We start from the raw sequence: 66,627 nt of genomic DNA on the forward strand, positions 1-66,627 counted from the left end.
CAGGTCAAGATCCTGAGGTCCTGGGATGGAGCCGCACATCTGGCTCCCTGCTCAGGGGAGAGTCTGTTTCTCCCTCTCCTCTTGCTCCTCCCCCCTGCTCATGCTTTCTCTCTCTGTGTCGAATAAATAAATAAAATCTTTTAAAAAGTTCTTTTAGTCCAGAACTTGAAAGTTCAATAGTTTATCAACCATGGTAAAAAAAAAAAAAAAAAAAAATCCCCACAATACTGAGTTAATTAAAATGGCAAAGTTACCCACTAACCACCAGTTTCTAAATCCCATTCACACAGATAATTGTTAATTACTTGGAGTTAATCTTTCCAGACCTTTCTTTCACATATACATGCTTAATTATCTGCCTCAAATGCTCATGGAGGGCAGAAGGGCAGATACCAAGGCACAAATGCAATAAAACCAGAAAAATGCAAGATACCCACACCAACATTTAATTTTCCTAAATCAAGTTTGTTTCTGAGGGGAGTACAAACACATACACAGCAGGTGTATCCACACTCTGATGAAAATAAGCACTTTCCTCCTCGCGGCTCTTGAGAATCCGTTTGCTTAAACATTAAAGTCCATCAAACTTTTCTCTAGATATAAACACAAAAATCAGCTTCAAAAAATCTTGACCTCAGCTAAATAAGTTACTGATTTAACTGGAGGCTGGACCACTCTTTACCCTCAAACTTAGACAAACAAATCTCTGTGACATCTGCCCTGTTAGGGATTATAGTTCAAAATATTTCTTTTCCCTCATAACAGCTTCCCACTCATTTTACAAAGAATTTGTACTACCTTTGATATAGAATAGACGGAAGAATTATTTAATTTGTAACATATCCCAAGATGAAATCTATAGAATTTCAGAGAGATATAATAACTTAGTGAACCTGAATTATAATTGATTGTCTATTTCATTCCCTAATTTCTGATTATTTTTTAAAAGATTTTATTTATTTATTTGATGGGGGGTGGGGTGCACAAGCAGGGGGAAGGGCAAAGAGAAAGCGAGAATCAGACTCAGGGAGTCCAACTCAGGGCTTGGCTGGATCCCAGGACTCCAGGATCATGACCTGAGCTGAGGGCAGATCCTTAACTAACTGAGCCACCTCGGCACCCCCTGATTATTTTTTATTATTTTATTTTTATCTTTGTCTTAGAAGTGAAAGGAGTGGGAATTAAAGCTATCGACTGTTCCTAAGTTTTCACTCTTAAGACTACTTATTTAGAAAAAAATATTTATAAGCCTGGATGATTTCAACAGTTCAGTTCTAACGAACATAGATGCAGCCTGGGTGGGATAAAAAAAAAACACAACTAGTTTTCTATTTTTACATGAACGAAATAAAACATTTTGGAATTTATACACCCTGCATCTTTAGAAAGAAAGCATATTTTCTTCAGGACTTTTTCAAAGAAAAAAGGATTATTTTGAGAAAAATCCATGTTTACGTAGAGAAAAATCCATGTTGTGTCTGCCAACTTCAAAAAATGAACAGATACTCTGGTGTTGCTTCATTAGAGACCAGATTTGAATTTAGGCTTGTCTCCATTTTCCTATGTTACAATGAATTTCATTATTGTATGTACTAAATGAAAAGTTTTTTCTTTCTCTGAAATACTTGTATCTAGTGTTTACCTCAGACTGATTAATTTTCACTGATTTCTGTATTATGATGTAATTTATCCAGCTGACATGCACCTACATTCAAAGAAAACACCATAATTCAAAAATCAAAGACCTTCCTACTGATGAGGGAGCAGGAGGCTGGCTGAGAACGGAGCAGGGGCTGGCACCTTGCACCCCCTCTCCACCCACTCCCCTTGGTAATATGTGTGACATTTCACAGGCACCCCTGACTGCCCTAAAAGAAGAGCAAATGGTTATCTTGCAGAGATCACAGTCCTGCAAGGCAGGAGTCTCTCTTGGTTTACAAATGTCCTTGAGATTTACAACAAGAAGTTGCCTTATCAATGGCCCAATTTCCAAAGATACATAACTCAGTTCCTCAAGCCCTAATGTCACCCTCCCCTCCATAAAAAACCGAAGGAGACAGAGGTAGAAGGAAAAGTAAATAAAGTTAAATTTCTTTTAAGACCTAAGTCTCATTAACAAGGAAGCTTGATAGCAGGAATGTAACATTCCACCAGGAGACTCCCAATTGTTAGTGCCTCATTAGAGGGAAAGTGGCCTTGGTTTGATAGTAACCAGGCCTTCAATATCCTGACAGTCTTCTTTACCCCAATAGCCCTTCTGGACACCCCTTTGTCCTCACCTACCCAACTCCTGTGTATATAACCAGCCACTCCTCACATGCCCGGCGCAGCAGCATCTCCATCTGCCCACGGGTCCTGTCCCCATGCTTTAATAAACCACCATTTTGCACCAAAGATGTCTTAAGAATTCTTTCTTTAGTTGTCAGCTCCGAACCTCACCCCACCTAGGTTCAAGAACTTCATCACTACTAGAAGAAAATGTAGGCTGATATCTCTGTAGAAAAAGTCAGATAATAGCTCTGTGGTCTGACAGCAATACTGTTTAAACAAGATCAAATAGCTTTGACACTAAGGAGAAAAATCGATAGATTTTATATTTCAGTTAAAGATTTCCAACCAACAAAGGTCAAAATGGAGAAAGTCAGAAGATAAATTACATACTGGGAGAAAAGATTTGCAACATCTGAAAGAGACAGGGGATTTATACCTTGAAATGTCAGGAACTCCTGCAAATTCACACAAAAAAGCAAAAACGTCTTAACGTCCTTTGCCCAACTGAAAAATGGGCAAAGGACATAAGCATTAAGTCATTGAATGGAAAATCCCAAATGTCTAATAGGTATATATGAAGAATTGCTCAAATTCATCAGTAATGTGGGAAATGCGAATTAAAACAATGAGAAATCACTCCTCACTTACTAGATTGACAAATATTAGAAGCATAGTGTTATCCTTAAAGTAAAAAAAAGTGCCCATCTCATCAGCAAAAGCTGGTTTATTTGGGAACAGCAGAGGAGAAGTGTAATCACGTACAACCGTACTACCACGAAACGGTAGGCAACTTTGCCGAACACAGGAGAGGACCACTCTTTTATAGAGGAAATGGGGGAGGTGGGGGCCTATGATGTAAACAAAAAGTCCATTGGTGGAAGCTAGGAGTTTGAAGTATGGTGGATTTTGATTGGCTGAATTGTGATTGTCTCTCATTGGTGGGGCTCTTGATGGGGGGATGGGGATGAAGAGGCCTTCCTTCCTCCTGCTGGGATAGTAAAGTAGTAATTAAAGTAGCCTAGGGTAAGGTCCTTGTCTTCCTATGAAGTCTGCAATTGACTAGTGGTAGGGTGTGAGAGCTCCCCCTGCTGGCCTCTGTTCTTTATTCGAAATGAAGTTTGCAGTGGGAATACCAAGGAGTTTATATAAGATGTGGGGTTAGAGATACCTTTGTGCACTGTAGCCGGGAGTGTAGACTGGCAGAGATTAGGAGTAATCCAGCACTTCAATCAAACTAGTTATGCACACACAGTAGAAATCTTACTCTTGGATATATAACCCTGAAAAATTCCCCCACACGGATCCATAGAGCCATGGATGAGGAGGTTGTGTGCAGTGCTGTTTGCATTAATGGGGAGCTGACGTCCACCCAGGTGTCACTCATGGGGTGGCACAAAAATGCGGTACAATGAAATACAGTAAAATGCGGAGTTGGCATACTATTGAGTATGATGAAGCAGTTAGAAGCTAACAACGAGATCAGGGATTCCCAAATGTTCTCACTTCACAGCACCCTTAGAATCCCAACAAATTTTTCATGCAACTCCTAGGCCAAAAGCAATGGCTATGAATTCTGTGTATTAAGTAGTTACATCCAAACAGGTGAATATATATTTATGTTCTAACAACTTAGTAGTATTTGAAGAAAACAATGCACATAAATTGGAGGAGAAAATAATATTTCACTGCATTCTATGCAAATCCGACCATTGACTTCCTAGGGGTTGGCTTTGCCCGGACGCTGGAGTATCAGTTAGAGTCCCAGATGAGGGAAGGAGCCTCACTGGGGATTGTGGGTATCTTGGTCACTGAGAAGAGACTTCACGAGGGCAGTTTCTGCTTTGTTCCCAAGTCAGTGCAGGGGCTCTCTAATGGGTTCTGCGCAGGGAGACAGGTTCAAGCTTGGAGTAAAATAAGCAAAAGACTGTCTTCACTCAGGCCACAGCAGCTCTTCCGCAGGGTCCCCCAGAAACACCTCTACTGCTCGGTGTGCTTTCTCAGGGCATCAGAAGAGAGGACAACCTGAGAGACAGCAACGACTTGGAATTACACTTTCTGTCCTCATTCCTTGCTAATGGGCTAAATCGCAGATGGGTGCTTTCTTATGTAGGCAAACGGGCCCTCAGACTTCCAGCCTTCTCTGGCCACAGTGAAAGGGCTGTTACACCAAAAGAAAGGATGAGTCACCAGAATGGGGTGGGTGCCACAGCCCACAGAGAAAAGCACCCCTGAACAAGAGAAGGCCTCCCTGTGAGACAACTTGAGACCGAGCCAGCAGCCTTGTCCTTCAAAGAGATTTGTATTTTGCCATGGGCCTTCTCACAAGACTGCCCAGAAAAGTGTCTTGTTTTGTGGTTAAACACTCAGATTCTGGAGTCAAACTTACTGGTGTTTGAGCCCAGTTCTGCCACTGATCTAAGAACCTCTGGCAAAAGGGAGAATCTAGGCTCTAAGCAGTTCAAGTTCAGCAAGAGGGACAGCAAGGTAATCAGACCTTTGCAAAAGTATGAGAGAGGCTCTGATGGGCTGGGAAGGCCCTGGGAGAAGCATCTCACCTGGCAGATCTTCCCAGAAGTCAGTCCTAGGAACAAGAATGACATAGCCAGGTAGAATGTGGGAAAGAGATGGTGTTCTCGGTTCCAGGGGAGAAGGGAGTGCGTCTGATTTTGTTTCTCATGCGCCCGCCACATGTCTGGCACATATTAGACTACCAATACTTGCTGACCCCAGGAAGGAATGAGCCTCCCTGTCCAGAACATGGGAAGCTCTGATTTTAAATACAGAGGCGGGATGTGGCCCATGTCAGACCTGGGTAACCATTCAGATTTGCTAGGACCTGACAGGGCCCACTAAAGCCCAGCGCTCCAGGGTACATTTGCCTGTGACCTCCGTGTCACCAGCATGAGGGGACAGCTGCCTTAGCACAGGTGTGAAGCGCGCCAGGGCCCGGCGGGACGCGTGTCCCCGTCCTGTCCCCCGGCAGGCGGCGCCAGAGCGCAAGCCCGAGAGTGACACGGGTCCGGGAGTCCAGCCGGGCGGAGCGAAGGGCGGGCCCCGGCGTCTCTGGGCGCTGGAGCGCGGCGACACTGCGGCCCCGGGAAGGACGGACGGACGCGCCGCCGGACCGTCCGCGGCCATGGCCGAGCACGCCGCTCGCCCATGCTGCCTGGGCTGGGACTTCAGCACGCAGCAGGTACCGTCGCGGGCCCGGGGTCCGGGCTGGGCGGGGCGGGGCGTGCTGCCTCCTCCGGGACGGCGGGCTGGCTGGCGGGACCCGGGCGCGGGGAACCCTGGGCCGAGCCGCGGGCGAGCCTCCCTCCTGGGCTTCCTGGGGGTGCCGGCGACCCCTCCCCCTGATGTCTAACCCGTGCCGCCTGCCGGCTAGATGCGGCCGCGACCCTGCCTGGACTCCTGCCCTCCCGGAAACGGTGGGCGCCCCCACCCCCAGCCCCTGCGGATCCCGGGGGCACGTAGCGGGAAGTGCCTGGAGCGGCCGGGGTCCCGAAGCGCTCGCCCCTCGAAGGAAAGAAAGGAAGGACAGGAAGGACGTTAGTCGGCCGCCTGAGACTCGGCAACAGACAGACGGTAGACGTGCACGCGGGCATAACCAGTGACCTGGAACCAGATCACTGCTTGAAACTTTTTAGGTGGAATGGGCACGATGTACGCATGAACTTTGTTCCACCCGTGGTTGGCACCAGCATGCCCAAGTCAACGTACCCGGCACTGCTGGCCCCAGGACGGGCTGTGCTGCTCCCGGGGCTCTGCGGACGGAGAGCAGAGCCAAAATGCCTTCAAACTGGGTGTGGAGTGCCAAGGGGCTACTTTTCCTTAACTTGGGAAATCAGCACGGGTGCAGTCAAACCCCCCGGTCTCCGAGATGGGTCTGGGAGGGCAGGGTTAGACCAGTTTTGACCAGAAATTCCTGTGGGACTGGGCAGTGAGGTTGCCTTGCTGGGTCTCAGTGCCCATCTGTCCGAGAGAGGAGCTGTATACACCCCAGAGTTTGGAGGTCTGCTCCATCCGGACCTGTATGTCTCTGGACCATGATCATGGCCTGTGGGAACAGCCCAGGGACTTTGTCTGGTCTCTCAGGTCCCTGCAGACGGGGTCCCCAGAGACATCTCCAGATCCTGCCTCTCATTCTTTCCCCTGAAAGACTTACTCAGGCATCCTTGCCAGGCTCTGGAATCTGCTCATTTATGAACATCTGGTTCTAAGACGATCTTGGATTTGGTTGTTTAGGGGGCAAAGATGCCTTGAGCTGTATGGGTGTTTCTACTTTGCCTCAGCCTCTTCATTTTACCTACTCTTTGGGTATGTTCCCAGAGGAGGCCTCTGTTACTGTGGTTACAATGATGTACCCCCAGCCTTCTGGGAGGTCTCCAGGCTGAGCCACTCACTGGGGTGTGGGGCTTCACCTGGTGATGTTCCTACCCCTGGACCAGTGTAGAAGCTGAGGAAAATTCTATACACCATTTTTTAAATTATTTTTTTAAAGATTTTATTTATTTATTTGACAGAGAGAGATCACAAGTAGGCAGAGAGGCAGGCAGAGAGAGAGAGGAGGAAGCAGACTCCCTGCCGAGCAGAGAGCCCGATGTGGGACTCGATCCCAGGACCTGAGATCATGACCTGAGCCGAAGGCAGCAGCTTAACCCACTGAGCCACCCAGGCGCCCTCTATACACCATTTTTAAAAATGCCTTGCAGGTGAAAGTTGTTGCTGTTGATGCAGAGCTGAATGTGTTCTATGAGGACAGTGTGAATTTTGACAAAGACCTTCTAGAATTTGGGTATGTACATAGTATATATATATGTGTTGGGGGGGTTGGTTTTGGAGTTGTCCCTTAACCTTTTACATTCATTAACCACACTATTCTGGTGTGATATTGTGATTTAGAAGAAATACATATTTGGTCATTCAGATGGCCAAAATATATTTCTCACATGCATTTGGTCTTCATCCATAGTTCCTGCCTCACAGTTCCCCAAACCCTTGGAACTTCCTAAGAGTTGAGAGTTAGAAAGGTGTCTTTTGTTATGTTAATGGAGGTGACTTTTGGACCCCACCTGGGGTAGGGGCTGGTTGCCCAGAAGACCAACCATGTGATTAGAGGGTTGGAATTTTCAGCTGGAGATTGAAAGGTCAATGGCCAATGACTAAGTCCTGACTGTGTAATGAAGCCTTCACAAGACCTCAAAAGGACTGGGTTTGGAGAGCTTCTGGGTTGGTTTGGGCAGAGTGGCGTGCCTGGAAAGGATATGGAAGCTCCCTGCACTTTCCCCATACCTCACTCTATGTACCTCTTCATCTGGCTGTGGATTCCTGTCCTTTATCATGTCCTTTAATAAATTGGTAAACCTAAGTATGAGTTTCCCTGAGTTCTGTGAGCTGCTCAAGCAAATTAAAAGAACCTAAGGCCACTGGAACCAACAATCTGTGAATGGTTGGTCAGAAGCACAGGGAAAAGCTTAGGGCTGGTGCCAGGTATCTAAAGTGGGTTGGGTGGGCAGTGTTGTAGGACTGACCCCTACACTGGGATTTGATGCTGTCTCTGGGTAGATAATGTCAGATCATCTTCTGGTATCCAATAATTGCTTGGTGGTGTGTGTAGAGGACCACCATCCCTACCTGTCCCCCACCATATTAGAGTTGCGTCCAAGAATCTGAGAGCTGATATATCTATAGATCCATTTTTATCAAACTGCAGGCGTGTTGGTCTGGGTAGACCTCTCAGCATCCTTTTTTTCCTGTGCCCTGAATGTGTTTTCCATTCCTTCCCAGTTCCATGCACTCGTTCATCCATACTTGCAGTAGGTATCAGTTGAGACTTGCTTTGTGTCAGGCACCATGCAGGGTATCAGGATTTGATGGTGAACCAGGGATGTGGTCCTTACTTTCCCAGAGCTTCCTGTTAAGTAGAGGAGACTGATACCAATCAAGGACTCTGACAAAATATTTGATTATAGACTCAGAGAAGGCCATTAGAGGAAAGGAACTCACTTCTCCAAATGTTTATTAGAAAGGAATGTGACCCAAACTTGGGGAGTGGTCAGGAAGCATCCCGAAGTAGTGTTTTAGCCAAGGTCTGAGTAAGTGGAGTTTGCCTGGTGATGGAAAGGAGAGAGCGTTTTAGGCAGAAGCAGCAGTGTGTGCAAAGGCCCTGTGGCAAGAAAGAGCACTGCTTATTCAGTGAATTGAAGAAGGCCAGTGTGGCTGGAGAGCAGAGAGGGAGGTGGAGGCTGGGCTGGATCACATAGGCCTGAGTGCAAGTTTCTCTATTAGGATACTAATACCTATGAACAGCCCCCGAAGGACCATACAGATGGGAGTAAGTTGTGACACAGTTGTATTTGTATTTTGAACAGATCTCTCTGGGTGCAGTGGGAAATCAGTTGGGGGTTGGTCAGTATGCATGTTGGGAGACCATGGAGGTGTGTCAAGATCATCTGGATGGGAAATGATAGCATCTTGGAAGAGAGAGCTGGGTGGCAAAATTGACAAGTCCTGGGGAAGAACTGAATTTGAGATATGAAGGAGAGGTTTCTGGGTGGCCTTCTGGATGACGGTAGACTGAAAAGATTTTGTCTTAGGGAGAAAGATCATGAGTTTAGCTGTTGTATTAGTTTGCCAGAAAAAAATACCATAGACTGAATGTCTCAAACAACAGAAACTTATTTTCCTATAGTTCTGGAGCCTGGAAGTCCTAGATCAAGGTGCTCGTAGGGTCAGTTTCCTCTGAGAGGCCTCTCTCCTTCATTTGCAGATGGCTACCTTCTTGCTGCCTGTCACACTGTCATCCTCTGCCCCTGCATCCCTGGTGCCTCCACTGTGTTGTGTCCCCGTCTACTTTTATAAGTGCACCAGTCATACAGGATTAGGGTGTACCCTGATAACATCATTGTAAGTTAATTGCCTTTCTCAAGGCTCTTTCTCCAAACACAGTCACATTCACAGGTACTAGGGATTAGGACTTCAACCTATGAATTTTGGAGGATATAATTCAGTCCATAATAGCTGTGGACTTGTTGATTCTGAGGTGTCTCTGAGAGGGGGTTGTGGTGGAAGTGTCCCTCCACAACTGTTTTAGATGCCCCAGAAGTGGGGCACCTGGCAGGATCAGTCAGTAGAGCGTGCCCCTCTTGATCTCAGTGTTGTGAGTTTGAGCCCCTTGTTGGGTGTGGATATTACTTAAAAATAAAATCTTAAAAAAAAAAAAAAAAGATATCACTTCCCTGTTGGCTCTTTGGCATGAATCACTGCTGCTCATGTCGTAGACTTGCTTTGAGCCGACGTTGGAAGCCATCTTGCATTTGTAGTTTGTATTACTGTAGACTATGTATTTCAGTTTTGGTAGTTTTGTCTTTCAGGGATTAGTCCTTTTTTTTTTTTTTAAGATTTTATTTATTTGACAGAGACAGACACAGCAAGAAAGGGAGCACAAGCAAGAGGAGTGGAAGAGGGAAACAGGCTTCCTGTGGAGCAGGTAGCCCAATGCAGGGCTCCATCCTAGGACTCCAAGATCATGACCTGAGCCAAAGGCAGACACTTAATGACTGAGCCATGCAGATGCCCAGGGTTGGTCCATTTTATTTAAGCTTTCAAATTTGTGGCTACAGAATTGTTCATAATATTCCTTTATTTTCCTTTGGTGTCTGGGGGATCAGTAGTGATGGCCCTTCTGTCATTTCTGATATTGATCATTTGTGTCTTCTTGCTTATTGCCTTGGTTAACCTGGCTAGAGGTTTATCAGTTTAATGATCTTTTTGAAATGTCAGCTTTCAGTTTTGTTGATTTTTCTCTACTGCTTTCCTCTTTTCATCTCTCATTGATCTCATTGATCTGTGTTCTCATTTTTAAAGACTTTTTTTTAAAGATTTTATTTATTTATTTATTTGTGAGAGAGAGAGAGCGCGCGCGCACAGGAGAGCACAAGCAGGCAGAGGCAGAGAGAGGCAGGCTCCCCACTGAGCAAGGAGCCAGATGTGGGACTCGATCCCAGGACCCTGGGATCATGACCTGAACTGAAGGCAGCAGCTTAACCCACTGAGCCACCCAGGCATCCCTGTGTTCTCATTTTTAGTATTTCTTTTCTTCTAACATGGGGTTAGAGGTGAAGGTGTTTCCTGTGCTACTGCACTTTTCAGCCTTTTCCTATTGCTTTCAGATTTTGAGTCACAGTTTGAAAGGCCTTCCCCATTCTGAGATTGTGAAGCAATTTGCCTGCATTTTTTTCTAGTTCTTGCAAGGTTTCCGTTTTCTTACATAAAAATATTTGAAGTTTATCTAGGTGTATGGCATGACATTTGTATCCAGCTCCAATTTTTTACTGATGACTCTCCAATTGTCTTGCTACCATATTTTAAAAGCTCATCTTTACCTCACTGATTTGAGATGCCAGCTTTATTTGCTAATTTCTGTGTATGGTTAGGTCGATTTCTGGGTCTTTTCTTTTGTTCCATTAGTTGGGTCTATTCATGAGCCAGTAACGTGTTTTAATATTCCAGCTTTATAATATGATTTAATATATAGAATTGTTGGCCCCCTCTGACTGTTGTACAGTGTCCATGGGCATTCTTGTTCTTTTTTTTTTTATTATTTAAAGATTTTATTTATTTATTTGTCAGAGAAAGAGAGCACAGGCAAGGAAAGTGGCAGGCACAGGGAGAATCAGGCCCCCCGCTGAGGAGGGGGGGTTTTTTTTTTTTCCCCCAGGACTCTCGGATCATGACCTGAGTCTAAGGCAGATGCTTAACGACTGAGCCACCCAGGCGCCCTCTTGTTCTTTTTTGATATATACTTTTGAATCAGCTTTTAAAGTTCCAGAAAGCAAAATTACTAATATTTTTATTGAAATCATACTACTTTTATAAATTAACAGTTGCGGAGAGTTAGCAACTTTATGAGATTGAGTTTTCCTGTCAAAGCTTGTGTTTGTTCTGTTTGTTCAAGCTTCTTTTGAATACTTCACATGGTCTGGATATGTTGTTTTTTTTTAATTACTGGAAATTTTATTTATTTCTTTAAATATTTTGTTTATTTGAGAGAGAGAGAATGAGAGAGAAAGAGCATCAAGAGTGGTGAGGGGCAGAGAAAGACGTAGACTCCCCAACAGGCAGGGAGCCCGATACGGGACTAGATCCTGGGACTCCAGGATCCTGATCGGAGCCGAAGGCAGTTGCTTAACCAACTGAGGCACCCAGGTGCCTGGGTTTGACATATGGATATGTTGCAGAAAAGGCCATTCTACCCACCCCTCCCTATACCCAGCCCCTTTGCAAAGTGACTTTGTAGCTCCTTCCATCGAGAGATGGGAGTCATTTCCTGACCTTCAGATTTTTAACCAGTAGAATGAGAGGAAAGGAACATTGTGCAGTTCTAGACCTAAGCCTCAAGAAGGCCTTGCTGACTTCTGCTCTCATCCTTGGAACCCTGCCCAGCCACCACGTGACCAAGCTCGGGCCAGCCTGCTGGAGAATGTGAGGCACATGACTAAGTTACCCCGGTATCCCCAGCCAAGAGAAGCAGCAGCTGGCCCCCAGAGGCAGAGCCCTCTGGCCCTCTCGCTACTGCTAGCCGACACACAGAAGGAGCCCAGCCAAGCTCAGCCCAGTGACCCACAGAATTGTGAGCTAAACAAGCTTAGTAGGTTCAGGCTACTTAGCCATGAGGTGGTTTGTAACAAGGCAAAACCACGTGGTACCTCTAATTCATTTTAAACTTTCTGACTGTTGTATCTTTTTACTAATGTAGATGGGGACTTTTCTGTAGCGATTGAGCAGCGATCTACCAGGCTTCTTTCCTTCTCCTGGGCATACCTCCACCTTGCAGTTTTGGTCGGTTGTGTGACTTAAGTCCTAACCAGCAGATCGTGGGAGAAAGTGAACAGGGCTCTCTATCAGAACATACAACCCTGGCTGTGATCCTCTGCCCTGTGTCTTTCTGGGTCCTGTGGCTGGATGCGAGTGTCCAGGGCACCTTGGAAACCGCTTAGAAGATGAGAAGAGCCCCTGTCCTCCTGGGTCTCTGATTAACCTCAGAGAACAGAGAACTGCCCCCGCCCCCACCCCCGCACTCCACATTCCTGGTCCCCAGCACTCCACTGATGATGCTTTGCATGAGTGGGAACTAACTTCAACTGTGTCAAACCAGGGAAATTAGCTAATACAGGGTCATCCCTTCCCATCACTTGTTTTTTTTAAATGCTCTATTGAGATAGAATTCATGTACCAAAAAATTCACTCTTTTAAAATGTACAGTTGCATGGTTTTTAATATACTCATAGAACTGGGTCATAGTCTCCACTATTTAGTTTTAGAACATTTTCATCTCCTCAAAAAAAGAAACCCTGTATCCACTAGCAGTCACTGCTTACGCTCCCTCCTCCAGCCCTGGCAAGCAGTCTTGGCGGATTTGACTATTCTGAACATTTCCTATCAATGAATTTGTGCAATGGCTGGTAATTTTTGGCAAGTTTCTTTCACTTACCATAATGCTTTCAGAGTTTCTGTTGTATGCTATGAGTACTTCATTCCTTTCTATAATATACTCAGTAACGCTCCATTTAGTATAGTTATTACATTTCGTTTATCCATACATCAGTTGCCAGATATCCAGCAAAGATAATCCAGATAATCTTTGAGCTCTTATCAACAATCCTGCTGTGAACATTCATGGATGTTATAAACTATGTTGTGCCCCCTTCCTGTCCTCTGAGAAATCCTGTTGAAGCCCTAACCTCCAGTGTGGCTGTAGTTGGTATTTGGTGATAGGGCCTGTAGGGAGGTAAGTCAGGGAAATGAGGTGGTAAGGATGGGGCTCTAATCCAACAGGACTGGTGTTCTGGTAAGAGGAAGGTCTCTTTCTCCTCCCCGAGTCTGTACAGAGGAAAGGTCATGTGAGGACACGGTAAGAACATGGCCCTCTGCACATAGGAAGAACACTTTCACCAGAAACCAAAGTTGCCAGCACCTTGATCCTGGGCTTCTTGCCTCCAGAACTGTGACAAGATAAATGCTTGTTTAGACCACTCCATCTGTGGTAATTGTTACGGCAGCCGGAGCTGACTAATCGAGTGTATGAGTTTTTGTGTGGACATGTGTTCTCATTTCCACTGGGTATATACCTAGGAGTGGAATGAACAGACTTTTCCGAAGCAACAGTACCATTTTATATTCCCATGAGTGGTATAGGAGGATTGCAATTTCTCCCAAGTTTTTGCCCACATTGGTTTTTTACTATTCTTCCAATTACAGATTATAGCTGTATTAGTGGGCATGAAATGGTGGTTCATGGTGATGGTGATTTGCATCTTTCTAAGGATCAATGATGTTGAATATGTTTGGCCATTTGTGTATCCTTTTTGGAGAAATGTCCACTTGGATCCTTTGCCCATTTTTCAGCTTCCTTAGTTGTCTTTTTATTATTGAGTTCTGAAAGTTCTTTGGCTAGTCTGAAGACAAGTCTCTTAACAGACAACATGATTTCAAAACTTTTTTCACATTTCTGTGTGTTGTCTTTTCACTTTCTTGATGATCCTTTGAAACAAAAGTTTTAAATTTTAATTGTCTATTTAATCTTTGTTTTTCTTTGTTGCTTGTACTTTGGTACAGTATTTGTTAGGTTTTGGTGTTGATTTTGTATTTCACACACAAAAAATTGGAAATTTCCAAGGTGCCCTGGAACAATATAAATACTATTAGAAATACTTGTTTTTTAAAGGTTTTAGAGCATTTTCTGTGAAACATTTGGGCCTGGTGCTTTGGCAGGTGTGGGAAGCTCCAGTCTTCCCTCCTACCAGAAATTGCCAATTTTAAGTTGTTAAATACATGCAGACTGTTTAGTTGCAATTATCATGTGTTTTGTAAAGGCAACATTTTTTTCTGATGGTTTTTATTGTCTCTTTTTATTGGGAAGTTTGCTGCTCTTTTTCACCTTTTCCCTATAGTATCTTTTCAAAAATGTCAGTATTATTTAGTATAATTTGTGTATAAAAAAAAGGACATCCATTAAAATGTACACTCGAGTGCATTTTCATAGAGGCAGACCTATAGCTGGGAAAGTGCCACCAAAATTATGATATACAGACTATCTACGTCGCTCCGAAAAGATTATTTGTGCCCCTTTGCATTCCATCCTTTCTTCCCCGCTGGACTTGGAAAACCACTGACCTCCTTTTCCACAACAGGTGGATTTGTGCTTTCTGGCATTTGATATACATGGCGTCATATAATATGGACTCTTGTGGGCCTGGCCTCCTTCACTCAGCATGATCATTGGAGATTCATCTCTGTCAGTGTGTGTATCAGTAGTTCACTTTTTTTTTTTTAGATTTTTATTTATTTATTTGTCAGAGAGAGCATAAGCATAGAGAGCTACAGGCAGAACTGGCAGAGTTGGCAGAGCAGGCAGAGGGAGAAGCAGGCTCCCCACCGAGCAAGGAGCCCAATGTGGGACTCGATCTCAGGACCCCGGGATCGTGACCTGAGTGGAAGGCAGATGCTTAACCCACTGAGCCACGCAGGTGCCCCAGTAGTTCACTTTATTATTATTACTATTATCATCATCATGTAGTACTCCACCACACACACACATACATACCATAATTTATCCATTCACCTGCTTGGGGACACCTGAGTTGACTCCAGATTTTTTTTTTTAATATTTTATTTATTTGACAGAGAGAGACTCAGTGAGAGAAGGAACACAAGCAGGGGGAGTGGGAAAGGGAAAAGCAGACTTCCCGCTGAGCAGGGAGCCTGATGCGGAGCTCAGTCCCAGGACCCTGGGATCACGACCTGAGCCAAAGGCAGAGACGTAACGACTGAGGCCCCCAGGCGCCCCTGACTCCAGTTTTCTGTTGCCACAGATAAGGCTGCTGTGGAAACTTGTGTACAAACCTGCCTTGGAACTTTTACTTTCATTTCTCTTGGCTGGAAAATTAGGAATAGAATCTCTGGGTCCCATGGTTATCTCATAGCATCTAGCTATGGATTCTGAGCTGTTTGTTTAAGATTTTATTTATTTATTTGATTGAGAGAGATTTAGAGAATGAGTGGCAGGAGAGGCAAGAGGGGAAGCCGACTCCCAGTAAAGCAGGGACTCGTGGGACTTGATCCCAGATAACCCCAGGATCATGACCTGAGCTGAAAGGCAGATGCTTAACCGACTGAGTCAGTCAGGCTCCCTGTTGTTGTTGTTGTTGTTGTTGTTATTGTTTTAAACTCATCCTTGAGGGGTGCCTGGGTGGCACAGTCGGTTAAGTGTATGCCTTTGGCTCAGGTCATGATCTCAGGGTCCTGGGATCGAGCCCTGCATCAGGCTCCTTGCTCAGTGGGCTTCTGCTTCTCCCTATACCTCTGTGCTTTCTCTCTCTAAAGTAAATAAACAAAATTTTAAAAATAAAGATAAACACATCATTGAAAGAGTTGGATTTTGTCAAATCAGTTATTTGCACGAGGGCCTTATGGGGGGACGAGGGTAGGGAGAGGGGTCCAGGCAACTTTCCAGGCTTGCAATTCAAGGACTCCCTGGTCTGATGGCCAAGAACGTTTCCTGCAGACGCAGCACCTCTGTGTGGCACATCCTTTCTACCTCTCCAAACCCAGTGGGCTTGGGAGGGTTTTAATCCAGCTCTGCACCCCCTAGTTCCCTCATGACCACAGTGCCAAGTGGTGCCATGCCTGCCTTCCAGGGCGAGCCCCTCATATTTAGAAGGCTTAGTTTTGCTGGTGTAGTCTGAGAATCACCACCCCTGAGCGATTCTCTAGGTCTCCTCTTTCCCTCCTGCCAGCATTGTTCAGCCTCGTTCAGTTTAGAGTGTTCCCACTGACGTTGGGGAAGGGGCATTTCTATCCCCACCGGGTCCCTGCCCAAGGCCCTGCCCAGCACTCTGTCTTGTTCTTGTAGGACTCAGGGTGGAGTTCACATTCACGAGGACGGACTGACAGTGACCTCTCCAGTCCTGATGTGGGTCCAGGTAAGCACAGGGAGCCCAGACTCTTTGTTGAGACCAGGTCCTCATTGGGTGAGGGAGTCAGCCTGGCTCCTCGGGCTAGACTCCCCTCAGCACGTGTCAGTACTTCCGAGCCAAGAGGGCACAGAAAGATCTAGCAGATCTGGTGCTAGAGCACTGGCAGGCCCTGCTGGGAAGTAGCCATCCTGAGAATACCGCCTTTCCCAAACCTTTGCCAGACACTGCGGGAGGCCCTCTGGCCAACCTTCAAACCCTGAGATGCAGACACAGCACTGGCGTTTTAGGGTTTGGGCTCAGATGGACCCCAGGTCAGGCCTGCTTGCTCAGGACCGACAGGAAAGGAAGTTGCCTGTTGCCGAACATGGGTGACCCATGGTGCCGTGAGACCAGGGGTATGGCCAGTACAGAACAGCATGATAGGGCTAGGTCTGCCTCGGGGGTCCCGAGACCCTGAAACTGGAAGCCAGCCAAAGGCAATGCTCAGTGTGTCTGCCAAAGCTGGTCCAGTCCTCTGGTACCTGGTTAAGCCAGTTCCCTCTCCTGAATTCTTTCTGTTAAGATAACTAGTGTAATTTAAAATTTTTTTTAAATCAACTTAACCCTGACTCATACTGGAGGATTAGGGTAAAAGACAGCTTTCTACCAGCCAGGCCAGCTAGAATGGACTTCCCAAGGCTAAGCCAGACCAAGGGGTGCTGGGGTGACAGGCAAGAGTCTGTGTCTAGAGGTCCCAGTGATAATGTCAGGGACTTTGATAGATTGGGGCCTTAACTTGAGGTAGAGAGCCAGACTTGGGGGTGGGGCCCCATGATTTCTCATTGTGAGCAGTGCCCCAGGATTGGACCTGTTCTAGCTTTGCCAGTCCCCTGTCCAGCTATGTCCCATCCCCTGCTCAGGGTTTGGCCAGGAGGGCCCAGTTGGCACAACCTGGGCTGCGAGAGGAGCCCTCCCAGCAGAGGGTAGGGATGGTGGAGTCAGGTCAAAGTTCCAGTGGCTGTTCTACCCTCGAGGGAAACACAGCCTGGAGTGACTCTCTGATTCCTGCCCTGAAGTCTTAGGGAGCATTAGGCTGTGCTGGGCAGCATCATCAATCCCACAGTTGGGGTCTTGCAAGAAAGAAGATTGCACCCAGATGGTGGGGGGTGGAATGGGTATTGGGACAGATGGCCATCTCTGCCTACCCTTTCCAGCATGGTGCTCCTGGACACAGAGTCTAGGCCTGGTCCCCTCTCCCTCCGATGAGGGCTGTCTACTTTGCTCTTCCCCTCTCTGTTGCAGTGAAATCACACCAGTAGTTCAGAGGTTGAAAATGCAAATAAAAGAAACCACAATTTTTTAAAAAATATTTTATTTATTTATTTGTCAGAGAGAGTGAGCACAGGCAGACAGAGTGGCAGGCAGAGGCAGAGGGAGAAGCAGGCTCCCTGCTGAGCAAGGAGCCCAACTCAATCCTAGGATGTTGGGATCATGACCTAAAACGAAGGCAGCCACTTAACCAACTGAGCCACTCAGCCATCCCAAGAAACCATAATATGACGCACTTTGTTTTTGCTCTTCCTGAGTGCTTAGGCATCCCAGATTGGAGAAGCAGAATTTGAGGGGCCCATGGTTTCTGACTCCTTCTATTTAAGCTATTTTTACTGTGGTTCATCTTTTTATTTGATTGGTGCTGACTTTAATGAATTATTCCAGGCCTTATCCATCCTAAGCAATCAGCTCTCTTGCATCTCCAGGATAACGGCAAGCACTAGGGTTTCAGGGCTCAGCCCATGGGTTTGCGTGACTCGGTGGTTCTGGACAGTTATGGTGGGCTCTGTTTGTCTTTCAGGCTCTGGATATCATTTTGGAGAGGATGAAGGCTTCAGGCTTCGATTTCTCTCAAGTCCTCGCCCTGTCTGGGGCGGGCCAGGTTTGTCTGTAGCAGCCCCCTGTGGCGTGTGGGCGGCCATTGGGAAGGGGTGCAGGGCTCCCCTAGAGGGAATGCTGCCCTCGAGAGTCACTGCACACTTTCTATTGTTGGTAGAGCCCTGCTGCTCTGCTACCTCGGAGAATGTAGAGTGTGTGCCTTCTTGCAAAGGATCGGAGGTGGCTGGAAATGTGCAGCATTATCCAGAACAGGACCCCGGGTGAGGAAGAACTGGATAGAGGTCGTCGATTGAGGTAGAGGAAGCATTTGGCGTGCATTGATGATGCCTGCCTGGAAGCACTGGCATTGCTTTTCTGTTTCCTGGAAGTAGAGGCAAAGTCAAACATTCGACTTCTAATGAGAGCAGTTTTAATAGTAGCAATATTTGTAAAAATAATAACAAAACACACCGACTGAGTACTTAGTGCAGGCCAGGTGCCGCGCTGAGCGTTTTACATAGACTGTCTTTTTGTCTTTTTAAGAAAGAGAGAGCATGAATAGGGGGAGCAGTAGAGAGAGAGAGGGAGAGAGAATTTCAAGCAGACTCAGTGCTCAGTGTGGAGCCCAATGTGGGGCTCACAACCCTGAGGTCATGACTTGAGCCGAAACCAAGAGTCCACTGCTTAACTGAGGAGCCACCCAGGCGCCTCTTACTTAGACGATTTAACCTAATCGCTACAGTGTTTTAGGAGGCGGTGTCAGGGTGTGGTTAGCATAGGAGCACTGGGTCTGCTGCCGGGCTCTATCCCCAGGCTCGCCATTTAAAAGTAGTGACCGGGGCATGTCATCGAACTTTCTGGGGCCTCCTGTCCTCCTCTGCCTGAGGTTCAATGTGAATGTGAAATACTTAGTGCATAAAAACTTCATGTAAGTTTTAGCTACTACCTTTAGTATCATGGCCATTTACCTGAGGACACTGAGGCACAGAGGGGCGATGCCACTTACCCAAGGTCACACAGCTGCCTGGTGGAGGAATCAGGACCCAAGCTGAGTCTTACCCTCTGAATCACTTTGCTCCGTGGTGGATTAGCCTGCTTTTACATCCTTGTGAGAGAGTGCTTACAGATTTTTCTGAGCCACCTCTTCTCCTCTGTCCTCCAGCCTAATAGGAATTTAACGCTCCTGTCCTGTTCGACAGATTCCCTGGGAGATCTTGCCCACCTCTCTCATCTGAACCACAGGCTGGGATACCCTGTCCCTCCTGGGCATCCTCTGATCCCATGCCAGGTGTCCCCAAGAACACCTCCAGCTTACCCCAGGGCCACAACCCACCTGTCATCTTTGACTGTCTAAGGGGTCTCCGTGCCCTGTTGATTTGTTATATGACTCTTGAATCTCCCACCTCCTCTCCAATCCTGCCTCTCTTGCCCCAAGCTGAATATCTACGATTTTTCTTTGGGACTCTGCTTGGGCCTCCCTGGCTCCCAGGTACCTTCTCGTGACTCCTAAACCCTTTCATACACTCAGCCCTGGCCATGGCACTCCCTTGCTAACCCAGAGTTCCCACACCTCCGAGATAAGTCCCCACCTCCAGGCCCTGGCGCTCAGGCTGCCACCTCCCCCCTCCAGCCCCCACCACCTCCCTCTTGCCCAAGACTCAGCCCACTGTGTCAGGTGCCACCGCTCCCTGCACTTGCCAGCCTCTCTCACCCATGCGCTTAGCTCCAGCCCCTTTCCTACTAAACAGGGCCCCTTCTGCCAGTGCGTTCAATGGCCCTCCTCGGTGTCCCCACTGCCCTGCCACTGCACATCCACAGGGTTTTGTAATTGTGTGTTTGTGTCTTCCTCCCTGACTCACCGACCACATCGTAGAGAATAAGGACAGTACTATTCTCTTCATCCACCCCGTTGCCCGGCATGACCTAGGTGCTCCGTAAATCTTCGTTGAGTGAACGAATGGGTAACTGAATAAAGGAATGAATTTCAGGTACTATTGTGAGCGATATGTTTTTACAGTACAGTTTTATGAGGATACCAAGATCCAAACCACTAATTCTTTCTTGGACCCTTCCTTTAAGTTTTGAGGGGGACAGGGCAGAGTTCTCATTTTCTAGAGCTGATAACCAAGTCTCAGAAAGGGTGAGTTCTGTAAGAAGTGGCAGGGCCAGGCTTGGAGCCAGTTCTTTGGGGTGTGGTCTGGACTCTGGGAGGTGATCCCAGTGTGTGGCCATGTGAGCATGTGCTTGGTTTTCCCTTGACAGCAACATGGAAGTGTATACTGGAAGGCTGGGGCCAGCCGCGTGCTGACAAGCCTGTCACCAGACCTCCTGTTACATAAGCAGCTTCAGGTAACCGTGGGAAGAAGGGCCCAAGCCCCTCTGGGCCCTGAAGTCTGGGGCTTTTGTGTATTGTCAAGGGTTTGGGAACTTTGGCTCAGGCAGTAGTGCAGTAAACAGGGTCTGCCCTGCCTCCTGCTGGGTACAGCTGGTGTCTGGATGGAGGGTCAGGTGCTGACAGCCCTCGTCTTGGGTCCCTTCCTGGTAGGCATGGCTCTGGCTAGCTTCCCCCTCAGAGAGCTTGCCTTGGCGTGTGATGCCTCTGGGTGGTGCTGGGAAGGCAGGCTCCGTCTTCTCCATGGTTCCCCGCCACAAATGCCCCTGGGAAATGGCACTTTGTGGCAGCTCTAGCCCTCCCCTGCTTATCTCCAGTATCGCCAGTGGTGCTCAGGTGTCCTCCTCAGAACCTTCTACCTTGAGCTTTCTGGGGAGAGACACCAGTGGACCAAGCCGAGGTTTGGGTGGGAAGGGCTTAACCACGGGTCTCCCAAGGTCACGTCCAGTGGGGAGGTGACCATACCTGCTGTCATAGGTGGTGGAACCACCAGTGTTGGGGCGGCTTCCAGAGTCAGCAGGCAGAGTTCAAGCCTGTGCCTTTGTTCCTCCTTTCCAGGCGTGTTTCTCCATCAGGGACAGCCCAGTATGGATGGACTCCAGCACCACAGTCCAGTGCCGCCGACTAGAGGCCGCCGTGGGTGGGGCGCAGGCTCTCAGCTGCCTCACCGGCTCGCGAGCCTATGAGGTAAGCAGTGCCTGCCTGGGGCTGGGGGCCAGGGTTGGTCCTGGGAGGGGGGTCCTGTTGCTGGTTTTGGCCCCCTGTCCCTGGGTGTCTGGGACACAGCTGGTGACCTGCCCCAGTGGGGATCCCATGAGGCCCTGTGTGTATTGCCCCTGCAAAGCCAAGATTGGGCACTTTGGCCCCTGGTTCTGCCCAAGGCTGTCCTGCCTTCCTCTGCTGCCCACAAGCAAGGATGGGTCTCTTGTTGCCCAGCAGGGGACCGAGGTGGGATCATAGCCATGCTCTCTGCAGGGTGATGATGGCACTTCCTCTGACCTGGGGATAAAAACAGCACTCATGCTTGGGACAGTTTTGAAGCCGAAGGGAGTCAATGTATGCAAGGCATTTAGTACAGCTCCTGGAAAAGTAAAAGAGGAATGAATAAATAAAAGGAATGCCTCTTTCCTGCTGGCTTCAGCCCCTGTTCCTGGAGCTGGCTCTGACTAGCCTAGTTTGGCTCATGATTGGGGGTAGGGAACATAGCCTCTTCTCCTGCACAGGTGCCCTTGGTCAGCACAGTCCCTGCAGTGGGGGGTGGCGTGGGGTGGAGCAAGGCGTTTCCAGTAAGGGTGTGCAGCAAACATTTCTAGGTTTGAGGCCTTTGTAAAGCGTTCACGATACTAACTCACATCCAGAGCATGCTACGGCGACCTCACTTTGTGGAGATGATCACTGCACATAGGATTTGGGTTTTTAAGAATTTGTGCTCTTTTTCCAGCGTTTTACAGGAAACCAGATTGCAAAGATTTACCAGCAGAATCCTGAGGCCTATGCACACACAGAGGTTAGTTAAATGATCTTAATTTGATTTAAGTCCTAGTTGAATTTCTTTTATAATATGACCTTTAGCATAAATAGATCTCATGTTCATTGGCCAAAAATATTGATTAGCAGACATTAGAAATGGTGTATGTTTGGCTTACTTATTTCTCACTGGTAAGCCATCTCCAAAGAGGAGGGGAAAAGGAAATCATGGGAAAGAAAAATCAGGGCCTTTCCCCACCAGTGGGGTGGAGGTCAGGGGCAGAGGTCAAGGAGAGGGTGGGAGCCCTGAGGACTGGTGTCTTCCTGGGGCCTCCTGAGTAGGAGATCCAGGTGCTCCTCAGTTTCCTGCCTGCTTAGTGCAGGATGGCTACCAGGCACTCGATTGGCGCCGGCTCACTGTTTTCTTTGGAAATGGGGAAAGCTGGACCCATGTGGCTGCAGCTGTGGCCCTTCTGCCAGAGCCTGTGTCCCAGGAGCTCAGATTCATTCTTTGATCCACAGGCGGTGGAAGGCAGCACTTAATGTTGCCTGGGAAGTAGTTCCATACCTTGGCTAGTGATTTTCATCTCCGCATCATTAGAAAATGATCAGTGTATATTAAACCAAAGTGCCTTTTTAATATTGGAAGTTAACAACATCCCATTTATTACGTGACGACTCAAGTTTCCAGATTTCTCTGCAGCATTAGTTGTGTAGATTCCCAGGGAGGAGAGGGCAGAGACAGAAAAACCCTCTCCACATTCTCTGTGTAGAACAAAGGTGGCCTGAGAGGGGACAGGAGGTGTTGGCATTCTCTGCTGTGATTCCTGCCTGGAAGCACAGACCCTCGGGGACATTGGAAGTCTGTTATCCATTCCTCCAGCTCATGCCTGGGGTTTGTGGCTTCTGAGGAACCGACTTCCACTCACACTTATTCTGAACCCCCAAGAGTGTCTTTGTTGGTTCTGAATCCTGTGGCCACGCATCCCACTTCCCTTGTGACTAGATATAAAGACCACAGAAACAGAGAAAGGAAATCAGGCTCCTTGGATGCCCGGCAGAAGGGCCACTTCCCTGAGCACGGCTTTTCTACAGGCCTTGTTGCTCTTCCTCTTTGCTGGACTTGATGGTTCTCTGGCTGGTCAGAAACTGCAGAGTGAGGCACTCCCCCAAGGACTCGGTTCTTGGTATTCCAGATACATATGCCAACAGTCCTGTCTCCAGGATACTCTCTCACCGCCATTACTGGGCCATCTCGCTCCACGTTTCCGCTTCCCACCCTGATTTAAAACTCTTCTCAGGTGGTGGGTATCAGAGTATTAAGTTGCTTATGGTATGGCCTATCTCACTGCCTCTCTCTCTTTCACAGAGAATTTCTTTGGTTAGTAGTTTCGCTGCTTCCCTGTTCCTTGGGTCTTACGCTCCTATCGACTACAGTGACGGTAAGCCTTCAGAGTCCTGGCGGGGGGTGCCTGTTCAGTATGTGGGTGGACGGGTGCACCTGTGGGCAGCGTGGGCAGGGCAGACTTTTAGCCCTATCATCTTTTGCTATGAAGGGAGTGTGTTAGTTATCTTTTGCTGTGTAATGAATGCTCCAATGCTTAGCAGAGTAGGAACTTTTTTTTTTTTTTTTAAAGATTTTATTTATTTATTTGACAGAGAGAGATCACAGTAGGTAGAGAGGCAGGCAGAGAGAGGGAGAGAGAGGGGAAGGGAAGGAAGCAGGCCCCTGCTGAGCAGAGAGCCCGATGCGGGACTCGATCCCAGGACCCTGAGATCATGACCTGAGCCGAAGGCAGCGGCTTAACCCACTGAGCCACCCAGGCGCCCCGAGTAGGAACTTTTTTTTAAAAGATTTTATTTATTTATTTGACAGAGAGATCACAATTAGGCAGAGAGGCAGGCAGAGAGAGAGGGGAAGCAGGCTCCCTGCTGAGCAGAGAGCCCGATGCGGGGCTCCATCCCAGGACCCTGGGATCATGACCTGAGCCGAAGGCAGAGGCTTTAACCCACTGAGCCACCCAGGCGCCCCAAGTAGGAACTTTATTTTTTAATATTTTATTTATTTGAGAGAGAGAGAGGAAGAGGGAGGGAGGGAGAGCACAAGCAGAGGGAGCAGCAGGCTCCACTGAGCAGGGAACCTGTTGCCAGATTTGATCCTGGGAGCCTGAGATCATGACCTGAGCTGAAGGCAGACGCTTCACCGACCAAGCCACCCAGGCCCCCTGACTGCAAGTGTTTATTATCTCACAGGATTTCTGCAGGTCCGTAGTCTGGGAGCCCGTAAGCTGGGTGGGCCTGGTCAGGAACTCTCATGAGGTGGTGGTCAAGCTGGCAGCCAGGACCAGCCATTGAAAGGCTTGACTAGGGCTGTAGGATCCATTTCCAGAGCCCCAAACTTCTTAGCCAGAGGCCTCACTTCCTCACCACATGGGCCTCCCATAGGACACAGTGACAGTGGGTGGATCCCTGCCCCCCCACCTCCCCACCCCGCCTGAGCGAGGGATGAGACAAAAGTGTGGCCAAGCAGAAGCTGCAGAATCTCTACACCTTAACCTTGGAAGTGATGTGCCATCCCTTCTGGCTCACCCTGCTGGTCGCACAGACCTTCCTAGGTGCGGGAAGGCAGGGACCTCACTAGGTGGGAACAGCAGGGCTCGGGGTGGGCCTAGGCCGCTTGGAGCCTGGTTCTTACAGGGTGTTGTTTCTTGAAGTTGTGTTCACATCTGGGGAACTCAAGGGAGTGGTGAGTTTCTGAGTCAGTGCCTTGCCAAAAATTAATGTAAGCAATGCCAGTGAGGAAGGAGAGCCGGGATGAGGCTGCCGAAGGTAGTTTTGCGTGAGGCCATGCTAAAGGCCAAACAGCAGAAGGAAGCAGAGTGCAGAGCGAGAGCCCAGACCGATGCTTGTGACCTCAGAGGAGTCTCGGAAGGCTCAGAACCCCCTGGAATCCAGCTAGAGTTGTCCGAGTGCTGTCGTTGGCCACATACTATTCTAGCGTTCAGGGAGAGAAAGTAAGGTGTCAAAGAGGTGGTCCCCGAGCTTCACTCACAATCTGGGGAAGACAGGGTTCCCATAGGTAGCTGCACACAAGTCAGGCCAGCAGGACCCTGAACCTAGAATAGCCCATGTCCACCCGTCTTCGCCATACCCACCCTGGGGCTGTTATGTGCTGCTGGGAAAAGTCACAGCCTTGCTCCTGTCGGTGTTCCAAAGTTCGGGTTCTATAGCCTTGCTGGGCCCTTGGCTCCACTCTCCTCACTCCCCCGAGAAGTCACTCCCTGATTTACCAGGCATCTCACTTCATTCCTTGGGTCCCTGCCGATGGCTGTCTGCCTCCACCTGGGCCCAGTGGAGGAGGAAGAGAAGAGCCCTTCTCTGCTCTGGCTTCTTTCCCCTTTGCCGTCCTCAGGAAAGCATTGGGAGACGTAGATTGTTTTCAGACAGACTTTGGGAGCTAATCCTCGTGATGTTCTTGAAAAGTTAGAGGTGACTAGGGAAGCCTGAGGGCTGACCCACATCGGCATGGAGCCATCTCTGCACAGACCCCTCGAGCCCCAGGGGACACGGAGAACAGTTCCTCATCAGCGTAGTGCCAGGTCTTAGGACCACAGATTCCTAGGCTGACATGAGGAATATTTGGAGGAGGTGGTGGGGCTGTGTGTTTCCAAGGCCCCTGCTGACCTCTGGTTCTCCGGCTCTCTAGTTGCCTAATGACCCAGGCACACTGCATGCGTTCCATTGGGAAAGAGCTCCAGGTATGATTTTGTGGCAAGAACTGGATCAGCTTTCCACCAGATGGGCGCATGTTCACCACAGGTCCTTTACAAAGATGTTTCTGTTTCTCGTTTCCTTCATTCCTTAGGTTCTGGAATGAATTTGTTGCAGATCCAGGACAAAGTCTGGTCGCAGGTCTGCCTTCGCGCCTGTGCACCTCATTTAGAGGAGAAGCTTGGCTCACCTGTACCGTCATGCTCTGTGTTGGTAGGTCCCCATGCAGGTGACATGGCTCATTTCTAAGCGGGCAGCTACTGGGGCAAGCAATGCAGGATACACACACACACACACACGCACGCACACAGAGTCACCCTCGTTCATTTCTTTACACACAGGCATACAAACGCAGATTTTCAGGCTAGTGTAAGGGAAGTATTTGATGTACAGCAAAGCCAAATGTCTGGATCAGTGCCTTGCATTTAGCAGGGACTCAAGTGCACATACAGATAACTGCCTCGTGGCAGCAAGGTGTGGGGAAGGGGACCTGGGAAAATTCCACTAGAAATTTATTAGAACAGGAAGAAAAGTAGAAGGTATAAGTGGTGGGTGATTATGCACTTTAGGAAAAAGTACACAGAATACTGACATTCTAGGCCTTAAAACAGGCAGTCTGGAGAAAATAGAAATATGAACAAGCTGAGGGAGAACGCAGGCTGTGTGGCAGACTTCCCAGGCTGGATTCCTGCCTCGGCTGCTCACCAGTTCTGTGACTTTCTTCTGTACCTCAGTTTCCCCATCATTTCCATAATTCCTGAAATAGTGGGAATAATGATATTCTCTGTGTCATGCAGACTTGTGCAGAATAAATGAGGTAGTGCATTTAAAGCGCTTAAGATGGGGTGTCTACCTAGCTCAGTTAGAGCATGCATCTCTTGATCTCGGGGTTGTGAGTTTGAGCCCCACTCTGGGTGTAGAGATCACTTACAAATAAAAGCTTTATTTATATGTGTGCCTGGGTGGCTCAGTGAATTAAGCCTCTGCTATGGTCCTGGGATCGAGCTCCACATTGGGCTCTCTGCTCAGCAGAGAGTCTGCTTCCCCTCCTTTTTCCTGCCTCTCTGCCTACTTGTGATCTCTCTCTCTCTCTCTCTGTCAAATAAGTAAAAATCTTTTTAAAAATTTAAAAAAGAATAAAAACAAAGTGTTTAAGATAGTGTCTGGTCCCAAGGGTAATATTAAAAACATTTACGGCAGCCACATGCAAAAGAATGAAATTGGACCCCTGCCTTACACCGTACACAAAAATTAACTGAAAATGGATTAAAGACTTGAATGTAAGACCTGAAACCATAAAAACTCCTAGAAGAAAACAGGTGTTAGTGACAATTTTTTGGATTTGACACCAAAAGCAAAGGCGAGAAAAGCAAAAATTAAGTGGGACCTCATCAAACTTAAAAGCTTCTGCACAGCAAGGAAAACCATCAATAAAACAAAAAGGCAACCTATGGAATGGGAGAAAATATTTAAAAATCATATATGTAACAAGGAGTTAGTATCCAAAGTATATAAAGAACTCTGCTCCACAGCAAAAAGGCAAGATAGTGTGGATTAGAACATTTAACCATTAGCACAGAATCCCCATTCAGCATAGACATCTAGTTAACTACATTCGTGGCTGTTCTGTGGGGAGAATGGAGTAGAGGGAGACTGGGCCCTGCCTTCAGAGGACCTTTGGTGGGAGCACACACCACACATTCAGAAGAGCGAGAATTCTCAGTGTTTCTGAGTGTCAGTGGGAAGGAAGCAGAAGGTCCCTGAAGCCCACTCGTGCTGCCTGTTCCAAGTCCCAGCCACTCTTTGAGATTGACTCCGATGTACGGAGCTGAGGGAGGAGAGGCCCCTGCCTTGGAAGGGACAGTTCAGGACCCAGGCCTGCTGAAGCCCAGTGGAGAGAATAAGAAAGGGCCAGCAGGAACTGGCCAAGCCTCTGAGATTGGTATTCCATGCATGGCTTTTGGTTTTGTGTGAGACGGAGAGCAGTGTTTGGTCCATGGCAGCGGGTTTTGTTTGCCTTATGCCAGGAACACATGCCTCCAGAAGGGGGCCTGTACACAGACCGGCAGCTTGAGGAATGGAAAAGAACTGACTCTGAAAGGGTCTTTTCATTTGTACATACGTACCCACGTGATGGGGGGAAACAAGCCGAATTCATGTTTCCCAGCATCCCTTCTTCTGCAGGCAGTGCCCATACAGCTTTGTCATTTCTGGCAGGAACGGGTTTGGGATATATGGTATCGGACTTCTCCAGCCCCAGTTTGCGGCCTCCTCACCCAGTTATTTTGCCAGCAGCCGTGGCTTTGTGCAGGTGTTACCCAGCAGCACCCTGCCCCAGCTGCGTTCATTTGTCTTACCTTGCCTGGGGCTTCTGTGACTCCATGTTTGCGCCCTGCAACCCTGGAGATCCAGGGAGTTAACACCCCAGGGGGACAGCCCCTGCATCCTTCACGCACAGCTCCTTAGACATTGCCCACAGTGAGGACCAGCTTGACAGTGTACCTTTAGGTGGGCTCTCCTGCCTCCCCACTTCCCCTCTCGTTTCTTGGGATTGCTTCTCCCAAATAAGCCACCTGCACACGAACCCTGTGTTGGGCTCTGTTTCCTCAGGCAACCCGGGCCAACACTTCTCTCCTGGGAGATGGCTTATTCTGATGTAAATCTGATTTTTTTCCTGGAAGGAGCAAGATTTTCTCTTCCTTTTTTTTTTTAAATTAATTATTTTTATTAACATATAATGTATTATTTTGTCTGTGAATCGTCAGGCTTACACGTTTCACAGCACTCACCTTATCACATACCTCCCCTACAATCGAGCAAAATATTCTTTCCAGACACCAGGATGGCCCATCATTCATTTAAACTTTTGGAGTTTCGGTAAAGTCAGGGAAAGGGGAAAAACCTTTTTCTTTTATAGCTATGCTCTCTGAAGACCCCTCCAGAGGGGTCACTGCTGTCTGGTCCCACAGCTCCCCTGGGAGGAGACCTGGAGGCCATGTCTCCCCAGGGGTGTTCCCTCCCCACACTGCTGTTTTTGGTTTATTTTCCTTAGAAGCTTGACCTGTGCACTTGTGTGTTTGGTTAATCAGATTGCTGGGCTGATAGAGCAAGGGTATGGGGCCTTCTCTTCTTCCATGAATTTCTTCCTGTGTGTCCTCTTGTTATTTATTTTAAAATTTTTTAAATTAATTTTATTTATTTATTTGAGAGATCATGAGCAGGGGGGAGGGGTGGAGGGAGAAGCAGACTTCCTACTGGGAGGGGGTGTGGGGGGAGTGGGTAGCCCAATGCGGGATTCCATTCCAGGACCACCTGAGCCGGAGGCAGACGCTTAACCTACTGAGCCACCCAAGCACCCTCCCCTTACTTATTTACCACTAATGCTGTCTCAGAATTTGGAACTTACAAAATAAGTACACATTGGGGATTGGTTTGTTCAAGCTGCCTCTCAAAATCCGATGGTGTTCAAGGCGGGGTGACCTAATATTTGTGGTTCCAGTCCTGGGCTGGGCTCCTCTGGCTTCTCATGAACGGGAGGGACATTCCTGGTTTAGGACAGGGACTGATGTACCTGCAGGCATGGTGACCTGAGGCTTGGAGGGCTATGCAGAGTAGGTCAGATTTACCTCAGGAGGGCATGCTTGCTTTTCTTCCTCAGGGAGCCATTTCCTCCTACTTTGTCCAGCGCTATGGATTTCCTCCAGGATGCAAAGTGGTGGCTTTCACTGGGGACAACCCTGGTGAGTATCTTGAAGGATTTCACTCTCCAAGTGGCCTGACTTGGTCCATGCTGGACATTTGAGAATGCCAACCTCTGGAAACCCTTCTGTGGCAGGCCCCTTCCTCCCTGGCCACCTGCCACACTGCTGGCCTGAAATCTGACTCCCTGTACTGCCCTATCTTGGCTCCGACTCTGTCCTCTGCCTTTCCCTTCCAGTGTGAATGATCAGCAGTTAAGGCAGGCGGTCATGCCCACCCCTCCCTAACTGCCTTTTCTGTTCCAAGCTAATCTTCTCAGTTCTCCAGCCTTTCCTCTAGGACTTGGTTTTGTATCTCCTTCTCGTCATTTGATCTATAGGTGTGAATTACTCTCCATCCAAACACCTTATCCTTCCCCTAGCTGCTCCAGGAAGAGTCATCAGGTCTCTGAAGAAAGGGCAGGTGGCCGCACTGTGCCGTATGTGGTGGCACCTCAGCCCCACCCCTGCAGCCCTTTTCCTAGAGAGCCACCAAATTCAGGTTGCCAGGCAAATGCAAATACAGATACAAGGACACCCAGTGTGCCTTGACTTTGAGAGGAATTATGATAATTAGTGTAATAAGTGCATTCCATGCAATATTTGAATTTCACATAAGAAATGATCTCTTAGTTTAAGTATGGCCCAAAGTATGTCTCTCTGAAATTCAAATTTGCTCTTAGAAGGTCAATGTAAAGTACGTAGTAGAGGACCTGGGCTGCTGCTGTCCTAGGGAGGCTCACTTCCTTCTTAGAGCCTCTCCTGCTTCTCTCTGTAGTCAGGGAGTGTGGCTCCCTATTTCTTATGCTTTGCTCTCCTTTTAAACACATTTAAGTTTTTTTTTCTGCCTTCAGCCCTCCTTCCGGTTTCAGCACCCACCAGCCTCCCTGTACTCTCCTCCTGTTGGCTGTGTAGACAAGCAGGACAGGGACATCCAAAATAAATAGAGAGAGATGCATATGTCTGCGAGTTGTATGCCTCAAAATAGAGCGGATGGTCCTTGTTAAAATTCATTCTTAACAGCGAGAGTTACTTTATCAGTATTATTATTAGAGTCCCTATTTTCTTCAGTGTTTCTGTATATTTTTGTGATCAGGAAAAAGCACTGAAGTCGCTACTGTTGTTATATGCGTCACTAAGAATAATGCTCATGGCATTCCTCGGTCTCCTTCCAGCCTGGAGCTGAGGGCACGGCGAGCTCCTCCCTGCCACACTTGAGGCCACCTCAGTGTCCTGGGTGTGACCCCTCCCTCCTGGGACAGCCTTGGCTCTGGCATCTGGAGGGAACCCCAGGAGCCAGACAAGGGCCTTTCCCATCCCTGAGCCGTTTCTGGAGACGGTCATGCGGGACCTGTTGGCCAAGCACAGAAACTAACAGAGTGGGTTTGGGAGAAGTGATCCCAGTGTTCCTGGTAGGAAGGTGGAGGGGAGGCGGAGGCTGGTGTTTGGAAGCCAGATTTCCACAGTGACAAGGCATGAAGGCCCAGGCTGTCCCTGGGGTTGAGAGGAGGCTCCAGGCTGCAGTGTGTGGGTTCTGGTGCTCCTGGCCCCCATTTCCATATCCCTAAGAGCTGGGAGGTCCAGCCTCCCTCAAAGAAGAACAGTTGGTGTAGGAACACCAACTTAGGAAAGTTTTCCACTTCTGTGGGCCACATCTGTTTTCCTTTCAGAATGAAAATAACTTTGTTGAGTCTCATTAGGCCATGTATAGTCTCGTACCCCCTCTGTCAACTAGAAGAATGTCAGGGGGAAGAATGGGCCTTTATAACCACTGAAGTGAGCGCCTGGGTTTGTCTGAGCAGGAATGACAGAGAAGCAGCTTTCCTATCCTACCTCCTGGACCTCGGTTTCAGGCTGAAGGTTGGCGACGCCAGACAGGTAGCCCTCAGTCAGTCCCTCCCGAAGTGTGACCTTGAGGGTGCGGCTGTTTTAAATGATGCATTAGTTGCTTCTTCATTAAAACAACAGCAGTGATGAGCAAGCAGACTAACCAAGCTCATGCTCTTTGTCTTACTCACAAGGGATACCTCTTCACTGCAGGGAAAGAAAAAAAAAAATTAAACACTGACAAACCAAAAGAAGGATGTAAAAATCATCCATAATCTCTTAACCCAGAGATAATCACAGTTAAAATTTTGATGGCTATCCTTCCACATTTCTTTCTGTGCTCATAAATAAACATATTTTGTTTTAGTGGGCAGCATCATTTCAACGGTTGCCTAGGGCCCAGTGGTCCCACATTTATCTCCCTAGTCCCCTGTGGTGGAGGTCGGTGGGGCTTCTGTGCGCTGGCAGTGCAAACAGTGATGATGTGCACACCCTGTCCTGTCCCTCATCCCTACAGGCTAAGTTCTACAAGATGGGGCTCTTGGATTCAAGGCTCTGACACATACGGCAGCAGTGGTGGAGGACACCTGTCCCGCCCACATTTCTCCTTCACTCGCTCAGTCAGTCACATTTAGTGAGCAGCCCCATCCACGCCCCGCCCCCGGCCTGGTCCATGCTAGACCTTCTTTTAGTTCCAGAGTGCATCAGTGAGCCCAGCAGATGCGGACTGCTATTCTGGGCCCCCTGTCTCGGGGACAGACCGCTCTTTACATTCTGCCCCTTCACACTCCTGCCTCACCTTTGTCTTTCCCTGCCATGTGTCTGATGTCTTGACTCGGTTCCCTTGGTTCTCTGCACTCTTGGGAGCACCTGATGGTGGGGAGTTGGACCCTTTTAGAAGAGGCATCCCAGCTCAGATCAGAGGCCCTACTGATCTGAGACTACAGGGACTCTATCCTTTCACACCGGGGTCCTCCCCTTGGGCTCTCCCAAACCCTCAGCTCATCCTTTCCTACCTCTACCCTGGTATGTGGCTTGGGGCGGGAGGTTCGGAGCTGGCTCCCACCTGGGGGTGACTGGTTTGCTTTGTGGCTCTGTGTGACCTCCCGCTAACCAGAGGTTCCCCTCCCATTCTCAGCATCGCTGGCAGGCATGAAGCTGGAGGAAGGTGACATTGCGGTAAGGCGACTTCTCACATCTCTCACCCATAAGCAAAGCCCACTCTCTCTGCCCAGGGGGACAAGGGCCCCAGCAGCATCTTTGTTGCCTATTAGAGGGTCTGGCGGTCCCAAAAGGCAGCTGAGGGAGGGGATAGGAAGACCCAGGCCCCAGGACCTGCTCATATCTCCTCTCTTAGAAGGTCATGGCCTTTGCCCGGTAGGCAGGTCCCCTTGTTGGCCAGTTTTGGTGGATACAGTGGCAGAGAGGTCAGGCATTGGAGCGGAAGACTGTGAGCTCTCCAGATGAATAAAGAAAACAGAACCTGTGCCCTTCTGGGTCTAATGGGAAAATCATCTGGGAACCAGTTGTCACCCAAACAGTTAGTTAGATACAACTGTGGTTAAGTTCTAGAAAATGGGCCCACAATTTCCATGAGAGCCTAAATCTGGTTGCTAATTGGTTTGTCTGGTGTGGGAGGGTCAGCAGAGGTTTCTCTGAGGAAGTGGCGTGTACTCTGAGGTCTGCGGCATGAGGAGTGAAATGATGGAGGTTCGGGGATGGTGGAGGGGGGCAGAGGTGCCTCATCTCTGGCCATTTCTTCCCAGGTCAGCCTGGGCACCAGCGACACCCTATTTCTCTGGCTCCAGGAGCCCATGCCCGCCCTGGAAGGGCACATCTTCTGCAACCCGGTTGATGCCCAGCACTATATGGCGCTCCTGTGGTAAGCTTGGTGGGCAGTGGGCACGTCAGGCACTATCTGGAGCCCTCGAGCTCTTCTTAGCAGGCTTTCGTGGCAGCTGAGACGCTGGGACTCACTGGGTTTTTCTGACAGCAGAGCTGGGTGGGGAGGAACCCAGGACATGGAGTGCTCCCCAAATCCAGATTCGAATCCCATCCTCAACACCCATATCCTGTGTGGCTGGGGGCAGACCCCAGAGTGTGTCTCAGCCACAGTCTCGACTCATGAAATGTGTTGTTAGGACACGCGTAGCACATGGTAGACGTTCAGTAAATAGTAGGAAGCACGCCCTGCCCCTGATGGTTGTCATGGAGGATGTGTACTCTGCACCCTGATCACAGGACTTTGGAAACCCACCAGAGGCACCTAGGGAGGTTCCTGAGCCTCTAAACTCTAGGAACCATTGGAGAATATGTAGGTCTAGTGAATATAGCTGGCTCTGTTCCATTGTCCAGGTGGTATAACGTGTAGAAGCCACAACTCCCCATATTTCCCTGGGGTGTCTTCGTGGCAGCCTCTGTAAACAGACCCCAAGACAGGCCTTCCCCAGTTACTCCCAGGGACCTTCGCTGGGCGTAATACCTGAGGGAGAGCCTCAGATCTCTGCTGTCCACTGCCTGGGGTTGTGGTCCAGCCCGACCTGCGGCCCTTCAACCTGGGACTCTTCCCCAAAACACATGGGTCCAGCCAGCAAGCACTGGGTGCCCCCCACCCCGGGTTCTGTGCACTTCTGCAGCTTTAAAAATGGCTCCCTCATGAGAGAGAAGATCCGCGATGAGTCCGCTTCCTGTTCCTGGAGTGATTTCTCTGAGGCGCTGCGGTCCACGGAGATGGGCAACAGCGGGAACCTGGGTAGGCTGTTTGGTGATGCACTGGCCTGTGAAGGGCAGCAGCTGCTGGCAGGAGGGCCCCAGGGGAATGGGGAGAGAGGACCATGGAGCAAGCCAGGGGAGCCCCAGCTGTCCGTCCTTCTGCTCCGTGGGCCTTCCAAGCTAGCATGAGACCCAATGATGTGAGTTAGTAGGGCCATTCTCTGTGCTTTGAGTGGAGGGCCCTGTCCGCTTCAGAGCCCCTGGTGACTACCTCAGGGATGGCAGCCACGGCTCCTGCTCCACTCTGGTGTGCGCCCATCCATAGCTTTCTGCCCCAGCTGCAGGGTTCTGTTCAGAAGAGGGCCCAACCTTGGGCCAGGCCTCCTGAGCAGGGAGGGGACGCGCCACCCTTGGCCAAACCTGAGCTGGTGTTTTCGGGGCATTGGGGCAGCTGCCTCTGGTCTGGGCTGTTGGGTGAGTGTTGGCGGAACTGTCTCTAAGAAGATATAGCCCCAGCACTTCCAGTTCCTGTCTTTCCTGCTAGAGAGCAAGATGGGGAGTATTCCCATCTCTTCTGGGGGCCAGAGATGTGGGGTCATGTCACCCTATTCCGTCCTAAGTCTTTGAGAAGCTTATATTTTGCTTTTGATTACTGACAGTGAATCTCTTCCTGGTCTGGTTTTAGGTTTTTATTTTGATGTAATGGAGATCACCCCTGAAATTACTGGGCGCCACCGGTTTAGCGCAGAAAACCGCCAGGTATGTGTGGTATGGGAGGGACATCGGCTCCAGTTCTGAGTGTTGAATTCAACAATTGCCTCCCAGGTTCTGCTACTTGAGGGACTTCCTGTAAGCCGCTATTGCTTGAGCAAACATTTGGATGGGCCAAAGTGCATTTCCGTCCTGGGGAACCCACAGGATCTAAGACACTGTTGTCTCTCACAAAGAGGAGTACAAACAAACAAACAAACAAAAAAGCCTGCGGGCTTTCCCCTGAGCTAACACATGTCCACGCTGACCGCCACTGAGAGCCATAGAGCCTGTTCCCTCTGCAGGCTCAACCCTGCACCCCCAAAGATTCACACTTTCTCCAGATCAGGAATTCCTTCCTGATCGAAAGCCTCGGGGACAGGATGCATGAACATTTACTGAGCGCTGTTTCCCTCCAAGCACACCGTGCCGGTGGCTTCCCGCATCCTCCATTGACTGCTCAGAGCATCTTGAGGTCCAGAGATGCCGAATCATGTGCCCAAGTCAGCAGGACCTAGGAGGTGGAGGGAGGGGGCCTCCAGACCCGATCCTTCCTGGCCCTGAAGCGCTGTTTCCTTTCCCCTCCACTGTGCTGCCTTTCCTGCTTGGGCCTGAGTAATTCCCTCTGTCTAGTAACTGTTACAGTTAGAGTTGGCATCAGCTTTGTGGCTGATGAAGTCACTGTATGTTGGGTTGTAAGTGGAAAGCCTTATACAAACTCTAGCGGGGAGGGGCTCACCTCAGTCTTCTGAGGAAGGGTCTCTTTGGTTTCTGTTGTTCCAACAGAGAAGACGTGCCTGTTCCCTTTTGCATAAACCCATCAAGGTCTGTCAGGGAGAAGGTAGGGTTTGTCATTGGTCTCAGGGGCTAAGGCCTGGGTGAAGCCGGGGTTGCCACCTAGCAGCAGTAGCCTGCACAACACTCCACAGTGTTCTGTGGGTTCTCAGCATAAGCTCCGGGTTCTCACTTGGGACCAAACACCAAGATGCGGCCCTGTTGTGTCATTTGATCTTTAGAACCACCGTGAAACTCAGGTACCGTTATGGCCTTGGTTTTGTTAAGAAAGAAAATGAGAATCCCAACGAGATTTACATAACTTATTCGAGGTGGCAGAGCTGAACCCTCCGTGGCCTGAGACCAAGCTCCCCAATGCTCCAGCTCCCTGAAGTGAGCACACCTGAGGCTGGGGTCATGTATGGGTGGGGAACATGCTTGTGTGCACACATATGGCAGGTGCTTAGTGGGTCAAGAGCTCCAGCTGTGTGTGAGCTGCCCAGGAGACCCGAGTCCTAAGTTCCGAATCTGGGCCACATATTCACACGCACGCACAGACGCGTGCACACGCAGTGAAGGGACAGCAAAGGTTTTCACGGTGCCTACTTTCTCTTGGGGACAGGTCTCAGCATTCCCGGGGGCTGTGGAGATCCGGGCACTGATCGAAGGGCAGTTCATGGCCAAGAGGATCCATGCTGAGGGCTTGGGTTACCGAGTCAGTAAGTGAGTGGCTGGCGGGCTGTGTTCTGGGGCGGGGACCCTCACACACTGAGGTGCTTGTGATCCTTCCTGGCCTTCAGGTCAGGCCTCGCTCGGCACTGTCTGTCGAGGCTTCACTCCAGGGGCGGGAGGAGAGGGAGCCCAGCCCCAGGTGGCTAGGGAGAAGGTGAGTCAGTGGGCAGGGATATGCAGGCAGGCAGGGGACGAGGGGGCACTTGTTCCTGCTTCTCTGCTCTGTCCCCAGTAGCCTGACCTCTTAGCAAGTAGCTGTAGCACTTAGAGACCTTTCTGTAGCCCAGACCTGAGACAACATGATATCCCAAGCCCTGGACCCTGAGGACATGGGCAATGCCAGTGGGAGAGGTCTATGCTGGGGCCACCTGCCTCTGGGGCACAGCCTAAGCACTTCAATTTGGACAGAGAAGAGTGGGGATACAGAACCACTGTCCCCACCGAGAGATCTGGAATGGAAAGGCAGGGCAGGATGGATTGGGGCAGGCACCCACGGAAAGAAAGGGATTTCTAAGAACTTGAGCTATGGAACGGGCAGCCTCAGAGGGGCAGCGAGTTCTCCTTACTGCTGGCCCTGGAATGGTCTGGGGCACAGGCTTCTGCCCTAAGGGTGGAGTCCTCATGATACTTTTGTGGACAACCTGAGCTCTGTGTAGTATGTTTTCTGCCTTTGAGCCAACCAAGTGCAAGCGTACTCTGGAAGTCAGCACTAGGTAAGCCTTTCCGGGAAGCCGCACATGCACACACACCCCGGCAGTCACGCCTCTCTGTGAAGGCCTAACGGAGATGTGTACCCGTGGGCTCTAGAGACGTACAGGAGAGCAATCATCGTGGCTGGTGCCCACCAGCCCCATGCTGCAGCCCGGCGCCCGTGGTTGGTAGGCAGGACAAGTGCATTGTGGGCTATTCATGCAATGTGACGTGACAGAGAAATGAAAATAAACCAGCCTCCACTCTGGGCAACGAAATGGATGAAGCTCGCACATGTCACTCAGTGCGAAAGAAGCCAGGCACAACAGTACGCGGGGTGGGATTCCATGTCTGTCAAGTTCAAAACCGGACGAAACGATTTGCTGGAAGCCAGGGTGGCGAGCCTGCTACCTTTCAGAGGTAGAGGGCCTCTGTGGTGCTGTTGGTGTTCTCTAAGTTACACGCGAGCCTGGAGTTTGTGAGAATTTGTCAAGCGGTCAGCTTATGAGGCGTTCTGCATGTTTTTTGGGGTATATAAGTTCACCACAAATTTGAAAGTAAATAAAATGAGCATGATAAACATTTCCATTTCTCTCCATTCCGTCACTCAAAGTCTGAAAAGAAATTCCCTGGGGCACCTGGGTGGCTCAGTCGGTTAAGCATCTGCCCCTGGCTCAGGTCATGATCCCCAGGGTCCTGGGGTCGAGCCCCATGTTGGGCTCCCTGCTTAGCAGGGAGTCTGCTTCTCCCTCTCTCTCTCTCCCCATCTCCCTCCACGTGCTCTCTCTCCCACACCCTCTCTCTGCGTCTCTCAAATAAATAAATAAAATCTTAAAAAAGAAAGAAAGAAAAAAAGAAAGAAAGAAATACATTATCCAAAGATCTCCAAAGATTTCAGAATCTCCTGAAAATTGAGACTGGTGAGCAGGGCAGGGATGGGGCTGAGGTTGGCGCCCACATCTGGCATGAAGGGTTCTCCGGCCAGCAGAAGGTGGCACTTCGTCGGGAGCTGGCCCCGAGCAGTGTGCAGGAAGAGGCGGTCAGAGTAGAGAAGTCCCCCTGGGCACTGGAGAGGGGAAGGGATTATGCCACCATTCCCAGCCTTTAAAGCACTTTTGTGCAAACCCACATAAAGTTCTTTATCCTCTTAGCAAGCTTAAAGGCAGTGTCAAACCTGTCCTGCCGGCTCTGCTGGGTTCCTCTCCAGTAAGATTACATAAATGAACATGCCTGGAACCAAGCAGGGCTACACGAACGTGAGGCATCATTCTCCCAGCTGCTGTGTGGACTGACCCGTGTTCTTAGGGGACTTGCTTCTATAACTCGACATTATGTTTATGAATTCCTCCGTGTGAATACCTCACTCATTATCGGCCCTCCTGGTGGTGTGGCGATCCATCACGGGCTTGTACCGGGATCGACTGATCCACTGTTCTCTGACGGACGTTTGCGCTTCCCAGCTCAGTGTCATGAACTGTGCCGTGAACGGTGCATGCCCTTGGCTGATTTTTCTTTACTTCATCCCTCCTGTGTGACAGGGATCAGTAAACGGACCACCTGAGTGTACGGATTTTTTTTCTAGAACTTGTCATGTTTGGCTAGCATAATGTTTACTTTGCTAATCAGATACCTTTGGGCTGGGCCTGCTCACTCCGGGGCCAGTGTGGCACAGGTGCAGCCGTTCCCTAGCCCAGTCCCCTCAGTTACTCCCTTCTCCTGGCCCCGCAGACAGACCTGTTGTCGGCACCTGGGCCTACAGCTCCTGCTTCTTCTTTTTTTAAATTAGATTTTATTTATTTATTTATTTATTTGAGAGAGAGAGACAGCACGAGCAGGTAGGAGGAGCAAAGGGAGAAGCAGGCTCCTCCATGAGCAAGGAGCCCATGTTGGGACTCCATCCCAGGACCCCCGGGTCATGACCTGAGCCGAAGGCAGACGTCTCACCAACTGAGCCACACAGGTGCCCTCTTGTTTTTTTTCTAGTAATGACTTAAAATTTCAACCTAGATACCAACACTTAAGTGCTTTGGATCACTGTTTGGAATTTATATTCTCTTTAGTAATTATATCCCCCACTAAAAGACATTATATTATGTTCCTTCTTTTCTCTTTTTTCTTTCTTATTTAAAGATTTTATTTATTTATGTGAGAGAGAGAGAGAGCGAGCACAAGTAGGGGGAGGGTTAGATGGAGAGGGAGAAGTGACTCTCCACTGAGCAAGGAGCCCAGACGCAGGGCTCAGTCCCAGGACCCTGGGATCATGACCTGAGCTGAAGGCAGAGGCTTAACCTCCTGAGCCACCCAGGTGCCCCCTCTTCTCTCTTTTCTTTACCTCCCATTTTCCAGTTCCAGAATGCTACTGTTCAGTGTGCATTATGCATCAATAACTATTTAAATTGTACACTTGATGGCTTTCCTTGATCACCACTATTTATTATATCACGCATCTAAGTGGTTTTGTATCTTTCATCTTTGCTTCAGGACATCCTTGATTAATTCTTTCATGTAGAGGTGGAGGTATGGGGTATGGTCTCTGTATGAAAATAGGTTAATTTTGCCTTCACACTTAAATGCTACTTTTTATAATATGTGGAATTCTGAATTCAAACATCATATTATTTTGCAACTTTGAAAATAACATTCTGAAGTTTTCTGACTTAGAGTGTTGCCAGTGAGAAGCCCATCTGAATGATTTTGTTTACAGAATCTTCTAGAATCTTCTTTCTTAGGATTTTGAAATTTCTCAACTAAAGTCTAGATATCAGGCCTTATGCCTTCATTGTGCTGAGCACCTGCTGGCCCCTTTTGCCTGAATATATATGACTTTTTCTAGCTTGGGAAAATTTATTACATAATTTCTCCAGTGATTTCTTTCCTTCATTTCCCCCGTTCTTTTTACTAAGATTTATATTAGACCGGTGGTTTCCGACTAAGGTGGTTTTGCCCCCCAGAGGATAGTTGACAATATCTGGAGACATTCTGGTGTCACAAACGGGGAGCGCTCCGGCATCCCACCAGCCTGGACGCCGCTGCACATTCTGCAGTGTGCGTGACAGCCTCCCCTTCCCACCTCCCCTGCGCAGCCAATGATTATCCAGCCCAAGTGTCAGCTGTGCCCAGCTTGAGAAACTTGTCTAATACAGGCCAGGTGTGGGCTCTCTGGCCCTAACTGCATGTTGCTTTATTTCATCATAGACTTGTCATTATTGGGGGCCCCAGGCTCAGTCGGAAGACCATGCGACTAGTCATCTTGAGGTCATGAGTTCAACCATGTTGGCTTTAGAGATGACATAAATAAGTAAATAAAATTGTTAAAAAATGAACTTGTCACTATCATACTCAGTTTTTAAATTCATTTCTTTATGGACTGTCCTTCCTCAACTAGGAAATAGGCTCTTTGAGAAGCAGAATCTCCTCCATCTTGTGGAACCATCTATTCCCACTTAATAAACCACTGCCAGGTGGTAACTGGGCACCCCCTAAGTATTTGCAGACTGAACAGCTCTAAAGGATAAATGAATTCTGTGTCTTCTGACTTCATTCTGTCACTTTCCTTGTCATTTTAAATCATAGGGAATTTCCTGGACTGCATCTTTCAGTTTATTGTATTAGATATGGCCGTGTTTATTCTACTATTTAGTTTTTCCACCTAAACGTGTTTGTCATCGTGTATCATTTTTTATTTTTATTTTTTAAAGATTTTACTTATCTATTTGAGAGAGAGAGAGAGAGAGAGAGCGAACACAAGCAGGAGAGGGGCCAGAGGCAGAGGGAGAAGCAGACTATCCGCTGAGCAAGGAGTCCGATGTGGGACTCGATCCCAGGACCCTGGGATCATGACCAGAGCCAAAGGCAGATGCTTAACCGACTTAGCCACCCAGGCGCCCCTATATATCATTTTTCAATTCTTAGAACTCTGTCTTGTGTCCCAGTTCTTCTTCGTAGTGGTTTATTCTTTTTTTTTTTTTTTTAAAGATTTTATTTATCCATTTGACAGACAGAGATCACAAGTAGGCAGAGAGGCAGGCAGAGAGAGAGAAGGGGAAGCAGGCTCCCTGCTGAACAGAGAGCCCGATGCGGGGCTCGATCCCAGGACCCTGGGATCATGACCTTGGCTGAAGGCAGAGGCTTAACCCACTGAGCCACCCAGGTGCCCCTGGTTTATTCTTTTTAATTGATTCTATACCTGTTCAAGTACACGAGATGATAAAATATTGGAATTTTTTCAAATTTGCCTTTTGTTGCCTGGGTTCTTTTCCTTCTGAGGTAGTCTGTTCATAGTGATCCTTCTCTTTCACACCATTGGTTTTTCTCAATCACTTTGGCTGTGGGTTGGTAGTACCGAATGAGTAACTGGGTCTCAGTGTAGACAGCAAGCCTAGGTTGCTGTTCACGTACGAGGCCCCTCCTCCGTGTCCCACCCTACCTGCCCTCTCCAAGCTGCAGAAGTAGATGGCGTGACAACAGGCAGATTTAAGTTGAAACTTGTGAGCATTGGATAAGCTTTAAAGCTGGAGTCCTCCCTACAAATGCTCTCCACATGCTAAAATCAGCAGCATTTCATTCTGGTTTGTTTTTTTTTTAAAGATTTTATTTATTTATTTGACAGAGAGAGATCACAAGTAGGCAGAGAGGCAGGCAGAGGAGGGGGGTCGGGAAGCAGGCTCCCTGCTGAGCAGAGAGCCCGATGCGGGGCTCAATTCCAGGACCCTGAGATCATGACCTGAGCTGAAGGCAGAGGCTTAACCCACTGAGCCACCCAGGTGCCCCAGCAGCATTTCATTCTGATTGGAAGATGAATGCATCTTATTTCTCTGATAGGTGATTGCCTGTCCCTTTCCATGTCTGCCCCCTTAGCTCAGTATTACTTCAAGTTCTGATTCCCCTCAAGACCTCCAGGCCCCCTCCCCAGGCAGCAGCTCATTTTGGCTGGAGGGCAGTTCTTTTTTTTTTTTCTTTTTAAAGATTTTATTTATTTATTTGACAGACAGAGATCACAAGTAGGCAGAGAGGCAGGAAGAGAGAGAGAGGAGGAAGCAGGCTGCCCACTGAGCAGAGAGCCCGATGCAGGGCTCGATCCCAGGACTCTGAGATCATGACCTGAGCCAAAGGCAGAGGCTTAACCCACTGAGCCACAAAGGCACCCCAGAGGGCAGTTTTTTTTTTAATCTGGGGGTCAGATGCTGCTGCTGATCAGTGGAAGTGGGTAGGGACAGAGGCTGAGAGTCTTGAGGTTCTGAAATCACTGGTATATTGTCAGTGCATGAGGGCTTCCGAGTCCCCACCAACACTTAGCATTAAGCACCTTTGAATCCTTTGCTAATCTGAGGGATATAAACTAGTATCTCAGTGTTACTTTCATTTGCTTTTTTTTTTTTTCATTAATAATGATTTTGAACAGCTCTTTATAACTTTGGGTTTTTTCCTCTATGAATTGGCTGTTTGTATCTTTTACCATTTTCCCCACATTGGACTTCCCATCTTTTTCTTAACCATTTGCAGGAGTTTGTCATATACTTCGAGTATTACTAGATCCTTGTCAGCTTTCTGTGTCACAAGCATCTTCTGTCATTTGTCTGTTATCCTTATTTATAGTGTTGGCAACTGAACAGAATTTTGATTAAATTAAATCTGCCAATATTTCTTTTTAAATTTTATGCTGTTGAGATGCTGTTGAAGAGGTTTTTCCCCTCTTCCAGTGCCACAGAAATTTTTTTTACATTTTGTACTGTTCGTGTAACTTCCACGTTTAGAACTTCTGGAGTTCACCTTTGTGAATGGTGTAAATCAGGATCCGGTTTAATTTTTTTCCACATGATGACCCCATTCCCTTTTCCTTCACTACTTGTAGTGCCCTCTTATTCATTTAGCAAGTTTATATATATATATATGGGTCTCTCTCCGCATCCCCTTTGCCATTCCATTGGTTTATTCATCTGTTCTTGGGACAAACCATCATTACGGCTTTGTAGTATGTACTAGTTGGCCAGGTCTGCATGACACAGTACCATAGACTGGATGGATCAAACAACAGATATTTATTTTCTCACAGTCCTGGAGGCTAAAAGTCTGAGATCAAGGTATCAGCAGGGTTGGTTTTTCCCACGGTCTCTCTCCCTGACCTGTAGATGCCTGTGTCTTCACATGGTTTTCCCACTGTATGTCCTAATAGACTCTTCTTATAAAGGCAGCAGCCATATTGGATTAGAGCTCACCCTAATGGCCTCATTTCAAGTAACTACCTTTTAAAACATGTATCTGTCTTTATCTTCAAATACGGTCACATTCTGAGGTACTAGGAATTAGAACTCCAACATACAAATTTTGAGGAGATATAGTTCAGCCCCAAACATGTCTTAATATCTAATATAGCAACTCATCCCTCACTTTTCTTTTTTCATTGTTGTCTTAGCCATTTATGGGTCTTTATTTTTCCATAAATATACTAAATTGATTCAGTTCTTTTATAAAAAAAAATCCAGTTGGAATATATGTTTAGGTTGCCTTGAATTTATAAATTCATTTGAAAAAGTTGACACTTTTATAATGTTAGTTCAAATCCATCCAAGACCATGGGACATCTTTTAATTTACTTAGATATTCCTTTTGTACTTTAATAAGTTTCCATTTTTTTCCCACATAGATACTTCTGAATTCTTTACTAAGGTATTTCCTGGCTACATTGTATTTCTGGTTGCCATTGTGAATGGCAACTATCACATTTGGTAATTGATTTTTGCTAGAAATGCCATTGTTTGTTATAAGTTGGTTTTTGTATCTGGCAACCTTATTAAACTTTAATTAGTTTGCTTATTTTTTATTTTTCTAAGTAACTAGTTTGTTATCTGTAAAATAATGGTAGTTTTATTTATTTTCTTTAAATCCTGATACATTTATTTATTTTTCTTGCCTTATAGGCATGGCTAGTATAACTAGTACTATGTGACAGAGTAGTGAATGATATTAAGTCTTTGTTTTGTTCCTACTATTTATTATTATCTATTGCTATGTAACAAATTTCTTCAAGACCTAGCAGCTTAAAATAACAGTGAACATGTATTATCTTACGTGGTTTCTGTGGGTCAGTAATTTTGGATTAACATAACTCAGTCATTCTGGCTGAGGTCTTCTTCTCAAGAAGACCTGAGCCCTGTGTGATAAGCAAGAGGCATTGGCTCAGTACAAGCCCTCTGTGGCTGAAGAACTCTGCAAAAGTCTTTTTTGTCTTGGGGAGATTGTTAAAGCCATCAATGTTTTCTTCTTCCTTGCAGTGCCCAAGACAAAGATTCTGGCCACTGGAGGGGCATCTCACAACAGAGACATCTTACAGGTATGTGATGATAGCAGCCCAAGCAGTAGGGCCTCTTCCATGTCTGTTACTTCTAAGAGCCAGACGCTTCCCTTATTGGACTGCCTCTGTTCCCACTGCTGCAGATGTCTGAACACCAGACTATCACATCATGGGGCTGTCAGTGTCTTACTGGGACACTGAGCAGTTTCGGATGTAGCCTGAGGCTGGGTCAACTATTGACTTATAATATACCTGTCTTAGATAAAAATTCTCTAAAAGAAGAGCCCAAGTTGGGAATTCTTCTATAAGTGGATTGTTGAGAAAGTGCTCCCAGGAGACAGTGAGGGGGGCGGTAGGGCCAGGGGAGATGCTAAGGCCCCCAGGTCACTCTGACTCTATTATTATTAGGGTGGCATGGCCGAGTATACTTACTGTAAGGCAGTAGAGGTGGAATGGAAGGCATCAGAAGACACATGAGGAAAGAGAGCATAGAAAATGTGTGCCAAATGTCTGTGTTCCCTCCGAGGAACGGTTTACCCCAGTAAGAACCTCCTTCCTTTTCAGGTGCTTGCAGATGTGTTTGGCGCCCCAGTATATGTCACAGACACTGCCAACTCAGCCTGTGTGGGCTCCGCATACCGAGCTTTCCATGGTAGGTCGAGGGATGGAGAGTAGAGCCTTCTGGAAGAGTTGGGGCACTGGTTGGGCTAAGGAGGATAGAAAAGGGGAGATTGGAATGTTCCCAGTCTTTAGGGACATTGGAGTCTTGAGCTTCAGTTTCATTTTTCTCCCTCCTAGCAGGCAAGAACCAACTTCAAATCTTCTGTTCTTTTATTCTGTATTTAAAGTGGGGAAAGAAAAGTAGGTTCCTAACTGAATGAGGCTTGGTCACACTCAGGCTCAGCACAGGGACATTGGGAAAGGACGTGGGACATGCTGGAGGGCACATGGGGGGGGGGTCTGGACACCTGGTGGGCGGGAGAAGTGGATGAAGTCCAGGGCCATCATTTCAGCAAATGCAGGAAGTGGAGACAAAAGCTGAAGGCTTCAGAGCCAAACAGTCCAGTACCCTGGACAGCTCCATGAGGGCCCATCGCTCTGATGGAGGCCTTGCTGAAACTCCGATCTCCCCCTTCCAGGCAGGTTCTCCTGGGAGCTGCCCCTGCCCACAAGGGGCCCATTTAGTCAATCTGCCCTGTGCTCTGCTGGCTCCAACTGCTCCTCCAGCTGCCCATTTATCTCAAGGGCTCTCTTCCCTCTGGCAGTTCTATTCATGCATTTACTCTTCGCTTTTTAACACACCAATTTAAACTTACATGTTTCTATCAACATTGAGAATTAATCAGGGACCAGCTCCTTCTCTTAATAATTAACCTCTTACTCTTTGACACCCCTCCCTCCTTACCTTGTCTACCTCACCCCACCTCATGCCACCTCCTGGGTCAAGATCACTGGGTAATTTATTTCCAGATTGTGTTTTTAATTAAACTTTACATCATATTGGCTTTTATTTGTATTTCCTTATGAATCTCTCTCTCTTTCTAAATCTGTGCATTTTCTTTCTCCTTTTTCTTTTCCATGGTAGTTTTGTTGGACTCTACAACCTAGATAAGTTTAAGAGGAAATTTAATAGGTGATAATTTTGGAGGCGTTACATACCCTGCATTGACTTTGTTTTACCCTCTACAAGAATGCTACCTTCTGGGGCACCTGGGTGGCTCAGTTGTTTAAACATCTGACTTTGGCTCGGGTCCTGGAATTGAGCCCTGAGTCAGGCTCCCTGCTTAGCGAGGAGTCTCCTTCTCTCTCTCCCTCTGCTCTTCCTCCCACTTGTGCTCTTCCTCCCTCTTTCTCTCAAATGAATAAATAAATAATATTTTTTTAAATGCTACCTTTTTTGGGCAAAGGACCCTAACTTCAAAATTCTCTCAGCACCTTGAAAATACTGTTTCCATAATCTTCTGGCCCTTAGTGTTGCCCATGAGAAGCAGCTCAGGGCCCACTTCTCACTCCTCCTCCTGCTAAAGTGGGAAAAGCGCTGCCCTTTAGGGCCTCCACTGCTATGTGGCACTGCATTTCTTTTTTATTTTTCCCTTTCTTTGCCTATTGTGTTGCCAGAGGTTACCTGGGGCAATACCCCACTCTGCCCTTCAAAACTGCAGCCCATGCAAAGTCCAAGCACACCGGCCCTCACCCTGAGGTGTCTCAGCCACTTCACGTCTGTTCTCCCAGCTGCGTCCAGGCTGAACCTCACACATAGGCGGTCTCTGAATGAATAGACAAGGGACAAGTGTCTTTTGAGTGGTATCTCTGCTGCCCCCCGCCCCACCCTGTTCCCAGGCATCTCTAAGCCGAGATATCCCAGCATTTTCTTGGAAACTGGGCCTCATGTCTTCCCCAGGCCCTGCCTCACTCACGGTGGTCTTATGTTTCCCTGCCAATCTGATAGCACTCCTTAAAAACTGTCTAGAAATTCCTCACTTTTCTGCCCACTGATGGTAGACTTCCCTCCTTCCCGGCCCTGTGCTCATTTGCTTGGGAGTATTTATTGAGTGTCTCAGGTATGCAGGTGCTATGTGAGGCCCAGTGCCTGGCTTCACAGAGCTTTGAGCTCAGCAAGGGCAGGACCTTAAATCTGGGGCCAGAAATTGTACGAAGTCTCCGGGGACAGCAGATGGTACTTAGGGGTGGAGGGTTAGGGAGCCTCGGAACAGGTGACATTGTAAACCACAGGTTGTCTGAGAAGAGCATAGGTCCATGAAGAGAGGAAACGGAGACTCTCCACACAGTGAAAAGGCTCTGAGGTAGAAGGAATCCTAAGAAGCCTGGGGTGGCTTTAGTGCCCTGAGCCATGGGAGCCAGGTGAGGGAGGAGAGGCAGGCAACTCCTCCTGTCAGGTGTGGGGTCAGGGAGGTGGCGGGGAGTGGGAAGGGGGGTTGGTGTTAGCTGCCCTGCTGGGACAGCTGCTGTCCCAGCGAGCAAGACAACGTAGGCCCCGCTGGGGAGAGGTCTGCACATCAAATTTCTCTCTCTTCTCTCTCTTTTCTTCTCTAACAGTTTTACTGAGGCACAATTTATATGACAAAAAAATCACCCAATTTTAAGTGTACAGCTCAGTGATTTTTTAGTAAATTTACTGAGTTGTGCAACCATCACCATAATCCCATTTTAGAATATTTTATCACCCCAGAGATAAGATGCTATTTTTAGTTAATGTCTTCATTTGCAACATGCACTGATATGAAATGAGCTTTCCCTTCTAGGCCTTGCAGCTGGAACAGACGTGCCCTTTTCAGAGGTGGTGAAGTTAGCCCCAAATCCCAGATTAGCTGCTACCCCAACCCCAGGAGCTTCTCAGGTGAGAGACCTTCAGAATCTGGTCGTAGCCTTTGCATTGTGAAAACCAGCCACAGTTAACTCTTGAACAACACAGGAGTGATGGATGCCAGTCCCCTTGGCAGACACAAAAATGTGCATATAACTTTTGACTCCCTCAAAACTACTAATAGCCTACTGTTGACCAGAAGCCTTACTTATAACATACCTAGTCAATTAACACAAATTTTCTATATTATATGTGCTATACATTACTATAACCAAATAAACTAGAGAAAAGAAACTGCCAAGAAAATAATAAGCAAAATGCATTTACCATTTACTCTATTGAAAAAAAATCCACTTGTAAATAGACCCACACAGTTCAAACCCATGATGTTCAAGGTCAACAGTAGGTTTGGTTCTTCTTTCCAAAAGGTAAGTTTGGCTCTGTCACTTAATGTTGAAGTTGATGTGTTCAGCTAATGGGGAAATCATCCTTTTGGGGTTTTAACTGTCAGGGAAACAGAGCAAAAGGAGCCAGGTTGTCAGCTGAGATTCACAGATACTGCTGATTTTATAGCCCCAGGGGTCAGATCGATTGCTGGGTATGTCTTCAGTGTTCCATATGCCTCAGAACGAGCCCTTATACTTCGAGGGTTACAGAAGCCACAGAAGGACTCTGTCACTTAAGCATAAGACGTGCTGCATTTGTAGCCCTCAGATCTGAAGTCTGGATCCAACACAGGTGTGCAGTTCCCCAGGCCAGGAAATCCCCCCTTGTTACAGCTTGGGTTCTCTGGAAAGCAGACCCTGAGATGCTAATTGGGGTGCAGGACATTTATTGGAGGTGCTCTTGGGATCTACATCCGTGGAGGGGGAAATGAGGAGGCAGGTCGGGGCACAGTGAGGAGGTGAGCCGTGGGGCAATCCCTGTGGAGACCTCAGCCAGCCCTAGGGCAAGTTCTGAAGCTGGGCTGACTCTTTGGACTCTAACCTAGCTAGGGTGAGGGGGCTGGGCCATTATACCTCATGTCAGCTGGTCTCCGTATGCAGTCCACCCCAGGATGGGGTAAGGCAGCGCTCTCTAGCCAAAGCCATCCCCAAAGGGGGCTGTCAGCTGAGGGCTGGACGAATAAGGCCTTTGTTCTTAAGGAGCACTTTGGGTGGTAGGCCAATGCATCCAGTATGCCTCTCTTCCTGTTTGCAGAATGTTCTTGCAAAACATTCTGGGGCTGTGCAGACAGAGGGCGTTATTACTGATGCAGCAGGCAGTAGGGGCTTCATGCTTGTCCCAGATTGCCTTGGCCCTTAAGTGCCATGGGACAATATGGAGTGGGCCCAGGAAGATACTGTGTACGCACTGTGTCTGTGTCACAACCGAGTGACCCCAAGCTTAGGAAACTCCCAAATTATAAAGGACCTGCAAGGCAGATCTGCCCAACCTTTGCCCTCGATGGAAACATTTTCTGTACTAGCCTGGTCAGCAAGTAAATTTTCCCTCTGCCCTGAGGACGACTCTATCTCTATCTGCCAGTGCTATTTGCTGTATAAACATTGAAAAGATAGTCTGCAACAAAAGCTGTCACTGGATATGTAGACACATCATGGAGAATTGTCTCCCAACCTATCTTGGGCCAGAAGCTCCCCGTTTCTGGGTGACCACAAAACCCACACATGTAGGTGTGCCCTAGCTTCTATTACTTTGTCCTTAAGTTGTGTGTCGTTACCTTTAAGAGGCAGCTCAAGGCTATAGGAAGATCTCAACTGATATAAAGGACCGTTGCGTTTTCATTCTTACCTTGCCTGCCCTACAGCATGTGACCTTCATCTGACCTTGAGCAGCATTTCTCATCTCTGAGCCTATTCGTCTGTGAAGTGGGGATAACATCTGGTCCTGCCTACTTTCAACCCGCTAACTGTGAGGCTTAATAAGACTCCTTGGGAGGCACCTGGGTGGCTCAGTGGGTTAAACCTCTGCCTTCGTCTCAGGTCATGATCTTGGGGTCCTGCGATCGAGCCCCACATAGGGCTCTGCTCAGCAGGGAGCCTGATTCCCCCTCTGTCTCTGCCTGCCTCTCTGCCTACTTCTGATCTCTTAAAAAACAAAACAAAACAAAACAAAAACAAACAAAAAAAAAACTCCTTGGCTCGAATGGCTTTATTATGTAACAAGAAGTCTGACTGTAGTCAGGGGGCTGGTTCTGTGGTTCCACAATGTCGGGCTCTGGGTTACAGTCCCTGTGGTTCTACAGATCAGCAACGGACAATGGCAACATGATAACCACCTGTGTCACTTACAATTTTCTAGAAGTCTCATTTAAAAATAAAAAAAGGAAAAATGAATAAATGACTAACTTCAAATATATTTTTTATCTAATCCAGTATGTCTGAAATACTGCCATTTCAACAGGCAGTCAATAAGAAAAATCGCTAATGTGCTATTTTACATTCCTCTTTTTTGTAAGAAGCTTTTGAAATCTGATGGGCATTTAGTCTTGTAGCACTCATCCCAGTTCAAGTGCTTCCAACTGTATATGACTTATAGCTCCTGTGTTGGGTAGCCCAGCTCTCAATGTGCTCCAGGTAACCCCAGGATGTCTGCAGCTGCTCCAGACATCTCACTCCCCACCCCACACTGTATCCATAGGCAGGACTGAGAGCCTGGCATTCGGCAGCCCCTCCTTACACACTTCTTGCTCATCAGGGAGAGAATCCTGGTCTGCTCTCAACTCCCAATAGGACCAGGCTGCCAGTTGAACCTATGGTCACACTTGGTTGTAAGAAAAGGCTGGGGTAGGTTCTGGCTTTTTTGTCCTCTAGAAGGAGACCCACGAGGGAGAAGATAGTTGGAGAAAGCTTTAGGGCGGCAGACAACTGCACGTGTCTCCTTACAGGTAGCAAACACTCTGTGTGTGTACCACCACCTTCCCTGGCTTGCCCATGACCAGAGTCCCTAAGGGCTCCTGGAACTCCATACCCTTCAACCCAAGGGCAGCATCAGAATCCTTTGGAATGCCGGGTTATAAGCAGCAGCAGGCTGTGTCTGTTGGTGGAATGACCTATTGGAGGACTGGTCTGTAAACTCCTTGGGAATGGGGGACCGTGCTCTGTGTTCTTTCTGTGGCACGTACAGCAATCAGTGTGCTCAATGGGAAACTCAAAACCATACCAGTGTTTTCTGCCTGCTCAGCTGAACATTGCAGTTTCCTCCTAACAGAGGAGGTCCAAGCTCTCGATGAGTTCTCTGTTCTCCGTCACCTTCACCAAGCTGCTCCAGATGCGCCCAGAGTGGGCCCTGGGTACATAATCAGTGACTAAAGCACTTGACTTTGGAGCCAATTAAGCCAAATGAAGGAGTGGGATTGGCATGAGCGAGTAGTGGCATTTGTGAGTCGAAAGGAAATCTGGGTCCCTTGGTTAAGTGTTGCTTGTCTATAAGACCCCATGTGCTGACCCGAAGTGCCCACATTTCTCAGGCAAGGCTTATTGAGTCACGGATGAAAGCAGCTTAAAAAAAAAAAAAAAATGAGGGGGGAAGGAAGGTTAAGAATATGGAATTGTAAAAAAAAAAAAAAAAGAATATGGAGTTGTGAAGGGCACCTGGCTGGCTTAGTCAGTGGAGCACGGCACTCTTGATCTCAGGGTGCTGTGTGTGAGCCCCACATTGGGTGTAGAGATTATTCAAAAATAAGATCTTTTAAAAAACCCTTTTCCCTTATTGGTTTTTGGTTTGGGTTGATTATCCAACACACTGCATATATAATTTTGTAGCCCACTTTAAAAAAAAAAACACTACAGTATAACATGAGTATTTATATTCTTAAAAATGAACATATACATTATTTTTAATGACTGCAAAATATTCTGTTTGGCCGTAATTTACTTGTGATTTTATATGTCTTAGAGCAGTTGCTTCTAGTTTCTTTGTTTTCTGTTTTTGTTTTTACAAAAGATTTTGCCCATTTACTTGAGAGAGAGAGAGAACACGAGCAGGGGAAGCAGCAGAGGGAGAGGAAGAAAGAGGCTCCCTGCAGAGCAGGGGAGCCCGACGCAGGGTCTGATCCCAGGATCCTGGGACCCCAACCCGAGCCAAAGGCAGATGCTTAACCGACTTAGCCATCCAGGCGTGCCTTCTAGTTTTTAAATTACTGTATTGAAATTATGTGGGCAAAAGGTTGAGAAAACTTTTTCCTATTCTGCATGAGAATTTGAACTTTGGTTCAACTACTAGCTCTGTTTCCTTTGGAATGTCAACAGTATTACTATGCAACATCGCCGATGTAAAAATGTCCTTTAAGTGCGGCCCTGCATCTAGAGGGGGGAAAACCATATATGCCTGATGGGAAGTCATACTTAGGGCCTCCCTGAGCCCAGTGATGTCTCATGGGCATGTGTCTTGCCGGCGGAGTTGTTATAAGAGATATTCCCATGGGGCATGAGGTTTCAAAGCCAGGGTGCCTCTTGCACCTGTACCATGTGGATTTCACTCCCTTGCATCTGAGCTGTAGCATAGGGGGCAGGGAGACCCTTTCCTGGACACTGGTCCTAACTGCTGTTAGGACCACTACGTCATCTTTGACTCAAGTTTGCTTCTCCAGTGTGCCGTATTGGTTGTACCCTGAGGGACAGAGTGTGTGTGGCCCATGGTGGTCTTAGGAGATTGGACAGTTAGTGGTATGGCACCCTACATTTAGGATGGTTTCCTTAGGAGAGCTTGTAGAAGTAGAATAACTGGGCCAAAGACTGGGCATTTTCAAGCCCTTTAATACCAATGTACAGTCAAGTTGATTTCCAGAAGGGTTGCACCACCAACTTCACCAGTTGTGCAACAAGATGACATTTCCAGATATCTTCACCAGAATTTTTAAACATTTTGTAGATTTGATAACAAACTTTTTGGTCCTGATTTGCATTTTTTAAAAAACTTAAGCTGTAGGTTTGGGAACTACTAGCGTTTCCTCTTTTGTGAATTGATGCCTCCTTTCTTTTGCCAAGCACAAACGCTTAAATTGCAAGTACATGGCATACTAAATTTTAAAATTGCAAGTTGCAAAGAGATGAGAGGCACCTCTCCCTCCCCATTCTAAACTGCTCTTTCTGCCCCTCCAGGTCTACGAGGACCTTCTCCCACAGTACGCCAAGCTTGAGCAGAGAATTCTGTCCCAGACCCCGGGGCCTCCAGAGTGAATTCCTCAGGCCCAGGCAGCACGTTAACCCTGCCTGCCTTGGCTCACGGATCCCACTTTGAGACGTACGTGCTCCTCCTGGACAGCAGGGATCCTCTTCCCTGTTAGAAGTGACTCTGCCTGCCCGTCTGACTCCTCGTGGTGCTGCCTGGGACTACCTGAAACCCACCTTAGCGCATCTCCCTGAATGTAAATGGGCTGTTTCTGATCCTGTGCCCTTGTGCCCGGGGCAGGAAAGCCTCTGTCTTCTCCTGCCCTTTATCTCGGGGGGCAAGATAAAGCAGTGAGTCTGGGATATATCCAGTAAAAATTGTGACTTTGCCTCCTTTCAAATGCAGAAGTAAAGTGAATACAGGGACCTAAATTGGGTGAACGGTGGAGACAAAGCTGTCCCCCCATATTCCGACCCCAGCAGCCTCTTCCCCAACTCTCACTCTGGCTTCTCCTCCTCAAACTGTAACCCACAGCCACCTGCCCCCTCCGTACTGTGACCCTGCAGTCCATCCTCCTCCTCCCCACGCCAAACTGATCTCAGCTGCTGCCTCCCTCCTCATTTCAGAGTCTGAAGGGCTTCGTAGTAGCTTCCTTTCTTGTCTTTCCTTGCTCACCCCTGCACCTTCCATCCCTTGTCACCTCCCAGCATCTGCCCCTTCATCCTTCGAGATCTCTCCTCCCTCCCCACGCCCACCTTTTGTAACTCACTGCCTCTTACCCAAAAAGCTTGACAGGCCTAATGACCAAGCTTTCTGTCCCCCTCCCATCCACCCTGCCCACTGGCTGCCTTACTCCCCAGAACACCAGACCACTTGCAGGAGCCCTCTCCCAAGTGGTACAGGGTAGCACCTCTCTCCCTCCGTCCCTTCCTTCAGGAAGAATTTCCCTAATTCTGGATTTCTTTGATTCTGTTTCTGTTTTGTCATTTAACATATTCTCTATCTTCTGTATTTCCTATAAATTCCTATAAATTGGTGATTGGCTCTTCAGCCTCCGTGCTATTGACCTGGAGCTGGGTAAGTTTTGGTTGTGGGGGCAGCGGGGTCACTGGCCTTGACCCACCAGATGCCGGTAACACGCCCTCCCCAAGCTGTGACAATCCAGAATGTCTCTAGGCATTGCCACGTTACCTCCTGGTGGGGATAGGAAGACAAAATGGCCCCTAGTTGATAACCACTGACCTGGAGGCTTGATCTGATGCACATGTGATTATTTCCCTGTTTATGTTAGACAGCTTCCTAAGATGGTGGTGTGTTCTTCCATCAGGAGGCACATGTGTCTGGTTTTCTCTCATTTGAGGGATGTTCATGCCTAGCTCCATTAGTTCACTAGGGATACAGTCTTGTTATTCCTCTTCATTTACCCGGGATTCTTCTATGTGACAGACATTTCCTATCGACTTACCCAAAAGAGCTAGGAGAGGCTCGTCCTCTGTTCACCAGTTTTCAAAATAATGGGTTGATTCCCAAGCATCGTCTAACAGCCAATAGTTTTTTGTTTTTAGTGCCAATAGGATACATTTGATATATTTTATGTATTTTAATCCATTATGGTAATTATTTCTGTCCTTGCCTTCTTTTTGATAGTCATTCTCTGCAACTTTTCTACTGTTTTCCTGATCTGCCGTTTCTTACTTACAGGTACAAACGCTCTGTGTAGTCCTTAATGACTGCTGGGCCCCCAGTTTTTATCCTCATCCCTCTTTCTCTCCCATTTTGTCCTCTTTTATTGGATGATTTTGTCTCTTCTTGGGTTTCCACTACTTATAGGCCAGGAGCACTGATCTTTGCTTCCATCCAGAACTCTCCTTGGAGTCTACCAGAATTCTCACTCAGAGGAGTACTTCATACTCCACTTACCTTCCTTTGCCCTTCCCCAAACCTCCTCCTCTTGTGTTCCTGTTTCAGTGAATTGACACCACTGTTCATCCATCCATTGACTGAGGAACCCAAACCCCAAATGCAGATGTCCTCCCCCTTTCCCATGTCAGCCTCAGATCAGTCACCAAGCTGAGTTTGGTTATTCCTTTGTTAACTCCTAAAGCAGTCCCTTTCTCTCCTTCCCTCCTGTTTTACTTTGGGCCCCTTTATTCCATGCTCAAGTTATCCCAAAAGCTTACAGATAAAGTCCTGTGTGATCTGCTTCCTGCAGAGTCCCCCCAATTTTACCTTTGCTGCAGGCCCTTGCCTAAATTGGAACCTCAGTTAAACCAGACTACTTATGGTTTGCACCCGGGGTGGAAAAGTGCTGCAAACCGGGTCTGAGACCTGGTTGGTCAAGGCAGTGGATAGGTGGACATCAAAGGAAGAGACTTAGAAAATGAGTGGGACCAGTGGCTTCTCTTCTGAGAGAGATGAAGTCTTGAAAGGAAGCAGTGTCCCTAGCAGGCTTGGTGGATGAAGAAGAAAAAGAAAGCAGAAAGCTGAAGATAACAGCCTCTCGGTAGCAAGTCAAAGATTCAGAAGAAAATGGACAACTTCCCCACCCCTAGTTCCTAGACATTACTTATTAAAGACACTTTACAACATTAACCAGTTGGAAAAGATTCTCTTGGACCAAGAAACAGAGAAAGCCATTCGATCAATCCATTTTACCTCTGCCCCCAAAGAGTTGCGTGTTATTGCAAGCATGTCAACATAAATAGAACAAGGAATTCACTGTGTATACAAATACAGGAAGTAAACAGAGTGAGAATCATAACTTTTCAAGCCAAGGAAATACTCCAAAATAAAGAGAACAGAAGAGAGTAAACCATAACAACCCTCCAACATCTCTAAAATAAATTTTGGAACAGTTGTGGATAGGAAAGATACCACAGTTCGGAAAATTTAAAACTCAGAATAGAAATGAAAAAGCAACAGGAATATATGAAGAGAGAAATGACCAAGCTTGGGAAACAATTTGAGTGAAAAATTAAAATCATCATAGATAGGAAGACAAAATCAATAGAGATGACTCCAAGTATAGTAAAGCCTATAGAGGTTGGGAATGACAAAAGCTAAGAGAGCAAAAAATACAGAGGAAGAGCTGAAAAGGTACAGAATGAAAATGATAGGTAAAGAAGTAACAGGCAAAACTGGAGCTCCCAGAAGCTACCAAAAAAGAAGACAGTGGAATTGGTTAATAGTTAAAACTGCTCCAGGAGAGGGACGCCTGGGTGGCTCAGTCTGTTAAGTATCTGCCTTTGGTTCAGGTTATGATCCCAGGGTCCTGAGTTCAAGTCCTATATCAGGCTTCCTGCTAGCCTGCTTCTTCCTCTGACAAATAAATAAATACAATCTTAAAACAAAATAAAACAAAAAACCTGCCCCAGGAGAAATTTCTGAAAAAGCACAAAGAAGACCTAAATCTTTATCTTGAAAGGGCCCCTTTGTTACATAGAAAAATTGACCCAGAATGATGAATATCCTAGCAAACTATTAAATGTTGAAGGTGAGGGGAAATAACCCCTCTGGGCCCAAAGAGCTAATTTCTTACAAAGGAAGGGTCAAATTGGCATCGGACTTCTCAAAAAGCAAGTAGCAATGGAGCAACATTTTCAAGAAATATAAAGAAAAACAAAGGAACTAAGAATAAGTGTTTTGTATCAAGCTAAGCTGTCCTTTAAATATCAAGGATATGTATAAGTTTTTTCTTAAGATTATTTATTTATTTGACAGATCACAAGTAGGCAGAGAGGCAGGCAGAGAGAGAGGAGGAAGCAGGCTCCCTGCTGAGCAGAGAGGCCAATGCAGGGCTCGATCCAGGACCCTGAGATCATGACCTGAGCCGAAGGCAGAGGCCTTAACCCACTGAGCCACCCAGGTGCCCCGGTATGTGTAAGTTTCAATCATGTGAGAGCTCAGGAAAATACTGTACTCCTAACCCCTCAGGATCTTACTTCAAGACAAGTTTCAACCAACTAGGAGATGATTGGGGAACTTCAGCAAAAGGACTGGTGGTAAGCATTGAGTATCTAGTTTCAGATCTAAAACCAAAATGAAAGAGGAGATGGGGTGGTAGAATAGTATCAAATGATATTCTTTGAAAAGATAGACGTCACAGTGGAATAAATGAAAAAGAAGGGAGAGGAGGAGGACAGGACAAAGAGGTCTTTGTTGCAAAGGCAGTGTGTACAAGGCAAAGAGCATCATTTAAAGTTTTGACAAACCTGGGGTGCCTGGGTGGCTCAGTGGGTTAAAGCCTCTGCTTTCGGCTCAGGTCATGATCCCAGGGTCCTGGGATCGAGCCCCGCATCGGGCTCTCTGCTCAGCAGGGAGTTTGCTTTCCTTCCTCTCTCTCTGCCTGCCTCTCTGCCTACTTGTGATCTCTGTCTGTCAAATAAATTAAAAAAAAAAAAAAAACTTTAAAGTTTTGACAAACCTAACAGTTGGGGTTTAAATAAGGAAAAAGGAGACAAAAGGATTATGAAAGGGTACAAGATAGTTACTAGAATAAAGATAGAAATCTCCCTTAATGCTCAAAGATACTATAATAAAAGCAATAAATCACATAGTGAAGAATAGCATCATACCCAGTAAATACAAAAACAAGCATAGAGTTAAATTACTAAACTAAAAGGCTCAACTCATCTATTTAAAAAAAAAGTTCAAAAATGAGCAAAGGGAAAAAAAAAGGCAAACCAAGAAACAGACTGACTCTTTTTTTTTTAGAGCAGGCTCCACACCAGCATGGTGCCCAGTGCAGGGCTTGAACTGATGACTCTGAGACCAAGACCTGAGCTGAGATCAAAAGTCAAAAGCTTAACTGAAGACTGAGCCACCCAGGTGCCTCAAGAAACAGACTCTTTAACTACAGAGAACAAACCGGAGGTTATCAGAGGGGAGGCACGTAGGAGGATGGGTGAAAAGAGGTGATGGGGAGTAAGGAGTGCAGTTGTGATGAGCCCAGGGTGATGTATGGAAGTGTTGAATCACTATATTGTACACCTGAAACTAGTATTAGTTCTGTATAAGTTAACATGTATATGTATGTTACCTAACTGGAATTTAAATAAAAACTTTAAAAAGTTCAGATTTGCTTACAAACCAGCATCCTATTATCTGTTATTTACAAGAGACCTCTGAAGTAATTGATCCATAAAGGCTAAAAATTAGATGGGCAAAAATATAATAGGCAAATACAAATCATAAAAAGCAAGATTACAATATTGATATATGACAAAGGTAAAATTCAGGAGAAAATTTAATCAAAGAAGGACACTATAATGCTAAAAACCACAATTCACAATGAAGGTATACTAGTTACTAATGTTACAGCTCTATTATTTCATTTCTCAACTTTAAATTATTTTCTTTGATTTCACCTATAGATTCCAAAAGAATTTGTATGTCTTCTGAATATATAGCACACTTTGCATCTTTTAATAAGGAATACTAATACATAATCGAGGTTATGCCTATTCTCACAGAAATTTGCCATTTATTATATCACAAAGAAAACCTCTAATTTCCACAAAATAGAGACAATACAGTCTTCTTTAACCACAGTGCAATAAAATGAGAAATGGGGGCGCTTGGGTGGTTCAGTGGGTTAAAGCCTCTGCTTTCAGCTCAGGTCATGATCTCAGGATCTTGGGATCAAGCCCCGCATTGGGCTCTCTGCTCAGTGGGGAGCCTGCTTCCCCATCTCTCTCTTCCAGGCACTCTGCCTACTTGTAATCTCTGTCTGTCAAATAAATAAAATCTTTTTTTTTTAAAGATTTTATTTTGGGGGGTGCCTGGGTGGCTCAGTGGGTTAAGCCTCTGTCTTTGGCTCAGGTCATGATCCCGGGGTCCTGGAATCGAGCCCTGCATCGGGCTTTCTACTCAGCGTGGAGCCTGCTTCCCTTCCTCTCTCTCTCTCTGCCTGCCTCTCTGCCATTTGACAGACAGAGATCACAAGTAGGCAGAGAGGCAGGCAGAGAGAGAGAGAGAAGAGAAAACAGGCTCCCTGCTAACCAGAGAGCCCGACTCGGTCCCGATCCCAGGACCCCGGGATCACGACTGGAGCCGAAGGCAGAGGCTTTAAACCACTGAGCCACCCAGGCACCCCAATAAATAAAATCTTTAAAATGAAATAAAATAAAATGAGAAATGAATAAATATATATTTTTAAGTCTCACCTGGGGAAAGACTTTCTATGAATTACTCTTGGGGCAAAGGGGAAATACAAACCAAACTTTCAGAGCTTTTAAAAAAAGATTGATAATTAAATCTGTGGAAATAATTAAAGCACTGATAGGTGAAATATAGCTTTAAAATACTATCACACGTGTCAATTATACTCAAAAATTTTAAAATACTGTAACATTGATAAAAAAGCAAAATAAGAATACAACTCAAAAGCAAAAAACAAAAACAACAAAAACCCCAAAAGGAATATAAGAAGTAATGATAAAATCACACATTAGGAAAACAGGAAAAAATAAAATTAATGAAGAGCATTTTGCTTATTTGAAAAACAACTGAGACACCTGCGTGGCTCAGTTGGTTAAGTACCCCACTCTTGGTGTTGGCTCAGGTCATGATCTCAGGTTGTCAGATAGAGCCCTACATCAGGCTCTGCACTCAGCATGGAGTCTGCTCATTCCTCTCCCTCTGCCCCCTCCCCTGATTGCATTTTCTCTCTCTCAAATTAAAAAAAAAAAATCTTAAAAAAGGTAAAAAGAAAAAACAATCAGAAGAGACAAGCCATTAGCTAACTTAAGTAAAAGGGGGAGGAAGAAATATCAAAAGTAAAAATACTAGTGAAAAATTGACATTAAAACAAAATAAATTTTAATTTTAAGGACTATTTTGTACAACTTGGCAAATAATTTGGTAACCTAGATGAAATGGTAACAACCTTAGGTACTAAAATGACTCCAGTAGAGGAAGTTTAAGCCTTTCTAGGTCATAAGGGAACTAGAAAAGATATTCAAAGAGCTGTAAGATGAAAAAGGCTCTAGTTCAGATGGTTTCACAGGAGGATTCTACCAAACTTTCATTGTTCAGGTAATCCCTTTTCTACATAATGTATTCCAGAATGCTGGAAAAGAAGAAACACTTCCAGATTTTTATGAAGCAAGTATAACATTGATCCCTCATATTAGGTTGCAAAAATAACCCCAATTCTCCACTTATCCCTGTATCTACATACTTGGTCATGAAGTTTTGCTGTGCCCTCCCTCTCTGACTCTGGGCTCAGCCATGCAAGTCTGGTCAATGGGATTTTCACAAACAAGGTGCAAGCATTGGCTTGGAAAGTCCTTATGCCATTGAGGTTTCTCTCATTTTGCTTCTCTGCCTTTATTATGAATTATTTGTGCCTAACCTTGCCTGACCAAAGCCATCCTGGGTTAGTCAAGGTCACTGACTGTCCCAGACTTGTGAATGGGTCCAGGTGAGACCAGAAGCACTACCCAGCCAGGTCCAACCTAAATCCCAGCCTGCAGATTGATGAGCTAAATACATGTTTGTTATTTTAAGGCATTAAGATTTAAAGTGATTTATTCACAGTAATAGATAACTGATACACAAATTGGTGCCAAATAAAAAAACTAATATCTGTGACATTGGAGCTGGGCTCTGGGTGGGGCTTGGAAAAATGGTGAGAAAATTATTTTAGGGGGCTGAAAAATGCAAAGAAACTGAGCACCTGTGGTAACTTGGAAGATAGAAAATGTACCTCCTGAACATTTGGACTTGAGAAAAGACATTTCTAGGCAGAATATTGAAAATGTCAGCTGACTATTACTCAGAAAAGAATTAACCAGATTGTACAATTTTAAATGGAACGTAAAGGTGCTAGAACAACAACTTTCTCATCTCCATTCCTTTAAGCCTACAAAGATATCAGACTTAATGATACAGCTTTAGGTGAAAACAAAATCAAGGGCTGAAAGACACTTTGCTAAGACCTCTGAAAGAATCAAGGCATCGTCTAATGGACTTTTCCAGTTGACTAAAATGACTTCCAGGAAATATAAGATTCTTGTCCCACAGTAGCCTGATACCTAAAGTATCAGTGACTAAGCCCAGAGGGCAAGTGATATCTCAAAATGATTGGGTATGGCTTTTGGTGTAGAGAGTGGATTCAGATCAGACACAGAAGATCCACAGAACATCTTTATGGAGCTATACTAATAAAAGTGACATCAACCTAGATTAGAAGGGACTAAATGTAAAAAGACTCTGGGCCCCCAACTTTCTTTGGACAGGAAGCAGACTGAGGAAGTTATTCAGAAGACATGTTTTCTAATGCCTTCTTCAGAAGTGTCCAAGGAGAGCAATGCAAAATGAAAGATGTAGAGGGTGAAACCAGGGGCCATGGAGAATGATGGACTGGATGCCACTTTCAGTGTCACAGATAAGCTCTAAAACAGCCTGTAATGTATTCACACCCTTGTGTTACTCCCACCTCCTGAATGTGAGCAGGACCTGTAACTCTCTTCTAATAAAAAATGGCCAAGGTGATGGGGAGTCACTTCTGTAATTATGTTACCTATGATTATAACTGCTATCTTCCTGGCAGGCTCTAATGAGTCTTCCTTGCTACCTTTGATGAAGAAAGCTGCCCTATGGAGAGACCCATATGGCAGGGAAGTGAGCAGCTTCTGTGTAATGATCATCAAACAAATGAGGCCCACAGTCCAGCAATTCACAAGCAGCTGGATCCGCATGACTTTGGAAGTGATTCCTGCCCTAGCCAAGCTTCAGATGAGACCTCAGCTCTGACCAACATCTTGATTATAGCCTTATGAGAGGTTCTGAAGCAGAGGACTAGAGGACCCAGGTAAACCATATCCAGATTCTTGACCCACCGAAACTCAGATAATACATGGATGTTGTTCTAATCCACTAAGTTTGTGGTTATAACGGTAGTTACTACTATGCAGTGTTAGATAATTCATACATCCAAGGAATGAAGCCTTAATCACAAACCATTCTCCATCTCTAGATATACATTCTGGGTGGGACTTTAGAATTGCTATGGGCAAGTGACGGCTATATGCTTTCATCCTTACACTTTCCAAATGATAGCACTTTTGCAATGATCTTGCACTTGTTTCTACCCACTTATGTTGGTTATTTGAGAAGCAAGTAATTTGACTTTTTGCTTCATATGTCTTTGGACCAAGACTAGGCACAACCGGGGCACCTGGGTGGCTCCTCGTTTGAGTGTCCAATTCTTGACCTCAGCTCAGGTCTTGATCTCAGGGTCGTAAGTTCAAGCCCTGTATCTGGCTTTGCGCTGGGTGCAAAGTCTGCTTCAGATTCTCTCTCCATCAGCCCTCACTGTGCACAAGCACGTGCTTTCTCTCCCTCTCAAACAAAACAAAACAAAAAAACAACAGTGGGTACAACCAGACTTTACTTAGATTGTGAAATCCTAAACCTGACTGAGATTTTTGCAGCGCTTTGGGATGGGAATGTGTATATTTTACATATGGGAATGGTGTGTATAACTGGCCATGAGGGAAAACTGAGATAGTTGCAGAAACACACCCACATTCCTCATTGTGTTCATATGCTTTGTTGCACAACTTTGCCACGCTCTCCTATTCGGACTCAGGACTGGTTGTGTGACGGGCTTTGGCCATGTTTGTAAATGAGATGCAAGCTGAGGCTTGAAATAACTTGCAAGAGTGAGTTTTCTGTTTCTTGCAAGAACAGCATTATTATGATAACATGAGAAGGTGACAGACACATGGAAAGAGCCTGGTTGTTCCGGGTGCTCCAGCCAACACCTGGCTGAACTGCAGATGTGTATGCTCGCCCAGCCCGTATCAGAATCACCTCAGTCACAGGATCTATTGCCTTTTACGGTTTTAAGCCTCAAGCTTTCCAGTTGCTTGTTAGGCAGCATTATTTTAACGATAGATAACCACTACAATACCTAACCTCATAACAATTACACAAAATAAAGAACTACATATCAATCTCTCTCTCTTTTTTTTTTTTTTAAGAATTCTGTTTTGGGGGGGTACCTGGGTGGCTCAGTTGGTTAAGTGACTGCCTTTGGCTCAGGTCATAATCCCAGAGTCCCAGGGTCAAGTCCAGATTGGGCTCCCAGCTCCATGGGGAGTCTGCTTCTCCCTCTGACCTTCTCCCCTCTCATGCTCTCTCTCACTCTCTCTCTCAAATAAATAAAATGCTTTAAAAAAGAATTAAATAATTAAAAAGAATTCTTTTTTTTTTTTAAGGATGTTATTTATTTCTTTATTTGACAGAGAGAGACATGGTGAGAAAGGGAACACAAGCAGGGGGAATGGGAGAGGAAGAAGCAGGCTTCCCACTAAGCAGGGAGCCCAATGCGGGGCTCGATTCCAGGATCCTGGGATCGAGCCCAATGCGGGGCTCGATCCCAGGATCCTGGGATCATGACCTGAGCCGAAGGCAGATGCTTAATGACTGAGCCACCCAGGCATCCCCAGTATCAATCTCTTATTAATATTAATGAAATTATTAGCAATTTTGTCAAACTGTCTATGATTTAGTAAAAATCATATTTATAAATGATGAATTTATCAAATATTATTGGATTAATATCAGTTCGAAAATCCCAAATGAAAAGATCAATAAACAGAAACCAATAGGGCATTGAAGATGATCTGTCATGATCAAGTGCAGCTTATTCCTGAGTGGTCCAGTATTAGGAAATCAATGAATACAGTTCCCCATTTTAATAGACCTAAGAAGTCAAACAATTTGATCATAGCTGTTGAAAGTCTTTTGACAAAATTCAACACTCATTTCTGATTAGGAAAAAACACACCCACCCCTGGTAAAAGGCAGCATCAACTTAATGAAGAAACACTAGAGGCATTCCTGCTAGAATCAGGAATAAGTCAAGGAAGTCCACCACTGCCACTACTATTTAATAGTGTATTAAAGTAGTAGCCAGTGCAATTAGATCAGACAAAACCAAAGCATAAGAATAGGAAAGGAAGAGATAAAACTCAAGAGAACCAATGTTAAAAATAATGCGAATAAGAAAATCCAGTAAAGTAGCAGAACATCGTTTTTTAAAAGCAGTGTTGACATATGTAATCAATAAAAAGGATATGTTGTGAAGGACAAGAGCCCAATTACAATAGCAGAAAAAAAGTTAAAATAATTAAAATAGAGGTATAAAAATAGATGTACAAAACACATGTAAAAATAGATGAGCAAGGGATGCCTAGGCGGCTCTGTCGGTTAAGTGTCTGTCTCTAGCTCAGATCGTGATCCCAGGGTCCTGGGATCGAGTTCTGCATTGGGCTCCCTGCTCTGTGGGCAGCCTGCTTCTCCCTCTGCCTGCTGCTCCCTCTGCTTGTGTGCTCTCTTTCTGACAAATGAATAAATAAAATCTTAAAAAAAAGAAAATGGGGCACCTGGGTGGCTCTGTGGATTAAGCCTCTGCCTTCGGCTCAGGTCATGATCCCAGGGTCCTGGGATAGAGTACTGCATCAGCCTGCTTCCTCCCCCCCGGTCCCCCCTCCCGCCTACTTGTGATCTCTCTCGGTCAAATAAATAAATAAAATCTTTTAAAAAAAGAAAGAAACAAACAACAACAAAATTTATGCACAAAAACAATACAAATACTTTTAAAGAGTTTTAAAAAAATGCTCAATCTCCTCTATGATATCATTTCTCACCTATAAAATTGACAAACATCCAAAAATTTGATAAAATGCTCTGTCACGAAGGCTGTGAAGCTTGGTATGAGTACAACTAACAAAACTAAGTATGAATGTGATCTAACAGTTTCGCTAGGAATCTGCGTACAGACAGAACTCCAACATACAAAACATCTATACAGGGTCATTTATTGTGAAGGTGTTAATAAAGCAAAATATTTGGAAAAAAGCAAGTATTGATGAACATAGGACCAGTTGAATGGATTATGGTACACAAGAAAAAAGACTAAGGAAGATCTGTGTGTACTGATTCCCCAAACATGGGCCATTTTTATTTACTTCTTTCTTTCCATTTACTGCTTTAATTCCCCTCAGCTAAGTTTTCTTTTCTATTCTATTCTTTTCTTCTCTTTGGAGCGAGAGAGAGAGAGAATGGAGGGTGACAGAGGGAGAGAGAGAGAATCTTAAGCAGCAGGATCCACGCCCCATGCAGAGCCCAACACAGGGCTCAGTCTCACCACCCTGAGATCATGACCTGAGCTGAAAGCAAGAGTCAGATGCTTAACTGACTAAGCCACCCAGGCATCCCAAAGTTTTCTAATTTTCAGTGTTCATGTCTTACAAGGATTTTGTTAAAATCATTGTTATTTAAGTGCTTTTTAAGTTGTGCAGAAATATACATAAAGTTTACTATTTTATGTATATTGTAATTGTATATTGTATTTTATATTATAATTATGCAGAAATATGTATAAAGTCTTATACATATTTATAAAATATGTATATATTTTATATTAATATATAATATATTATAAAATATGTGTATAGTATATATTTATACATATTTATAAAATATGTATAAAATTACTATTTTTATGTATATAATTCAAGGCCATTAAATACATTCACAGTGTTGTGCCACCATCACCACTGTCCATCTCCAGAACTTTTTTATCATCCCAAACAGAAACTCTTTAGCATTAAACTACAACTACCATTCCCTTTCCCCCAGCTCCTGATAGCCACTCTTCTACTTTCTGCTTCTACGAATGCTTCTATGAATACCTAAAATAGATTCTTCCTGTAAGTGGAATCCTACAACATGTGTCCTTTTGTGTCCTGTTTGTTTCACTTAGCAAAGAGTTTTCAAGGTTCATCCATGCAGCGAGGCTGAATAATTTTATGTGTACTCCACATTTCATTTATCCATTCATTGGCTGCTTGATGTTTGAGTCCAGTCATTTCTGTCTTTTGGATACTGCAAATAGTGCTACTGTGAATATTGATGTACAAATTTCTGTTTAAGTCCCTGATTTCAATTCTTTTGGGCATTTACTTACAAGTGGAATTGTTGGATTATATGGTAATTCTGTGTTTAATTTTTTTTTTTAAGATTTTATTTATTTGTTTGAGAGAGAGAGCACAAGCAGGGGGAGCCGGAGAGGAAGAGACAGGCTCCAATTTGAGCAAGGACTCAATCCCAGGACCCTGGGATCATGACATGAGCTGAAGGCAGACACTTAACACATTGAGTCACCCAGGGACCCCATGTGTTTAGTTTTTTGAAGAACCACCATATTATTATTTTCCACAGCAGCTGCACTATTTTACATTCACACCAACAATGTGTGAGGATTCTAATTTCTCCACATCCTTGTCAGCACTTGTTATTTTCTGGTTTTGTTTTGTTTTGGTTTTTTGCTTTTGATAATAGCCATCTTTGTGGGTGTGAAGTGGTATTCATTGTTTTGATTTGTGTTTCCCCAATAACTAATGATGTCAAATATCTTTATGTGCTCATTGGCCATTCATATATACTTAATGTTTTCTGATGCTGATGTAAGGATTTTTCATTTTTAATTGTTTCTTGCTAGCTTATAGAAATGCTCTGTGGTATCATTGCTAGCATACAGAAATGGGTTTTTGCTTAATCTTGTATTTTCTATCTTGCTAAATTCACTTATAATCTCTGATAGTATTTTTGTACTCATAGAATAGGTAAGATTGTCTGGGATGCTTGGGTGGCTTAGTCGGTTAAGCCGCTGCCTTTGGCTCAGGTCATGATCCCAGGGTCCTGGGATTGAGTCTCGCATTGGGCTCCTTGCTGGGCAGGGAGCCTGCTTCTCTCTCTGCCTCTGCCTGCCACTCTGCCTGCTTGTGCGCGCGCTCTCTCTCTCTTTCTCTCTGACAAATAGATAGATACATAGACAGATAGATAAAATCTTTAAAAAAAAAAGAGTATGTAAGATTTTCTGTGTATGTCATTTGTGAAAAAAAGACTGTCTTACTTCTTCCTTTCCAATATTTATT

At 46.4% G+C, this 66,627-nt stretch overlaps 1 protein-coding gene across 5 annotated transcripts; it reads left to right on the plus strand.

Annotated features, from left to right (window-relative positions):
* Positions 1 to 5,298: 5,298 nt before the first annotated feature.
* XYLB (xylulokinase) lies at positions 5,299 to 57,751 on the plus strand. 5 transcript variants are annotated; one of them, XR_014299527.1, is made up of 21 exons: positions 5,336 to 5,464; positions 6,984 to 7,066; positions 9,690 to 9,852; positions 16,184 to 16,253; positions 18,079 to 18,159; positions 20,358 to 20,444; positions 21,046 to 21,174; positions 21,929 to 21,994; positions 23,324 to 23,396; positions 25,820 to 25,938; positions 29,384 to 29,465; positions 32,428 to 32,468; positions 33,056 to 33,171; positions 33,926 to 34,041; positions 34,687 to 34,760; positions 36,148 to 36,244; positions 44,219 to 44,277; positions 44,803 to 44,890; positions 47,502 to 47,596; positions 52,666 to 56,874; positions 57,088 to 57,751. XR_014299527.1 is itself a non-coding variant. In XM_082686095.1 (21 exons), the coding sequence occupies exons 3-20, from the start codon at positions 9,827 to 9,829 to the stop codon at positions 52,741 to 52,743; spliced, it is 1,497 nt and encodes a 498-aa protein (XP_082542221.1). In that variant the 5' UTR covers positions 5,336 to 5,464; positions 6,984 to 7,066; positions 9,690 to 9,826; the 3' UTR covers positions 52,744 to 52,760; positions 52,793 to 52,928. The 5 variants fall into 5 exon arrangements, 3 of the variants coding, with proteins under 3 accessions (XP_082542220.1, XP_082542222.1, XP_082542221.1); XM_082686095.1 differs by lacking the exon at positions 57,088 to 57,751 and having other exon boundaries at positions 52,666 to 52,760; positions 52,793 to 52,928; XR_014299526.1 differs by lacking the exons at positions 9,690 to 9,852; positions 57,088 to 57,751 and having other exon boundaries at positions 5,299 to 5,464; positions 36,148 to 36,248; positions 52,666 to 52,760; positions 52,793 to 52,928.
* The last annotated feature ends 8,876 nt before the right edge of the window (positions 57,752 to 66,627 follow it).

This window comes from Mustela nivalis (assembly GCF_964662115.1).
Source record: "Mustela nivalis genome assembly, chromosome: 1".
NCBI lineage: Eukaryota > Metazoa > Chordata > Mammalia > Carnivora > Mustelidae > Mustela > Mustela nivalis.

What these genes read in the sequence shown, in the direction of transcription:
- XYLB (XM_082686094.1), top strand. Translation starts at nt 5,408, where the DNA reads ATGGCCGAGCACGCCGCTCGCCCATGCTGCCTGGGCTGGGACTTCAGC. An exon ending in AGGCCTATGCACACACAGAG is followed by an intron (nt 21,995 to 23,323) that starts GTTAGTTAAATG and finishes TCTCTTTCACAG; the next exon opens with AGAATTTCTTTGGTTAGTAG. An exon ending in GGGCAACAGCGGGAACCTGG is followed by an intron (nt 34,042 to 34,686) that starts GTAGGCTGTTTG and finishes GTCTGGTTTTAG; the next exon opens with GTTTTTATTTTGATGTAATG.